Consider the following 60,948-nt stretch of genomic DNA (forward strand, 5'->3'; position numbering starts at 1 on the left):
AATTATACCAAGTAGAGTTATACCAATTATACCATCTATACCAATTATACCAACTGGTATATAGTTATGCTATACCAATAGCCCGGATACCTTTGTAAACCTTAGCATTATACCCTGTTATAGATCTAGTGTACAGTGCGTAATTTTTAGTGTCTAATTTGTACAGTGTGCGACATAAGTATTTACCGGAGTTTATCTAATATAATTCGGACACTATCGTTGCTGAATGATTGATGAACCTAATTTAAAGTGGTGTAAAAGAGTATTCCCAAAAGTGATCTGTTTCAATGAGTGCCTTTCAATTTATATGAATATAAATTGGAATAGTGGAACTTTCATCTGTGTTTAAGTAGTTTAAACAAATGTAAAGACGTGTAGTGATTAAACCAAGGTGCACAGCAAGAATATTGTGAACTAATATATATATTAACATTTATTACTAATGTCATTTATGAATTACTGAGTTGAATATTGCATGTCATGTTATTTATAATAGTTTGCACTGTTAACATGGTTAATAAAAGTTCTGCTTAAGTTAATATCACCTCCGTTATATCTTATAAAGTTAACTGAATCTATCCATAATCTATGTTTGCCACCAGCCGGGCCCAGGCGAACTCGTGTAGCACCTCTTATAGAGCCACCTCGTAACCGCTAGACTAAGGGGTTCGCTACAAATTTGGTGGCAGCGGTGGGATCTCGCGTTTGATAACTGGATTCCATAAATCTATAATTTTAAAATATCTAAAATATCAGACGTCCTGGTACCGGTGGTAAACTTATTTGAACAGAATGGAGGATTCCTGTATTGTAACCTTTAACGATCATGCCAATTATTGCCGTCCGCAAGAAAGCGATTGTGAATCAATACAAGACGATAATGTAAGTGAGCAAGCGGAAGATGTTGACAGGTGTACTCCACGGAATACACCTACCCCGGTAAATGCTGGAGATGGAGATGGTGTCCATAATCATTTAGAAAACTTAGTCCGAGATCTTAGCAGTCAGTTAATACAAAGTATACAATCTGTTAAATCAGAAGTAAGAGGTTCTTTATCCGAATTTGAGGATAAACTTAGTTACGTCCAAAACCAGGTAGATGACTTGAAAACTATTGCAAGTAACGAAGCAAACATGCATATGGTTGCAAATGACACAAATTGTCAAAATGAGAATGTGTCCAATTGTGACAGGTATATACCACGGGGACCGACCAGCAGTACACCAAACTGTGACGACACAAATAACAATGGTCCACAAATACTGATTAGACGTGACCAATTCATACCAGATCGTTCTGTACATATACCAAGTGACAATCAGGTAAACAGACAACCGACTAAGGCATACCATCAAAGTACATATAATAAACTCAAACCACAAACTTACGACGGTTCTGACGATTTAGACGAATATTTAACACAGTTCAGCATTGTTGCTGACTTAAACAGGTGGAGTTATGATATAAAGTTTTTATATTTGGCAAGTAGTATTGTGGGGCCCGCCCGTGCAATTCTATGTAAGTTGGACAGTGACAAAGACGAGATTACGACTCTATAGTGTCAGCTTTGCAAAATCGTTTATGGCTCAGTGCATAAAGCTGAAATTTTCCGTTCTCGGCTACAAAGTAGATCATTAGGTCGTAATGAAAACTATACATGAACTTGCACAGTCTGTGAGAAAATTAACGCGAAAGGCGTATCCTAGTGCTTCGTCAGAAGTCGTTGATTTACTGGCTTTAGATTATTTCATAGATGCATTGCCCGAGGCAGACATAAGATTAAGGCTTAGGGAAGTAGGCCCAAAAACTATAAGTGAGGCTGAAAGAATAGCAGTAAGGTTAGACGCCCATAAAGAAGCAGACAAAAGTAGGGGTGGTAGAAGCCACGTTAGGCATGGAAAACCTGAACAAAGTGAAACAGATAAGAAAATAGATGAGTTGTCTAATAAAATGAAAACACTGATGGATCAGGTCCAGATGTACCAAGAAAGAAGTGACAGGTCAGATTACCGACCTAATAATAGGGCATATTCGAATAGGGGTGTAGGACCAGTTGGGGGAGGTGGTTACAAGAATAGTTACCAGAGAGCAAATCGGTATGGTCAAACAGGTAGAGGGAAATATCAATCTTCCAAATCAAATGCTCACCAGGGAAACGGAAACGAGTCGAATTTGAGGACCGAAATTCGATCTCAGATGAAAGGTCCAACTCGTTACCATTAACAGACAATGATAAGTTGACGAAAGATGACGGATTTTTCATAGCGGCAAAAATCAATAATACCAATGTATCGATGTTAGCAGATGCTGGTTCAAATGTAACCATCCTTCGCAGAGAATTGTATGAAAATATGGCACCATTAGCAAAACCAAATTTAATACCGATTAATATGTCCTTGACAACTGCCACTGGGGATACGGCACCCTTTCATGGAAAGATACGGGCTCTAAATTTTCATAGGTTCTCAGAGTTTTGACCATATGGTATATTTGGGCAGATATTAAGAGTGACGGTATACTAGGTATGGATTTCTTTAAATCCATAAATGTCAGATTGACGTTAGCAGAAAAAGTTTGAAACTAAATGAAGAAAAAATACCATGTTATCATCGTGATGTATCAGAAAGTTTTACTAGTTGTCGGATACAAATAAAAGAAAACACCGTCATACCACCTGAAACTGAGGTTATTGTTCTTGGAAAGCCTACTGGTGTAGTACCTGAGACAATTGGCATAGTCGAACTTAATATCAACTTTAAGAGAAAAGTGGCTTATTGGTTGCTAAGGCTTGGTTGATATTCGTAAGGGAGATGTTCCAATCCGAGTGGCAAACTTAAGCAAGAAACCTTATACAGTGTACAAAAACACTAATGCAGCTTTCTTTGAAGCAGTAAGTCCCCCTAGAAGTAGTTAATGTGGAATCCGTTGATCTATCATCAACCACAGATAAAAAAGATGTTCCAACCCATCTTAGTGAAGTATATGATAAAGCTGTCAAACAACTCTCCAGGAACAAGGAGAAAGAGTGAAGAATCTTCTCATTAAACACCAAAATGTGTTTTCAAAAAGCTCTGATGATATAGGAAGAACACATATTGTTGAACATACAATAGAAACAGGTTCGGCAAGACCTGTTAAACAAGCTCCATACCGAGTACCTCTTGCTAAACGTCTAGCAGCCGAGAAAGAAATTAAAGAAATGGCTGAGAAGGGCATAATCGATTAGTCCCTGGAGTAGCCCAGTGGTAATGGTAACCAAACCAAACGGTTCTATTCGTTTTTGCTGTGATTTCCGTAGGGTCAACGATTGTACTTCAAAAGATAGTCAACCATTACCAAGAATTGACGATACTCTAGACGCATTATCAGGTTCAGCTTGGTTTAGTACCCTTGACTGTAAATCAGGATTTTGGCAAGTTGGTATGGCCGAAAAAGATAAACATAAGACAGCGTTTGCAGTCCAAGGATGTGGCTTGTGGCAATTCACCGTTATGCCATTTGGACTTTGTAACTCGCCTGCGACCTTTGAGAGATTGATGGAGCGCATTTTGGTAGGTCTTACGTGGAAACAATGTTTGGTATACCTTGACGATATAATCTGTTATTCAAAAACGTTTGATGAACATATAGAAAGTCTTGATACCATATTTACAAGAATAAGTGAAGCTAACTTAAAACTCAGTCCTGAAAAATGTGTTCTTTTTCAAACTCAAGTGTCTTTTCTGGGACATTTGGTGAGTGAAGATGGTGTTACCACTGATCCTCGAAAGATAGAGGATGTGAAAAATTGGAGAACGCCCCGTAACGTCCGTGAACTGAGGAGCTTCTTGGGACTTTGTTCATACTACAGAAAATTTGTCAAGAGTTTCTCTACAATTGCAAAACCGTTGCACAAACTTACTGAAAAAGGACAAAGTTACTTATGGACAGATGATTGTGAAAACGCATTCAGTAAGTTGAAAATGGCCTTAACAGAGGCACCTATATTGGCCTATCCTAGGTCGGAAGGTCTTTATATTCTTGACACCGATGCTAGTGCAGTAGGAATTGGTGCTGTGCTGTTCCAACAGCAAGGAGATACAGAAAAGGTAATCTCCTATTACAGTAAGTGTCTATCAAAACCAGAAAGACACTACTGCGTGACTCGGCGAGAGCTACTTGCTGTGATTTGTGCTGTTAAGCATTATCACCATTATTTATTTGGCCGTCATTTCCTCATTAGAAGTGATCATGGAGCTTTGAGATGGCTCACCAATTTCAAAAATCCGGAAGGCCAAATAGCCAGATGGCTAGAAGTATTATCGACGTATAATTTTGAAATTACACACAGAGCCGGTAGAGTTCATTCAAATGGCGATGCTTTGTCTAGGCGACCCTGTATTCTAGAAGGTTGCAGCTACTGCGATAGGGCTGAGATTAGGTATTCCATAAAAGCAGAAGACACATTTGTGTCAGCCCGTAAAAGTGAAGTATGTGATAGAAAAGAAAGTTCTATGAAGACAAACTATGAATTAACTTCTGAAGTTAAAGTTTGTCAGAACTTATGTAAGAGTGATAAAGACGGCTGTAGTCACGTGAAAGATTGTGGAACACCAGATCTGGTAGATGCTTGTCAGGGCCCGATAAACGTTTATCAGAGTTTCACAAAGAGTACAATGTTAAAAACTGTTGATAGTTCGGGGAAAGCCAGTAGTGGGTCTGAGATGCCGGTCATGTACCCCATCACTGAGGATAACAGGTCAATAGTTGAGAAAGAAAACGTTGATGACAAACTAACGAGTAAGGAAGAGAGAGTAACAGTTCTCAGGACGGCATGTGATAATGGATGTATGAATATCCACACATGCGAGAACACAGATAAGGAAAATGATGGAATTCTTAGTCAAGAATCAGTTGCCCTAAAACAGGATAGCGACACCGTAATAAATACAGTAAAACAATGGGTAAATGAAAACTTAAGACCTAACTGGTCTGAAGTTGCACCGAGTTCTGTTGAACTCAAGTATTACTGGAACAGGCTAGACTCACTGAAGATAATCAGTCACATTTTGTACCATCAGTGGGTTGGAGTTGATGGTAAATCATACCAATATCGTGTAATATTGCCTAGAAGTTTGATTCCCGAGGTGTTAAAGGAATTACACGACAGTCCATCTGGTGGACATCTAGGAATACGTAAAACCCTAGCAAAAGTAAGACAGAGGTTCTTTTGGTTTAAAATGAAACATGATATAAGTAACTGGGTCAAGTCGTGTGATGTTTGTGCTTCCAGGAAAGGTCCTGTCAGAAAAGCCAAATCTGCTCTTAAGAAATATAATGTCGGAGCTCTTTAGAAAGAGTTGGTATCGATATAATGGGCCTTTTCCGAGAAGCAACCATGGAAACAAGTATGTACTCACAATAATAGACTATTTTACTAAATGGCTGGTGGCTGTTCCCATCAGAAACCAAGAAGCTACAACCGTAGCAAACAAACTAGTTGAAAAGTTTGTATCAGTGTTTGGTGTGCCAAAACAAATACATTCTGACCAAGGATCAAACTTTGAGTCTCAGACTTTCAAGGAAATGTGTAAAATTTTGGGGTCAGAAAAGACAAGAACAACAGCCTTTAGACCACAATCAAACGGATTAGCCGAATCCGCAAACACAAAGTATAGCCAATATGTTATCGAAATTTGTGTCTGCAAACCATAAGGACTGGGACTCCTACTTGTCTATTCTTACAATGGCATATAATTCTTCTGTACAAGAAAGCACAGGTTTTTCCCCAAGTATGTTGATGTTTGGGCGCGAAATGGATTTACCAATTGATCTAGCAATAGGGAGTCCTGAAAACGTTAGCAAAATTACTGAAACCGATTACGCGATTAATCTCTCAGAGATAATTGATAAGGTACACAACGTAGCACGAAAGAATTTTGCGATCGCGAGCGAGTCTCAGAAACGCCAGTATGACCATAGATTAAGTGAGAATTCATATGCGGTTGGCGACATGGTATGGCTATATGATCCGAAGATTAAAGCGGGTTTAAGTGCAAAGCTAACCAGACGATGGACTGGACCTTATGAAGTTTTAAAGAAACTTAATGACATAGTATATCAAATACAGCAAGGCAGACGTGCTAAACCTAAGGTAGTACATCATGACCGACTTAAACGATACGAAGGGCATCAGGATCCAATATTCAGACCACAAGAACGGTGCTAAAGGTCCCCTGTTCTATGAAAAATTAAAACATTAAAAATATATATATATACTTTTTTTTGCATATGTTTTTTCCAATGTTCATAAAGTATTTCCTTTTGTTTCAGTGGTTGTGCGTGATATGTCAAAATGTAACATTTGAAAAACACCATATTGCGTGTCGTCATGCCCAAGAAAAACACAGCCACTTTATGTATCAGTGCAGGAGATGTAGACGACTATTCATCCGAAGATCATATAAGCACCAACAATGTTTTAAATGTTAGAACAGAAGACTTTGAATTAATGGACCCTGATGGTGGAAGAGAAGGGGCAGTAGATAAATTAATTAAATGGAAGAGAGATGCCCTGCCAAGATAATTAAAAGTGTAGAACCAGAATATCTTAGAAATATAAGATTGTTACAAAAAGAATACGGCCCAACAATGGTTGGTATAAATGAGGAAAGTGAAGAATCAGGAATAGATGATGAAATTACAAGTATGTTGAAGACTCCAATTACACCAATAGTAACCCAGACAGGAAAGTAGTAAGCAAAAGTTTTTAAAATGGAATTAGAAGATGTAAGTGAGGAGGAGTTTGATTTCTCCGAAGGGACTCCATGTCAAGATGAGATAGATCCAAGGTTAAATAGAAGTAAGACTGATAAGAAGAAAGAAACTGGAAGTGAAACATTCTCGAGTGATTCATAGTCTACATGTAGTACATCAAGTGAAAGTAGCAGTGACGATACGTCAGAAACGTCAGAAAGTTCAAAGTCGGGAGTAAGTGACAGTGGAAGTTTAAGGATTAAGAAGAAGAAAAGATCATGGTCAAAATTCAAACTCTATGACTCATCCGAGAGTGAAAGTGAAAGTGAAGGGGATTATCCCAGTAATATTAAGAAGAAGAAACAAAGTGTAAAAGAAAGTAGTGATAGGAGGGTAGTGCAGAAAGGGACTGAAAAAGGAGCAAAAAGAAGCCATGAAATTGAGAGTAACGAGCAGAGAGAGAAAATCATAAAGAGGAAGAAAGAGAATGTTAATGACAAAACTGACAGAGAAAGTACAAAATGCAAAGATGAAGAACGTGTTATTAAAACAAACAAGAATGTGGCAGCACAAGGCAAAGATAAATATGGAAACCGAAAGAGTGTCCACAGTAATCAGAATTCTAAAACAGAAAAGAGTGAAAGGTGTGAAAAGAGGAAAGAGAATAAAAGTGACACTGATAGAAATGACAAGTCCAAAAGTGGAGAAAAAGTTCCCAATAGTGCAAAAGTTAGTAAAGGCAAAGAGGTTGAATACAAGGTCAGGGACTTAGAAAAAGCAGAAAATAGTGAACCAAAGAGTTTAAATACGGACAAAGATAAGATTAGGAAAAAGGAAGATAGAGATAACAAAATCGAACATATAAAAAGCAATGGAAGTTCAAAATCATCAAAGCTGACATCAGAAAAGAACACTGGGAATCATCCGGAAAGTAGTAAGTCCGATAAAGCACAGACAAAGGGTTGTACAGAGAATAGTAAGGAGAATGATGATAATACTGAAAAGAAAAACTACACTAATGAGAATAAGAAAAGGCAGGAGGATCAAGAGAATAGGGAAGGAGAAAATTCACAGAGGAAAGATAAAAGTAATAAGTGTAACGGGACAAACAGTGAAAGAAAAATTACGAAAGTGCTGCCAGACAAACAAAAGGAAAGAAATACCGAGAATAAAAACGGAAGTGAAACGTACAGCAAAAGATTCGAAGGAAGAAAAGAAAAGTCAAAACAAGTGCTGAGATATGTAATACTGTAAGTGCAACATCGATGGTTAAAAAGAAAGATGAACAAAAAGAGAGAAGTAAAAGTGAATTAAATAGAGAAAAAGAAGTTACAGTAAAACTTGTGAGTAATGTCCCTGCAAGTGAAGCTGATAGTAGTGAAATTGGTACAAAGTGCAAAAGCAATGAAGGGATAAGTGACTCAGGTTTGGGAGAAAAGACACAAGATGAGAAACACAATGATAGTGAATGTGGCCAGAATGATAAAGGAAAAGTGAGAAATGAAAAGTCAGAGTCAAATATAAACTAAAGAGTGTAGTGTGCGCATTGAAAGATAAAGCTCAATGCTATCAGTTTTAAAAAGAGAAGTTGTTTGAGAAACAGAATGTAAGTGATCCAGAAGATAATCCTAAGAGCAATTCAGTGAAAGTTGTAAATGAAAAAGGTGACGCTTCAGAAGAAAAAGAAATAGCGAGTGATACTAAGGAGTCCCATGAAAATGACATTGATAATCAAAATGAAAGTGGAGTTACTAATGATACAGACCAGACCGATGAGTGCACGAGCACTGATTCTATCCTGGACGATAAATCAATAATTCCCGAAATGCAAAAGACCCAGAAAGAAAGGACCATCCTTAATATTGGAGGGCAAAGGTTTGAGACCTCTCGTGTGACATTACAACAAGACCCTAACTCCTTGCTGGCCAAACTTGTTGGACCGGATGGAATGACGCCAATATATGGCAACCAATACTTTATTGACAGGGACCCTGCTCATTTCCGATTCATATTAAATTTCCTACGAAATGGAGCCTGTGACCTTAGAACTTTACCACATGATGTTCGTTATCTCTACGAAATGTATTATGAGGCATGTTATTATCGCCTTCCAGGTCTAGTGAACGCAACAATCGCGAAGATAGAGGAGTGTAGTGTGGTTGGTGCAAACGTTATGCCAATGAAGGCTTATAAATTGAGACGCTAGGAATTGACCTATTTGGGAGTATAAATTAAATGTTGGTTGGGATTGAAACTTTTGGTAAAACTGATGAAAGTGTTAGGATATTAATTCATACATAGAGAGACTTGATAGTGTTAAAATATGCAGCATAATTAAAAATGATTATAAACATTGTATTGGTATATGTTGTGCTAGATATCTGTTGTTGAATTGTTCTTGATTTCCCGAATAGTTAATGTTAAAGTTGACAGTTTTCACTTTTATAAAAGCATTTAATATATAAGCTGAACTGAACTTGTTCAAATTTTGAATCTTACAAAGTTTAAGTAAAGGATGACATTTACTTATTATCAACATTACAGGTATATGTTTTGTCCGTTTAGGTATACTGCTGAGATACTGATTTTGTATGAATGTTCTTCTGTATAGTTATATCATGCAAGTTTAGTTATCACTTTATAATATCACTGTCGTTACTATATATTGCAATTAACATGTAGTTTAGAGTTGCTGGTGTCTTTAGTCATTCCGACAGTAATAGTTAGTATAACATATATTGTACTGTTCATTGGGGTTAGGTCTTAGTATATATATTTCTGTCAATCAAAACCTTGAGTCTGCATATTTTTGGAGACCAAAATTTTTATGGAGGGGGGCAATGTAACGGCCCAGTGTCTTGATTGTCTCCACATTTATTTGATATCATGAAATTTTGAAGTTCTCTATTTTAATTCACCAATTATCAGTTAAGAATAGATAAAGACTTAGTTGTATCATTGTTCTGATTCACAGAATCGGGCTCTACATTTATATCATAAGGAATTAGCACATTTTCTTATCTGTGGTACGATGTTAATCTTACCCCACCCACTCGGTTTTCCATGTGTTTTAAATGTTCATTCCGATGTTATTACGAAAAGTAAATGTATATTCATTTTAACATCGTGTGTTTTGATGACCATTTGAACTGTTTTTTCATGTTTACAGATTTATTTGTAGCTGTGCACCTGTATATTGGACTCGTATATTTGAACTTGTTTATCGCTTGAAATCGCCAATAACTGTTCTGAGATACGATACTCGTTAGTTCTTTTAAAAGTTACTAAAATGTCTAAATACTTATGAAATCAATAATATGTGTTCAATACTTTAAATACCTATCAAAGTTTTCATATGACATCGTGTTGTGTGTCCGTAATTCGTGAAGAAGTGTGAAATTTCCATTTACTACTGTGTTTTGTCCGCCATTGCTGTGTTTAAATCTGGTGGCGCGTGCGAGATGTGACGAAATCTCACATATAAAAGGTCAAGTGGCGCGAAATTCAATTGGTGTATTGTAAACACCCAGGCTGGCGGTCCGCTCACCAACTGGTATAAATACCATAGACAAGTAGTCTATACCGTCGTTTACCATCATATACCAACCATGTCACAAGAAGAGGTAGAGTCTTACCGTTATTGGTATTAAACAAATAAACGACTAAGTGGCGTAATGTTATAAATATATAAGTTCCTTATAGGAATCTCTATCTCCAGTGTTTATACCGTGTATAGTGTTTCTGGATCTATCATATTAGATCTACAAGTGCCTAATAATTATTATACCAACCGAAAAAGTGCCAAAGTGTGGTAAATCCATTTGTTTAGTGTTAAACCTAATTATTTACGAGAATTAATCAGATGAAGATGTTGCATACCAATTATACCAATTATACCAAGTAGAGTTATACCAATTATACCATCTATACCAATAATACCAACTGGTATATAGTTATGCTATACCAATAGCCCGGATACCTTTGTAAACCTTAGCATTATACCCTGTTATAGATCTAGTGTACAGCGCGTAATTTTTAGTGTCTAATTTGTACAGTGTGCGACATAAGTATTTACCGGAGTTTATCTAATATAATTCGGACACTATCGTTGCTGAATGATTGATGAACCTAATTTAAAGTGGTGTAAAAGAGTATTCCCAAAAGTGATCTGTTTCAATGAGTGCCTTTCAATTTATATGAATATAAATTGGAATAGTGGAACTTTCATCTGTGTTTAAGTAGTTTAAACAAACTGTAAAGACGTGTAGTGATTAAACCAAGGTGCACAGCAAGAATATTGTGAACTGATATATAAATATATATACTAACATTTATTACTAATGTCATTTATGAATTACTGAGTTGAATATTGCATGTCATGTTATTTATAATAGTTTGCACTGTTAACATGGTTAATAAAAGTTCTGCTTAAGTTAATATCACCTCCGTTATATCTTATAAAGTTAACTGAATCTATCCATAATCTATGTTTGCCACCAGCCGGGCCCAGGCGAACTCGTGTAGCACCTCTTATAGAGCCACCTCGTAACCGCTCGACTAAGGGGTTCGCTACAAATATCACTGAATATGTCTGGTCTTTCTTCCGTTCATCCATTTACACAATATTCTGATGAAAATTCTATTTTGTTTTTGTTTGTTTGTTTACAACCACATTGGGGGATAGCTGACAAAATACACTGCTTTATGTATTCGCTCATGAGTTTCATGGTATGCACGTTAATAACCGTTTACTAAACATGCGGAATAAATAAACGTTTTTAACAAAGCTGCTCGAGATGTTGAATGTAAAAAAATAACTTCCCTTTTAATCGTTACAAATTTTTGTATTTCTCGCGACATATTCATCACTGTTATTAAGCAAAACTTCAAATGTTTCAAAGATAATATAAATTTCATATAGGCTATTAGAATATATTGCTTCTTAACTCTGACTTTACAGAGGTGAGCGGTGGTCTAGACTAATGGTTTAAGTGCCGGCCGCTCAACCCGGGGTAGTCAGTTTGAGTCCCTCGGGGTCACGACCACGCCTTCTCATATGGCGCCAGTACTTGTTTTTCAAGGAAGTGGACTCGAGAGTGGTTCAAATAAGCTAGAAGCTTTCATCACAATCGAGATAAAATAAAATTAGCATAACCTAACTCTACCATCTTTTTTGAACGAGAATCAAGCATTTGTATTTCAAAAGAATGATAGAGAAATAGTTCAGTAAAATATAATATCTAAAACAATCGCCTTCTTATATATTTACAGACTCCCAATTACTACTCAATTAACGCAACGTCGCGCTAATATTAGAAACGTCAACGTTCGAAAAGTAACGGTTATATTTAGATGACGTCGTGAACGTCGTTGGCAATTTTGAATTTATAGTGTGGCAGCGAAAGGGTTAATTACATTTCCAGATAATTGGTCAAACAAGTTGCAATTTATATCAATTCAAGAACTTTAGCCAGATTGAGCCAAAAGATCTAAAAAGAGATTTTTGAATAGTTATTTCAAAATCGGTATGTCTTCCATCCAAGTCAATCGCTACATGTATAATTGTATATAATAGTTGCAATTTATTATTATAATGTAAGCTTTTTGTAGACCCGTTTAGTATGCTCATTCTAGCATAAAACCGCTGTTATTGTCACTTTTCTGGGGTGTTTTAACAGGAGAGAAAGGTTTTCGCGCTCACGTGCTGTTATAACACCTTTTTATATAAGCGCGTTCGGTGGCAAAGCGTAAACGTATTACGGCCCCAAAACGGATATTTCAAAAGGAAATGACGTCAGTGTGAAAAAACAACGTAGACTTTACCGCACATTTCGTGGAAATTTAATGACGTTGAGGGACAATATATTCATTTACTTGGTTTTTACGCGTTTTGTGCTAGAATAGCGTTAGCGCATGTTCTTTTCTTGTTATAACATCTTCAGAATCCCTCGGGAATCTTTGGTACCAGAGCCCGTAGGGCGAGAGTACCAACCAATCCCTCGGGATTCTGCAGATGTTATAACACGAAAAAACATGCGTTATCCCTAGAACATAACTGAGACTGAAAGATCTGTGAAGTACATGCAGTAAAGACAACACATTCGACTGTTTTATAATTTTGCTTAGAAACCGATTGTAAGATGTCAAAAGTTCTAAATCACAAAGTCAGTTCCAACAAATCTCAATTAATATTTCATTAGCAGTTAAATGCTAGTTTGTTCGTTTATAATCTTATTTATAGTTGCTACCGGTAACCCATATGGGGGACAATTAATAATATTAATTGCAGGATGGTGCAAAACGAATACAGAAAATGTCCATTCTAAAAATAAGATTTGGGGGCAAATCGTAGCACATTGGAAAACTCGGAAAACATAAAAGAACTTGTAGTTAGATTATCTTTTTACATGTATATATTCGTTCCTATATTTATATATACATACAAAATAGAAAGAACATAACTTTGTATAATTTAAACGCGTTATATAATTATTAGTTCTTTTATGCTGCGATTTCCGGATTTTCCAAACTTTCAAATAGAAAATATTAAGGTTTTAACGATCAAATTTCCTTACTAAACACTAGTGTGTTCTATTTCTCTTTATATATGTGGTAAAATAATATATTCTTGTCCTGTTATTTATGAAAAATAAATTGATTGCTAAACATAATATTATATTAACGCTTTATAACACTTATAATGAGTTCGGGATATTCCAAAGTGCTACAATTTCGAATAGAAAATACGCTATTTTGACGATCAGATTACCTTACTAAATGTCAATATTTACTAATTCCTTTTACATATCTCGTAGCATAAATGTTCCTCTTTAGAAACATAAAATAAATTAATTGCTTTAAAAATAAGTCTAAACCGTTTTATGAGTTCAAGGTTTTTTCTAAAATATGCTACTAATTCACATAGAAAAATACGCTATCATATTAAATTTCCTTCTATTTTTGAATATATAGGCTTACGACTATTTTATGACCGGAAAATAGCCGTAAAATTTCCAGGCTTTCCTGGCAGTACACTTTTCCTCCGCGCAGTCGCGAAGTAAACTGTGCTGTACTTCCTTTTCCGGTTCACATTTCACAAGAAAAATGGTAATATGTGCAAGTAGCGTTAGAAATCGTAAAGAATCACATTGTTTACAATACTTTCAGCATAATCTCGGTTGCATTTAGTGATTCTGTTTTTATTCTTTATTAGCATTATCTTTTTATTGCATTATTGAACTAATTTCATCGAATTTGGCACATAGTTTGTTAGGGAAAGACGCAGAAAAAAATCGTTCGAAAAAACTGTACACATTTGGGATTCCCTTTTAATTTATGGTAGATACTTCTTTTAAATATTTTCGTCGGTCTGTACACGCATAGGTGTATTGGAATTTGAGTAATTGGTTAGTCGTACATGACTAGTCTGAAATTCCATCATAATTTACATTCCTCTACTTATATGTCGTTTGTTTTCGTTATTCGCACGACGATCATGTCTGGAAAGTCTTGTCGATTATTTTTGTTATTTATTTGCAATTGATGAATTATTCAAAATTTTAAGAGTTAGGTCCATGTTTTGGAGAAGAAAGTTCGAACATCACCAAATCATAGAAAGAAAGAATTGTTTTACATGAAAATTAAACAGCATATAAAACATTTATATTATTCTACAAAACCATTGTTAGTTTACTCATATATGTATTGAATTTCGGAAAGGGACTTGATGAAAGGGCCTCTCTTCTGGACAGTTCAATGCCTTAAAAAACTCACCATTTTTAAAGTGGAATTATACGCATTTCTCAAGCAAAAATCCAGCTGAAATAGATGTCTGTGTAAAAAGGGTGGGGGAAATTGTAGCTTTCAAACCACTATACGAAACTCTTCCTGTTGCCAGTACGAAATAATAACTTTCCAAATATGACTTTTCTTATTTTGACTGGGGCAGTCTTTTTAAGAAAAGTCAAACTGCGCGCAGGAGTTGCTTCCCTTCAACTTCAGAAATCTCTACCTAAATGTAAGGGAGATCACTACTCAGAAGACTGAAGAAAAGAACTATTATTTTATTAGTCCGATTTCTTTATTTCTAAAGAATCAACTTTAAATACTTATGCGGCATTGTCGTTAATTTAACACATTTAAATGCACAGCAACCGAAAATTGCTTTTATAAAACATTCACCAAAAACTCACTGTGTGCGATTAGATGCGCATAATGTCACTTTAAAAAGATGTTACATGTCTTCATTTTGATACATTTGCAACAAAGTACAAGTGCTTAAACTTTACATAAGTAGGTTAAACATCGCTTTGTAATTATTATTATATCTAACAAAAGTGGTATGTTTTCCCTCACAGACTTGGCTCCAACTTTGGAGCCACTGGCGCAAACTTTTTCTGATTGGTGAAATTGTTGGCGCAAAGTGAAACTGACTCAGACGAAACCCTGAATCTGTCTACTCTAGGTACATAATCTTATCTTCTATAGAAAACTCTTCAGGTCTTTAGATTGAAAAAGTTGAAAATGTTTTGTTTAAATAATCCTGTGTTCCATGTTACATATTAAGTCTTAAAGATGACGTAGGCATTTATACTCTCCATTTAATTATGTTATAGGCCGATGTAGAAGCCATAAAGAAGAAGAGAACTTTCAGAAAGTATGCCTACAGAGGTGTTGACCTCGACCAGCTGCTTGATATGACCAGGTAAATTAACATTTTGTTAATGTAATAGAAATAATTAGCTATATAACGCATGTTGTTTGGCTTGCCTAGCAAAATTGCTTTTCAGTGTTCAGGAAAGTTTCAGTATCACTGGTTGAATCTAGTAAGAATTCAGATGGATATTAGAATTCTGCTAAAAAAGAAGTCTTTGAAAAATTTTATTATTTGAAATGTCAAACACATTATTGTAATAGATGCTTGGAAGTACTGGAAATTTATATAAGTACAGTGAAACACCGCTCGCTCGAGCATCGATGACTCGAGCACCCGGGCTCGCTCGAGCAATTCATGTGGTCCCGGACGATTTCCTTCTATTTTCTATGTGAAATTACCATGGCTGTGTCGAGCATCGATAACTCGATTGCTCGAGCATGACACCTGGTCCCTGTGTATTAATTTACTCTTTGTTGCTTATGGCAAACTCGAGCAGAGGTGTCAAAATTTTTCACACCTTGGCGGCCAGAATGTATCGGTTAATTTAAAATTTTCGCATGCTGTGAGAGTTGCATGGTCTATTCCCCGACTATCTTAAATGTATGTTTGTCGGTATATTTGACCTGATAATGAGATCAATTATTGACGAAAGGTGGAAGAAAATTTTTACTGATCAAAATTGTTATTAATTATTACTTTTTTCTGCGGGATCGAGGGGATAATTATGAGGTCTTGATATTTTAATCAACAGTTGTTTGCACGCAAATAAAGGAAATAAGGCAGCCTTTTCATAAAATTGAGACAATAATTATGAGATCTTAATTTGGAGAAGAAAATTGCGAATTCGATTTCAGTATTTAAAATTAAAAAAAAAAAAAACATGAAAATAAAATGTCTTAGCTGTTTCTTCACATGTGCCATTTACAATCTATCATAAATAACGTTTGCAATATGTTTTTGTGAAAACGTCACGAGTGCTTTATGATTACGCATCACCGTTTCCTCTGCAAATGGTCTCGATGACAATTGGTAAAACAAACCTCAATTTTCTTCGTATGTTGGTCAATGTTTGGGTCGCTCGAAACCATGGATAACTCGAGCATTTTGCTCATCCCCTTGCGACCTCGAGCGAGCGGTGTTTCACTGTAAGTCAAAACTAATACTGTGTCATGATACTGGTATATAACCAGGGATGCACCAATGCCTTTTATATTTTCTCAAAGGAAAGTGTTTAATTGTCCGATTTTTTGACAAATTCCCCCATCTTGATTTACAGTGAGCAATTGACAGAATTATTCACATGCCGCATTAGACGTCGCTTCCAGCGTGGATTGAAGAGAAAACCTCTGGCCCTCATCAAGAGACTGAGGAAAGCAAAAAAGGAGGCACCACCATTGGAGAAACCAGAGGTTTGTAACAATATCTTAATTGTTTGCAAGTCAGACAATTAGTTTTGCAACCCCAGCCTCTTTGAGATAAAAGAAATGTGCTTAGTGTAGGTGGTTCTACCCAGGTGCCCGCTCGTGATGAAATTATGCACGTAGGGGCACCTGGGGTCTTCCTCCACCATTAAAGCTGGAAAGTCGCCATATGACCTAAAAATTGTGTCGGTGCGACGTTAAACCCAACAAATAAAAAATGTGCTTAGTACAAATGTCGAAGCTGTATTAAGTGGGACTTGCTCTGAATTTATGCTAAGGAGGGACTATTGTTTTTTTGTCCACAGATTTCAGAAGTACAGTTCGTGTACACAGATCTTGACAAGTTCTTTAATTTGATTCTAGTCCTTGAAAACTCACTGAAAGTACTGAAAACCATAACAAGCTGGGGGGAAAATCTGTGAAATTTATACCTTTTGAGTCCTACCAAGATTTGCCGTTTGACATACTGGTGCCAGTTGCTGCTTGTACAATGAGGAAACTCACTCAGCTCACTCTTAGCACTCTCAAGGAGTATCTGCTGATGGTCAGTTCTGAGTAGTTCTCTCATGCATGTCACATGTGTATTACATCTCGCTTGTTATGAATAGATGTCAATCACGCCGCGCGCCGACTGACACGTGGTTATCATCAGTATGTAATATAGATGATTGATTAACAATGCAGAGTCAGATTATCGTGTTTGTACCTCTTGTTAATTAGCGGTAACAGCTTATGCTGTTTTGTGTAATATGTGTTGTTGATTTAAAGTAATTATTTTATGTGCTTGATTCGATTAAATTAGACGCTCGGCCGTTATGCATATTTATTATCTTTGCCGAGGTATTTTGCTAGAGCAAAATAAAATATAAATGTTTTAAGTAATCAGATATTATAAGTATGGAATAGTTCTGGTGAAAAGATGAAATTTAAAACGAGTATTTTATCAAGAATTTTTAATGTTTGCTTTCCTTTTTTCATATTTGTCACACGTTTTCGCGATCATGATTTTCGGACTTTTTTATCCTTTCTTACAAGATTTTCTAGTACAACTGAAATAAAAAGCCAACAAAAGTATGCATTTAATAATAATATGATGACTCTTGCAAAAGCAACTCTTATTTTAAAGCATTTTTTGTGAATAAAAGCATGTGACCTTTAAGGTACTTCCACAAATTGAAATTAGAAATTCATGTGAAAAATCAGAATCCTCGAAACAGCTTTCGAAATGCAAGGACACAAAAAATATATGATAAAAGTTGAAACGATATATCTGTAGGTAAACTTGCGAGCATGAAAGCTACGCTGAACCCTATCTCCACAGTGCTTTGGATGAAAATGAGTGAACATTTTTGGTGCAAAATTTCGGTATCGTATGCAACCTAAATTGCTATAAAATATTTATTTTCAAATCAAAGAAATGCCAAAATAGTGCACACGAGCGTTACTTTTCAAGAAAATGTCGTTAAACATTCTAATGCGCAAAACACGTGCACAGTTTTTCTAAAATATTTCGCCGCCATGTTTATTTCAAGGAATTAAATATATATGATTGTTCTTTTACCTGAGATTTCCATACTGAAATATATATGCCTCCTTATTCATGGTTAGAGATATCCTTTTAGTACAGTTACGCACTGCCCGATCTCCTTAATCTGTTACCGATCCTTTACATTTAAAGAATAAACGCAATGTGTAATGATAGTTTTTCGCTTTACACACCACCTTTGGACAAGAAAGGCGTTTCACTTAAAATGTGTAAGCATCCGCTGGCAAAATATTATTGAAAGATCGGAACTTTTTCTAAAATAAAGTTCAATTTCAATCATTTTCAAAAACTGGAAATATTGCACATTGTGTTGAATACATAAATAAAACAAAAATCCCCAAAATAAACCGTTTTAGAACTTTTCAGGGAACTATACGTTTCAGCTGAACAACGCATTTCAGGATGACACAAAACTGGTTTCTCTTTGTAAACAGTGTCAAAGTTCACCTGAGGGACATTGCTGAAAAGTAAAAGTGCTTACTTGTTTCAGTTTTACATCCTGTAGAAAACGATCAACTTTCAACTTTAAATGTATATATGTTCTAAAATTATTCCAATATCAAAAACCATCCGATCTTTTCCGTGAGAAATAAAACGAAGCAAAGTTAACTATTTGTTTACACTTTAACCATGTGAAATTAAAGGCATGTACTATCACGAGACTCCCGTGCATTTTGAACCTCGTGGTAAATAAACTGAATTTATGGTGCCTCAGCTGTGCCAGTTTTTTTGTTAATTTCAGAGAACATACAATAAAGAAGTGTTTATGAGATTATGCATATGTACGAATATCTACTAGTCTAATTTATATTAACGATGATAGAAAACAAGTGTGCACTCGGCAATAGCAAGTCTATTATTTTCAGGTGTATACTGAACACTGATCCCAATGTTCGTAATTTTCAGATAAAGAAGTCGTTGTCCTTGGTTTTGTAGACAGTCTTAGTACTGGACCGCTGCTTCCGCTGTTAACACCGCAGTGACTACTAATGTAAAGTCAGTGTCCATTTCTATGCCGGAATTTCAATACATATTTATTGTAGGGATAATACACGCTTTTTGTGTGTGTATTAACGTCTGCAGAAGCCCGCGGGATTGTTTGTGACCGTGACCGAAGGTCGCTATTCTTGCATAAAAATATATTTCACGACGATTTATGTATTGTTTTCATATATGTATTGACTTCATGATTCCGGTACATTTTTACTTACCATTCCAGTTGTTCTTGGAAACGGTAAACATGTTTTAAATATCCGACTCCAGGGCCCGGAAATAAACATCACTATCAAAAGCACATCCTGAAGGTTTTTAAGCGATTTTTTCTCTCTCATTATTACAATATAAAATTACCTATAATTTTTCATATCAGTTCATAATTTGGTGGACTCGATCACAACTTCAAGAATAATATTTTTACATTCGAGTTATATTGGAGTACGGATGAGTACGAACGTAGTGTCATGTTTCCAAGCTGTTTATATAATTTCTTCGAGAAATTAGATAAAACATGCTGACTGATACTTAACAAAATCATAAATATAATACCTAAAAACAAAGAATCGTACAGGTAAACACGCAATTCTTTAAATTTTGGATCGTTGCAAAATCTTGTTCACATTGTCTGAGACTTCTCTTACAATTTTAGCAGTATGGTACACCATACATAGAAAAATCATTGTCCGCACATTGCACTACTTTTATGTATGCTGAAAATAGCAATATGTACAGATTTATTTTCGTTTTAATACATAAGGTGGTCAGATTTGAAAACAGATTTTGTACTAAGTTTAGTTCTATTCGGTAAGACAATTCTCCTATGCACTAATTGATACTTTGAACTAACTTTTGCCATTCGTGAATTTTTAATAAAGTATTTTGAAAGGATTTATAAATCTAACCAAAAATTTGGAAAAATACAGGTAAAATATCTTCTTTGTTTATTTCCAAATTTTAGTTTTACTTTTTATACAGCTACTTTTACTTCAGATCTTGCAAACTGAGCTGTTTTTGTACTCTGTAAAAGCTGCATTTGAAAGCTTTTTTTCACTATATTTTCACACCTCAAATGAAGGTCACTCTAAATTCAAGATGGCGGAAGTACCTTAAATATTCAATGATTTGAGCATTTCAACTCTCCCCACCCACCTTGTTACAATGATAAGTGAACATTAGTGCAAGTCCATCTATTGCTAAGTGACAGTGTGTATAGTTGCTAAAAGTTGCAAGAATTTGTAATAAAAACATAGTTTAAAGTGTTTATTATGCATAATTGTAAATTCCCCCCTGAGTGAAAAAATCCCCCAAAACTGCTCGTCGAGCGCTATTTTCTTCCCCCAATGACAGGCTGGGGCCTCTTCCCCCAGTCGTAAAAAAACCCCTGCCAGCATGAGACAGTGTCATGTGCAAGAATTACTTCCCTTTGTTGTTACTATAAATAGCTTATATTGTAGCTTTTTTGTTACTAGTCATATGGAAAAATCAAGACCACTTTTCTGTAGTACAACATGCATGTTACATCCAATTTTGAGGTGTATTATGACCTATCTCTACTGGTAATGATTTTTGTGTGGACTTAGATTTTTGTCCTTTTGACAGCTTGCGGGCTCGACATGTTGCCTGTGGGCATCTTGTTAATTAGAAAATGTCGGATGGTTATGATAATTAGAATTGGTTCAATACTTAATATATTTTGTGTGTAGTCTCCCAGTTGTGCTGGTCAAACCTATTTTCTGAGCCATTTAAAAAGTTTTTTATATGTACAGTAAGATTTGTTGATAATTTCTTTCTTTTGCACAAAGCAGAACTTCGCTTACTAGTCTAAAAGAGTATTATAACAGTATCGTGTACCAACAGCCTGTCTTTACTCAACTTTCTGTCAGTACTTTACACTGATTTGATGAAAATTATAAATTTTGTTTTATTGCACAATGATGACAACCCATGTACCACGCTGAGTCGTCCTTGGATGATAAGCAACTCACCGAATCACATTTTCTGAGTGCAGTATACCTTACCTGTAAAACAGATTTTTAAATTAAAATCAGGACAGTAATTTCTTTGTTGACTGCCATGATGAGACTATAACCCAGCTCTCTGAAAGTCTTGAAGGAGGCCCTGAAGGAGTGTTATATCTGAGCGGCAGTTTTTGTAGTTCTAACAATTCTTTTTCTGTTAACATAGACTTGTAAAAATTAAGACAGTTATTTCTTTGTTCACTAGCATGATGAGACTATAACCCAGCTCTCTGAAAGTCTCGAATGAGGCCCTGAAGGAGTGTTATATCTGATCAGTGATTTCTTCAGCTCTGAACATTTTTAGCTCTCCAGAGTGTGCTCAATGTGATACGATCACTCAACATCCATCTGTCAACATTTTCTAAAGTCAGAATCTCCTCTGATGCCTTTAGTTGAATATTGATGAAACTTGGCCTCGAAGTTCCTTGGGTGGTGGTCCTTGAAAACTCTCTGTATTATGATTTACCTGTTGACATTTTGGTTGTACAATGATGAAACTCACTCAGCTCACTCATAGCACTCTAAGGGAGTGTCTGCTGATAGTTTGTTCTGAGTACTGTTGTGTAGCATTTTACATGCATATTACATCTCACTTGTTATTAATTAGAAAATGTGGATTATTATGGTAATTGAAATTGGTTCAGTGCTTAATATACTTTGTGTGTGGTTGGTCGCCCAGTTGCTCTGGCACATATTATCTGAGCCATTTCAAAAGTTTTTTAGCTCGACTATTCGAAGAATAAGTAGAGCTATCCTACTCACCACGGCATCGGCGTCGGCGTCACACCTTGGTTAAGTTTTTCGTACCAGTCCACATTTTGACAAAGTCTTTTGAGATAAAGCTTTGAAACTTTCAACTCTTGTTTACCATCATCATGGCCAGTTAGAGGCAAGAGCACATAACTCCATCAAGGATTTTGGCTGAATTATGGCCCCTTTTGACTTAGAAATCATGGTTAAGTTTTTCGTACCAGTTCATATTTTGACAAAGTCTTTTAAGATAAAGCTTTGAAACTTTCAACACTTGTTTACCATCATCATGGCCAGTTATTGGCAAGAGCACATAACTCCATCAAGGATTTTGGCTGAATTATGGCCCCTTTTGACTTAGAAATCATGGTTAAGTTTTTCGTACCAGTTCATATTTTGACAAAGTCTTTTAAGATAAAGCTTTGAAACTTTCAACACTTGTTTACCATCACCATAGCTAGTTATAGGCAAGAGTACATAACTCCATCAAGGATTTTGGCTGAATTATGACCCCTTTCGACTTAGAAGTCTGGGTTAATATTTCGTACCAGTTCATATTTTGACAAAGTCTTTTGAGATGAAGCTTTGAAACTTTCAACACCTGTTTACCATCACCATGTCCAGGTATAGGCAAGAGTACATAACTCCATCAAGGATTTTGGCTGAATTATGGCCCCTTTTGACTTAGAAATCTTGGTTAAGTTTTTCGTACCAGTTTATATTTTTTGTAAAGTGTTTGACATATGGCTTTGAAACTTTTATCACTTGTTTAGTATAATAGTCTCTATCTGTAGGAAAGAGAAAATAACTCTGTCGTCTATTTTGGCTGAATTATGGCCCTTTTTGGACTTTGAAATTGGTTCTGTTTTCATACAAGTCCATGTTTTGTCAAAACTATTTGACATATGGCTTTTAAACTTTGAACACTTGTTTATCATTATGATTTCCATCTGTAGGCAAGAGTACATAACTATTTTGACTGAATTATGGCCCTTTTTGGACTTTGAAATTGCCTCATATATTGCCATTTAGTGCAAGACTTATCGAAATCATAGTAATACAGGAACATTGTTGGTCTAATCTATTTATTTCTTTTGTCTGAATATCAGTAGAAATATTTTGACCCCATTCTTCAATCAATTCTTCGAATAGTCGAGCGCACTGTCATCAGACAGCTCTCTTGTTTATATGTACAGTAAGATTTGTTGATCATTTCCTTCTTCTACATAAGACAGATCTTCCCTTTAGTCTAAAACTAGTAAAAGAGAAGTGATGACAGTATCTTGTACCAATAGCCTGTCTTCACTCAACTTTCTGTCAGTGCTTTACACTGATTTGAGGAAATTTATATATTTTGTTTTATTGCACAATGATGACAACCCATGTACCACGCTGAATCATTCTTGGATGATAACCAACTCACCGAATCACTTTTTCTGAGTGCATTATACATTTGAAACGGATTGTTAATAGATATGCATATATAAGTGAGCTGTTGCTATAGAAATGGTATATAATTATATAAGATCCTGTTAAGACGGAGATAAAAGGAACATGCTTAGTAGAACTGTCGAAGTTGTATTTAACGGACTTATAAAGTGAATTCTGAAATAACGCTAAGAAAGGGCCCCTATTAAATGCTGGTTGATTGTTACTTTAAGGAATAAAAGAATGTTCACTGCACAATGATGACAACCCATGTACCACGCTGAACCAACATGGATGAAAACTATCTCACCGAATCACCTCTGAGTGCAGTAAAGTTAATGGGATTTGTATTAAGTAGAATTTCAGCAAGGGTGAATAACTGGGTGTCGTCATTTTACTGTAGTATTTATAACGTGTAGTGATAAGACAGGAAGAATGTTATTAGTTCACTGATGATGAGACTATAACCCAGCTCTCTGAAAGTCCCGAAGGAGGCCCGGAAAGAGTGTTATATCTGAGCGCCAGTTCTAACTGTAGTTTCTAGTGATTTCATTGCCTTTCAAGCAGGCTTGTAAAAATCAGGACGGTACCGGTAACTTCTTTGTTCACTGCCATGATGAGACTATAACCCAGCTCTCTGAATGGCTCGAAGGAGGCCCTGAAGGATTGTTATATCTGAGCAGCAGTTTTTGTGGTAGTTCCTGTAAAACAGACTTGTAAAAATCAGGACAGTAATTTCTCTGTTCATTGCCATGATGAGATTTATAACCCAGCTCTCTGAAAGTCTCGAAGGAGGCCCTGAAGGAGTGTTATGTCTGAGCGGCAGTTCTTGTAGTTCTAGTGATTTCTTTGTAAAACAGACTTGTAAAAATTAGGTCAGTAATTTATCTCTGTTCACTGCCATGATGAGACTATAACCCAGCTCTCTGAAAGTCTCGAGGGAGGCCCTGATGGAGTGTTATATCTGAGCAGCAGTTCTTGTGGTAGTTCTAGCAATTTCTTTGTAAAACAGACTTGTAAAAATCAGGCCAGTAATTTCTCTGTTCACTGCCATGATGAGACTATAACCCAGCTCTCTGAAAGTCTTGAAGAAGGCCCTGAAGGAGTGTTATATCAGAGCAGATTTCTTCTGCTCTGAAAATTTTCAGCTCATCAGAACAAAGTGTGCCCAATGTGATCACCCAATATCAGTTTGTCAGCACTTCTTCATTCAACATCTCATATGATGCCTTAGTTGGAAATTGATGAAACTTGGCCTGGATGTTCCTTGGTTGTTTGAAGGCTTGGGTTATTATAATTTACCTGTTTACATTTTGGCTGTACAATGATGAAACTCACTCAGCTCACTCATAGAACTCTAAGGGAGTATTTGCTGATTGTTTACTCTGAGTACTGTGTAATGTAATAAAATACCTGTTGTAACAACAAAGCTTTTTAGATAGTTAACACCTCTCCCTAAGTGCTGGTTGATTGTTATTGTTACTTTAAAGAAAAGGGCCCTCCGTTGTCGAGTGGTTACGGTCGCTGACTTGTAATCACTTGCCCCTCATTGATGTAGGTTCGAGCCTCACTCGGGGCGTTGAATTCTTCATGTGAGGAAGCCATCCAGCTGGCTTACAGAAAGTCTGTGGTTCTACCCAGGTGCCCACTCATGATGAAATAATGTACGGAGGGGCACCTGGGGTCTTCCTCCACCATCAAAGCTGGAAAGTGGCCATATGACCTAGCATCGTGTCGGTGCGACATTAAACCCAACACACACACACACACTTTAAGGAATAAAAGAATGTTCACTGCACAGTGATGACAACCCATGTACCACGCTGAACCAACATGGATGAAAACCAACTCACCGAATCACCTTTCTCTGAGTGCAGTGTAGCCTTAAGTTAATGGGATACATGTATATTAAGTAGAATTTCAACAAGGGTGAATAGCTGGGTGTCATTATTTTACTGTAGTATTTATAAATTGTAGTGATAGGACTGGAAGAATGTTACTGGGTTCAAAGTTCACTGCCATGTTGAGACTATATCCCAGCTCTGCGAAAGTTTTGAAGGAGGTCCTGAAGGAGTGTTATAACTGAGCGGCAGTACTTGCGGTGGATTTTAGTGGTTTCTTTGTCTATAAAGCATGCTTGTAAAAATTGGGACAATAATTTCTATGTTCACTGCAATGATGAGACTATAACCCAGCTCTCTGAAAGTCTCAAAGGAGGCCCTGAAGGAGTGTTATATCTGAGCAGTGATTTCCTCTGCTCTGAAAATTTTCAGCTCACCAGAAAAAAGAGTGCTCAATGTGAGCAGATGTGATTACCCAACATCAGTTTGTCAGCATTTTCTTCATTCAACATCTCATATGATGCCTTTAGTTGGAAATTGATGAAACTTGGCCTGGATGTTACTTGGGTGTTTGAAGGCTTGGGTTATTATGATTAACCTGTTGACATTTTGGCTGTACAATGATGAAACTCACTCAGCTCACTCATAGGACTCTAAGGGAGTATTTGCTGATTGTTTACTCTGAGTACTGTGTAATGTAATAAAATACCTGTTGTAACAACAAAGCTTTTTAGATGGTTAACACCTCTCCCTAAGTGCTGGTTGATTGTTATTGTTACTTTAAAGAAAAGGGCCCTCCGTTGTCGAGTGGTTACGGTCGCTGACTTGAAATCACTTGCCCCTCGTCGATGTGGGTTCAAGCCTCACTCGTGGCATTGAATTCTTCATGTGAGGAAGCTATCCAGCTGGCATACGGAAGGTCGGTGGTTCTACCCAGGTGCCTGCTCGTGATGAAATAATGCATGGAGGGGCACCTGGGATCTTCCTCAACGATCAAAGCTGGAAAGTCGCCATATGACCTAGCATTGTGTTGGTGCGACATTAAACCCAACACACACACACACTTTAAAGAATAAAAGAATGTTCACTGCACAATGATGACAACCCATGTACCACGCTGAACCAACATGGATGAAAACCAACTCACCGAATCACCTTTCTCTGAGTGCAGTGTAGCCACAAGTTAATGGGATGTGTATTAAGTAGAATTTCAGCAAGGGTGAATAAATGGGTGTCATTATTTTACTGTCGTATTTATAAATTGTAGTGATAAGACAAGAAGAATGTTATTCGGTTCAAAGTTCACTGCTATGTTGAGACTGTATCCCAGCTCTGCGAAAGTTTTGAAGGAGGCCCTGAAGGAGTGATATAACTGAGCTGCAGTACTTACAATGGTTTTTAGTGATTTCTTTGTCTATAAAGCATGCTTGTAAAAATTGGGACAATAATTTCTATGTTCACTGCAATGATGAGACTATAACCCAGCTCTCTGAAAGTCTCAAAGGAGGCCCTGAAGGAGTGTTATATCTGAGCAGTGATTTCTGCTCTGAACATTTTTAGCTCACCAGAACAAAGTGTGCTCAATGTGAGCAGTTGAAAATTGATGAAACTTGGCCTGAATGTTCCTTAGGTGTTTGATTGTTTGGGTAATTATAATTTACCTGTTGACATTTTGGCTGTACAATGATGAAACTCACTCAGCTCACTCATAGAACTCTAAGGGAGTATTTGCTGATTGTTTACTCTGAGTACATTTCTTTTGCTTGTCACAATGCATATTACATCTGATGCTAAAAAGTCTTGACTAGAACATGTAAATGGCTATGGTAGTCTATCAAGAGTCATTTTGATTATAAAGCTCTCCAGCAATATCTAAATTTTTGGCAAGAAACAGTAATTAAAAGACATATTAGTCCAAATTAATATTTGAAGGAATGTCGATGGTTCATCTAAATTTTTGGCAAGAAACAGTAATTGAAAGACATATTAGTCCAAATTAATATTTGAAGGAATGTTGATGGTTCAACCCAGATGTCCATCAGTGCCTGAAATAATGCCTGGAGTGGAACTTACGGTCTTAGCTTGAAAGATTACCATATGACATATTTTAAATTGTCGATGTGATTACAACCTGGCAAAAACATATTTGAATATGTGAACAGTTACTTGTCTGTGTAAACATAAAGTGTACATGTGTATAAACTCGGCTCATTTAAACCATTTTCTGAAGGAGAGGTAATGCCAGGGTTCGCACAGGTTTGAAAAGTACTTAAAAATGAAGGGCAGTCTTGGAAAGTCCTTGAAAACAAAATTTGTCTTGAAAATTGCCCAAAGACCTTGAAAAGTACTTGAATTTCTTATTTTCTCCTATGCTAGACAATTAAAATCTCCCTGAAAGTCAAAAGTAAATCTTTTAGAATAAAATCGGCAAGTTTCGAGCAATGGGCAGAGCTACGAAAATGCCGTAATAAAAAAGGTCGAATGTGTTCGGGACGAAAGCGAAGTTTGGGTATGAATGTTTCGTATTTTCTGTTAGCGTTATCTCCCCTGACTTAAATGGCGTCAATTCGTCACGGTAATCTGTCTAAGTATTATTTATAAATAAGTCCTTGAAAACTATAAGACTAGTGCTTGAAAAGTCCTTGAATTTGACTTGGCCTTGTCTGTATGAACCCTGAATGCTGATGGACATTTTTCAGAATATTCTTGTTGCTAGGACAACCTTATCTTTGTTAAGTTTTCCTTTGAGGATTTGAACCATTTTGGATGCAGTGTATTCTGGTTCTTTACACATTGTTTTTCTAAACTATTATATTTATTTATTTATTCCTAGTTTCGGATTATGTATTTCCAGGTTGTCAAGACACATTTGAGAAACATGGTGATCGTTCCAGAGATGATTGGCAGCATTGTAGGTGTCTACAATGGAAAAACTTTCAACCAGGTGGAAATCAAGGTATAAACATAATTTCTTTCAGAATTTTGATAAATGCTGCTTAGGTAAGGCCTTAAAAGATAAACTGTTTGTTCAGGGTGAGGTCTCCAAAATTTATTGGTAGTTTTTGTATGCCTACACAGGTAAGCAGGACATATTATAATCTGATAGCTAAAATTGTTCACTTGAGCAGTTCTTATCCAGTGTTCATTATAATGAACGTATGTCATAATGCTTATGAGCATAATATCTCGCCCAGGGTTGAAAACCAGCTGAATTTCCTGGTGACTCGAGTTGTGACCTTTGAATAACTAAAAAAAAATTAAAATTTACAGTCTACTCTCTAATTCAGTAGTCCTTATCCAGTTTTCACCAAACTTGGTGACAGTTTTTATGGACATAATATCCCGATTTTGATCGTCTTAAGTAGCTGTGAAGTTATGGCCCTTAGATTACCAAGAACTGCAAAAATTGACATTGTTTGGGCTAACTGAAATATAGTTCTTATCCATTGTTCACCGAACTTGGTCACAATGTTTATAGGCATAATATCTCAGCTAGATTCAGTAATTTGGGGAGCATCAAAAAGTTTTTCTGATGTTAGGCCCTTTAATTACTCAAAATTGTAAAAGTTGGCAGGGTCCTTTCTCTCAGTTGATCAGTTTTTATCTAGTCTTCCCCAAAGTTGATCACAGTGGTTATGGGCATAATATATGAGTCAAGTTTTCAGATTGTGTCTTCAGTGAATTAAATGTAAGCAGTAAACACCTTGTAGTAATAGATACTGTGAATGTATAGAAATTGATATATAGTTCTGAAGTATTTGAGTAAGGTGGAAACCTGCTGCTGCCTGCGATGATGACAGATGATCCCAGCTCTCTGAATGTCTCCAAGGAGATGGTGAAGGAGTGTTCTTGTCTGAGTGGCAGTATCAGTCAGGTTTTATCTAGAGTCAGTATCAATTCATGAATTATTTCATTTAACTGCACGATGATGACAACCCATGTACCACGCTGAACCATTCATGGATGATAACCAACACCGAATCACTTTTTCTGAGTGCAGTTAAATTTAATGTGTGGAGTTTAGCAATAGGTGCATTCTTTGTGAGTTACATCATTCTCATCATAGTTCACAATCCAGGCAAGCAAATACACATAGCAGCATTCCCGCTGATAAGTCTCACCCGCCGAGTTTTTATAACATTTTTTTGCTGCTATATCTTGCTGCAACATTAGCAACAACAAAAAATGTTATAAAATAAAAACTCGGCGGGTAATACTTATTTAGAATGAACAGTATCGGACTCGAATAAAAATGAAAAATTGCCCGATGAAAGTCAGTCCGCAACTGGTCATTTTGTAAATATTAATAAACAAGCAGCTTACGAGTCTTTCGTTTACAATGGAGACCAAATAATTGTGTAGTGGATGCCAGCTGACCTCTTAATTATTCAACAACTTGTTGAAAAAACGTCCAAAATCGTTGTTTTTACACTCGCACATGTTGACAATTATCGGAAAGTGTCAAAGATGTAACTGCGTCGTCAGTTGGCTGAATACTATCACGTCTAGTTTTACAAATTATTTGATTCGCTGTCACAGTTCTCGCGAAAATCTCACAAGTACCTGGAGTAGGCGGAGCTTAAATTATGCTATCGGCATGTAAATTCAACTACTTCTTGACATGTAGCAAATTGTCAACAGTGTGTATTGGGGTAATTTGCATGTACGGATCAAAAATAATGCCTGGTTACTTGAATTTTGGCTCTTTATCAACGAACAACCTATTTTCTGTCAGATTTTTTACGCGTGCATTGTACCCGTGGAATTTCAAAACTTGCGTGCAAGTGACTTTTTATGCATGAGTTACGCGGATTTTTGCGTGAATGGGAATGCTGCATAGTGACAACTTCAGAAGTCATTTCAGTGTGTTATGATGTAAGCTGGATTGGCAAAATAAATATACATTTTGGTTCTGTCATTTTTGCTTATTTATTGGACAGTCTTTTTTACTGTTGGATATTCATGTTGTTGTCCATCTTAAGTTAATTTGCAAAATAATTTGATATATATTTCTTACTCTGGTTTTATTCTTGCTCTAGATCAGAAACATTATATATATATATATATATATATATATATATATATATATATATATATATATATATATATTTTATTTGAACTTGCTATAAAATCAGTCCACCTTTATTGGAGTGACTACTTGGTATGTTGTTTTCAAAAGTGAGTTATTACTGGGCCAAAGCTGTAAATTGTACTAAGTAAATAATTCAAATACCTGGAGCAACAATAAAGATTCATAATAAATGAGTACTAGTTGATTGTTGATTCTTGGAATACATGTTTTACTGCACAATGATGACAACCCATGTACCACGCTGAACCAACATGGATGAAAACCAACTCACCGAATCACCTTTCTCTGAGTGCAGTATAGCCTAAGGTTTATGAAACGCAAACGTATTTTAAGACGAAATACAGCAACTGTAGATTTAGTTTGAAGTATTTGTGATGAAAGGATGGAGATGATTATGTTTGCATTTACTGCTTTGATGAGACTGTAACCCAGCTCTGCTAATTCCTCAGAGGAAACCTTGAATGAGTATTATAACTGAGTTGCAGTTTGTGCAATTTGTTGTCTGTTGAACATAGACTTGTCAAAAAAAATATCAAAACAGTAACTTTTATGTACTCTGCCATGATGAGACTATAACCCAGCTCTCTGAAAGTCTCGAAGGACGCCCTGAAGGAGTGTTATATCTGAGCGGCAGTTCTTGCCGTAGTTCTAGCGATTTCTATGGCTGTAAAACTTGACTTGTTAAAATAAGGACATTAATTTCTGTGTTCACTGCCATGATGAGACTATAACCCAGCTCTCTGAAAGCCTCGCAGGAGGCCCTGAAGGAGTGTTATATCTGAGCGGCAGTTCTTGCCGTAGTTCTAGCAATTTCTATGGCTGTAAAACTTGACTTGTTAAAATAAGGACATTAATTTCTGTGTTCACTGCCAAGATGAGACTATAACCCAGCTATTTGAAAGCCTCGCAGGAGGCCATGAAGGAGTGTTATATCTGAGCGGCAGTTCTTGCCGTAGTTCTAGCAATTTCTTTACCTGTAAAACTGGCTTGTAAAAATAAGGACAATAATTTCTGTGTTCACTGCCATGATGAGACTATAACCCAGCTCTCTGAAAGCCTCGCAGGGGGCCATGAAGGAGTGTTATATCTGAGCGGCAGTTCTTGCCGTAGTTCTAGCAATTTCTTTGCCTGTAAAACTGACTTGTAAAAATAAGGACAATAATTTCTGTGTTCACTGCCATGATGAGACTATAACCCAGCTCTCTGAAAGCCTCACAGTAGGCCATGAAGGAGTGTTATATCTGAGCGGCAGTTCTTGCCGTAGTTCTAGCAATTTCTTTGCCTGTAAAACAGACTTGTAAAAGTAAGTACAGTAATTTCTGTTTGCACTGCCATGATGAGACTATAACCCAGCTCTCTGAAAGCCTCGCAGTAGGCCATGAAGGAGTGTTATATCTGAGCGGCAGTTCTTATGGTAGTAGTTGTTATTAATTTGCCTGTTAAACAGATTTGCAAAGATTAGGACAGTAATTTCATCACAACAGCAACATTAGGTACCAGTTTTATAGTAACTTACTTCTCTACATATTACCAGTATTCACAGAACTGACTTAGTATGGGGTTAGACAGCTTTTGTTTTGGGACTCCTAATATCCTGGTCACTTTGAAGAGATCACCACCTAAAGCTCTGCTTATGGTACTCCATATTGTTTTATATTATCTGCCATACATGCCCCATGTATCAATCTTCTCTTCAGACCTCTGGATGCAATAGGTTTTATTATGCCCAACGGCATCTACTGATGTGGGAGGCATATAGCGATTGTCCTGTCCGTTCATTCGTCCATACGAGGTTAACCAAATGGGACCGTTTCGTCTAGCATCAATACCTCTTACAAGGATGAATTGATACTAATGCAGATGTAACCTGTGACCATTCCTCATCTTCAGACATCACCTGACCTCAGTTTGACCTTGAACTTGACCTTGTTTTGGACTTGGGTTGCTTTGTATCGACAAGGATGCCACTGGGGGCATCAAGCGTTTATTGAATGCAGCTTCTTGTTTGTAGTGAGCAACTAGTATAATGCTAGATTTTGCAGGAGATGCTTACAGATTACTGCAGAGGGGCGTTCTACATGTTTAAAATCTAAATTCTTAAAAACTAAATTCATCTGATTCACATTGATGATAATTTATTAAAACTTTCACATGGATTTTTATTTACAGCCTGAGATGATTGGCCACTATTTGGGAGAGTTCAGTATCACATACAAACCTGTCAAGCACGGTCGACCCGGTATTGGTGCCACCCACTCGTCAAGATTTATTCCACTGAAATAAACTGTCATTGCCCGAGTGTGTAAATAAAGAGAAAAAACAACAGCAGTTTTACTTTTCTTAGAATAGATTATTTGCTGGTAGAGGGCTGTGAATTCCTCACCTATCACCTCTGAACATTGGTTGTAGCCTTGAGCATATGTGTGTCGTACAGTATTGGAAGTAAAGGATATATATAGTAAACTCCAACCTTGTATTTTGAAGCATTTTACACACTTTAACCTTTCAAACTGTTGACTCTTCTCCAGTAAACTGCCAACATCAATGCACAGAGCTCCAGATAATTTTTTTTGGCTATGAGTATTTACTCATAATTATTGTGAATGTGTAAAATGGTAAAATCTGGAATTTACTAGGAGTAATGTGTAACACCCATGACTGTTTGCAGTTCAGTTTCAGTGTGGCATTCAAGTTTTTAGCCCACCATCATCAGATGGTGGGCTATTAAAATCACTCTGCGTCCGTGGTCCGTCCGTCCGTCATTTCGTCCGTCCGTCCGTTAACAATTTCTCGTTATCGCATCTCCTCAGAAACTAGTGGGGGGATTTTGACCAAACTTTGTCAAAATGTTGTATTGGTACCCTAGTTGTGTCCCCCTGAAAATCAGACTGGTTTAACAATTTATGAGTGAGTTATGGCCCTTTGTTTATTTCTATAATTTATATAGATTTATATAGGGAAAAACTTTGAAAACCTTCTTGTCCAAAACCACAGAGCCTAGGGCTTTGATATTTGGTACGAAGCATCATCTAGTGGTCCTCTACCAAGATGATTCAAATTATTTCTCTGGGGTCAAATATGGACGCGCCCTGGGGGTCACATGGTTTATATAGACTTATATAGGGAAAAACTTTGAATAACCTCTTGTCCAAAACCACAGGGCCTAGGGCTTTGATATTTTGTATGTGACATCATCTAGTGGTCTTCAACTAAGATTGTTCAAATTATACCCCTATGGTCAAATATGGCCCCGCCCTGGGGGTCATATGGTTTACATAGACTTATATAGGGAAAAACTTTGAAAATCTTTTTGTCCAAACCACAAAGCCTAGGGCTTTGATACTTGTAATGTAGCATCATCTAGTGGTTCTCTACCAAGATTGTTCAAATTATCCTCCTAGGGTTAAATATGGCCCCGCCCCGGGGGTCACATGGTTCATATAGACTTATATAGGGAAAAGCTTTTAAAATGTTCTTGTCAGTAACTACAACATTCAAACTTGGACCACATGTATATTTTTGAGTGGCAAGATGAACCTTGACAGTAGTTGACCTTGATTTTGACCTAGTGACCTACTTTCACATTTCTGTAGCTACAGCCTTCAAATTTGGACCACATGCATAATTTTGTGCACTGGAAAAAAACTTTGACCTTTATTTTGACCTAGTGACCTACTTTCACATTTTTGAAGGTACAGGCATCAAATTTGGACCATATGCATAGTTTGTTTCAAAATGAAATTTGACATTGATTTTGACCTAGTGACCTACTTTCACATTTCTCAAGCTACAGCCTTCAAATTTGGACTACATGCATAGTTTTTGTGTACCGAAAAAAACTTTGACCTTGACATTGACCTAGTGACCTACTTTCACATTTTTGAAGGTACAGGCTTCAAATTTGGACCACATGCATAGTTTTGTATTCTGAAATAAAATTTGACCTTGATTTTGATCTAGTGACCTACTTTTACATTTCTCAAGCTACAGCCTTCAAATTTGGACCACTTGCATAGTTTTGTGTACTGAAATGACCTTTGACCTTTACATTGACCTAGTGACCTACTTTCACATTTTTAAGGTACAGGCTTCAAATTTGGACCACATGCATAGTTTTGTATTCCGAAGTAAAATTTGACCTTGATTTTGACCTAGTGACCTACTTTTACATTTCTCAAGCTACAGCCTTCAAATTTGGACCACATGCATAGTTTTGTGTACCAAAACAAACTTTGACCTTTACATTGACCTAGTGACCTACTTCACATTTTTGAAGGTACAGCTTCAAATTTGGACCACATGCATAGTTTTTGTATTCCGAAGTAAAATTTGACCTGGATTTGACCTAGTGACCTACTTTACATTTCTCAAGCTACAGCCTTCAAATTTGGACCACTTGCATAGTTTTGTGTACCGAATGAACTTTGACCTTAAGATTGACCTAGTGACCTACTTTCACATTTCTGTAGCTACAGGCTTCAAATTTAGGACCACATGCATAGTTTTGTGTACCGAAACAAACTTTGACCTTGACATTGACCTAGTGACCTACTTTCACATTTTTGAAGGTACAGGCTTCAAATTTGGACCACATGCATAGATTTGTGTTGTGTACAGAAATGAAATTTGACCTTGAGCTAGTCAATAAGTCTTGAAATTTGGAACACTCAAAAATGGCACATTGGTGGGCGCCAAGATCACTCTGTGATCTCTTGTTGCTTTTTTTTCTCCCTTGACTTGTTTTTGCTTAAAACACTAGCTACTAAATCCAGAAGAATATTCAATATACCTGTAAATATGTTTTGGGGATCGTTTTTGTTGGTTTAAAAATGCTTAGAATGTTTGTTCACTTTACATTCATAGAAAGAGACATTTTGTTGTTTACTCCACACTGGAAGTTGAAATTTTATATCGACACCGCTTTAAAATACACTACCGTACCATCAATATTGTTTCCAAAGTATTTGATTTACGCACTCATTGAGTGTATAATATAGTTTATCTTAGGTTTATAGAGTACCATTCAATGCATGTGTACGTTCTCTGTGGGAGAATTAATGCCGACCGTACTGTTACATAAAGCATTTAGATGATTCAGATTTTATTTACTCTGGAAAAAAGTTATTGTGGGCGTTTCTGTATTTTCTTGTACGTTTTTGTATGCATACGTAATAATTATATGCATTATTTCAAAGCATAATTTATGCTAATCTGCATCTTATCTGGAGCCCTGAATGCATTTCATGGATGTTGCCTTTATGCAGTAATGCTGCCATGTAAATGATGTCCTGTGACTCCACCAGGCCGATCACAAAAGTGATCATGACAAAGCAGAATTGTGTATATCTTGGGCATTTTCTTATTAGCTCACCAGAGCACAAAGTGCTCAAGGTGAGCTATTGTGAATGGTCACTGTTGTGCGTCAACATTTGCCTTGTTAACACCTTTAGAGGCCACAGTTGATCCAATCTATATAAAACTTTGTCAGAATGTTTGTTTTGATGATCTCTAGGTCAAGTTCGATACTGGGTTATGTGGGGTCAGACAGTAGGCCAGATCAAAGGAAAATCTTGTTTACACTCTAAGAGACCACATTTTAAGTTTGAAACTCATGAGAATTTGTCAAGAGTGTCTTCATGACCTCTGGGTCATGTGGGGTCAAAAACTATGTCACCCGGTTAAATCAAAGGAAATGCTTGTTAACACTTTTAGAGGCCACATTTTAATTTATTACCCTATCTTCATGAAACTTGGTCAGAATGTTTTTCTTGATGATCTCTAGGCCAGTTCGAATCTTGGTCGTTTGGTCAAAAAATAGGTCACTAGGCCAGATCAAAGGAAGATCTTGTTTGCACTCTTGACCACATTTTAAGTTTGAAACTCGTGAGAATTAGTCAGAATGTTTGTCTTGATGAAATCTAAGTCAAATTTGAATATGGGTAAAAGGTGGTCTGGGGTCAAAAACGAGGTCATCCGGTCTAAACTGTGTGTGCAGTAGGGGTTGCATTTTTCATCTGATGTGCAAGGAACTTGGTCAGAATGTTTGTCTTCATGAAATATGGGACGAGTTTCAATCTGGGTCATGTGGGGTCAAAAACTAGGTCCAATCAAAGAAGAAGCTTGTTTACTCTCTGGGGGCCACATTGTCGATTCAGTCCTCATAAAACTTGGTCAGAATGTTTGGTATCATAAAGTCTTGTAGGATTTTGAATCTGGGTCATGCAGGGTCAAAACGTCAACTCGAAGGAAAAGCTTTTTACACTCTAGAAGACACTTGCTCAAATTCCCGACCATTTCCGATCAATAACTTGAGAACCTCTTGTCCCAGAATGTTGAAACTTCATAGGATGATTGAACATGCAGAGTAGATGACCGCTATCGATTTTGGGGTCACTCTTAAAGGTCAAGGTCACAGGAGCCTGAACATGGAAAACAATTTCCGATCAATAACTTGAGAACCACTTGACCCAGAATGTTGAAACTTCATAGGATGATTGAACATGCAGAGTAGATGACCTGTATTGATTTTTGGGGCAGTCTATTAAAGGTCAAGGTCACAGGGGCCAGGTCATGTAAAATCATTTCTGGAAAATAACGAGAACCACGACCTAGAATATTGAAACTTAATAGGATGATTGGACATGCAGAGTAGATGACCCCTATTTATTTTGGGGTCACTTGATCAAAGGTCAAGGTTACAGGAGCCTGAACAGTGACATGCCAAGTAGATGATCCCTATCGCAGCCAACCATCAGTGTCTCTTTGACTTTCGCTCCTGACCCCTATTGACTTCTTGCCTATAGGACTTTGGGGGAGACATGCGCTTTTTAGCTCACCTGTCACAAAGTGACAAGGTGAGCTTTTGTGATCGTGCGGTGTCCGTCGTCCGTCCGTCCGTGCGTGCGTCTGTCCGTCCGTAAACTTTTTGCTTGTGACCACTCTAGAGGTCACATTTTTCATGGGATCTTTATGAAAGTTGGTCAGAATGTTCATCTTGATGATATCTAGGTCAAGTTCGAAACTGGGTCACATGCCATCAAAAACTAGGTCAGTAGGTCTAAAAATAGAAAAACCTTGTGACCTCTCTAGAGGCCATATATTTCACAAGATCTTCATGAAAATTGGTCGGAATGTTCACCTTGATGATATTTAGGTCAAGTTCGAAACTGGGTCACGTGCCATCAAAAACTAGGTCAGTAGGTCTAAAAATAGAAAAACCTTGTGACCTCTCTAGAGGCCATATATTTCATAAGATCTTCATGAAAGTTGGTCAGAACGTTCACCTTGATGATATCTAGGTTAAGTTCGAAAGTGGGTCACGTGCCGTCAAAAACTAGGTCAGTAGGTCAAATAATAGAAAAACCTTGTGACCTCTCTAAAGGCCATATTTTCCATGGGATCTGTATGAAAGTTGGTCTGAATGTTCATCTTGATGATATCTAGGTAAAATTCGAAACTGGGTCACGTATGGTCAAAAACTAGGTCAGTAGGTCTAAAAATAGAAAAACCTTGTGACCTCTCTAGAGGCCATATATTTCATGAGATCTTCATGAAAATTGATCTGAATGTTCACCTTGATGATATGTAGGTCAAGTTTGAAAGTGGGTCACGTGCCATCAAAAACTAGGTCAGTAGGTCAAATAATAGAAAAACCTTGTGACCTCTCTAGAGGCCATATTTTGCATGGGATCTGTATGAAAGTTGGTCTGAATGTTCATCTTGATGATATCTAGGTCAAGTTTGAAAGTGGGTCATGTGCCTTCAAAAAGTAGGTCAGTAGGTCAAATAATGCAAAAACGTGACCTCTCTAGAGGCCATATTTTTCATGGGATTTGTATGAAAATTGATCTGAATGTTCACCTTGATGATTTCTAGGTCAGTTTCGAAACTGGGTCACGTGCGGTCAAAAACTAGGCCAGTAGGTCAAATAATAAAAAAACCTTGTGACCTCTCTAGAGGCCATATTTTTCATGGGATCTGTATGAAAGTTGGTCTGAATGTTCATCTTGATGATATCTAGGTCAAGTTTGAAACTGGGTCAACTGCGGTCAAAAACTAGGTCAGTAGGTCTAAAATAATTAAAATGTTTTGACCTCTCTAGAGGCCATATTTTTCAATGGATCTTCATGAAAATTGATCTGAATGTTCACCTTGATGATATCTAGGTCAGTTTCGAAACTGGGTCACGTGCGATCAAAAACTAGGTCAGTAGGTATAAAAATAGAAAAACCTTGTGACCTCTCTAGAGGCCATATTTTTCATGAGATCTTCATGAAAATTAGTGAGAATGTTCACCTTGATGATATCTAGATCAAGTTCAAAACAGGGTCACTTACCTTCGAAAACTAGGTCCATAGGTCAAATAATAGAAAAACCTTGTGACCTCTGTAGAGACCATATTTTTCAATGGATCTTCATGAAAATTGGTCAGAATTTTTATCTTGATAATATCTAGGTCAAGTTCAAAACTGGGTCACATGAGCTGAAAAACTAGGTCACTATGTCAAATAATAGAAAAAACGACGTCATACTCAAAACTGGGTCATGTGGGAAGAGGTGAGCGATTCAGGACCATCATGGTCCTCTTGTTTACAAATGCAATTTCTATATAAAGTTTTGTGTGCAAGTACATATAGCTAGTATTTAAAGGCATATAGCTTTGAAATTTATTTTTTCATTTTCTAGGTCAATAACTAATTTTGGCCAAATAACTTAAAAGATCCTGGTTAAAGTTTTGCATGCAAGTTACTATCTCCAAAACTAATGCAAATATTGAATTGAAGCATCAAGCCCCTTAACTGTGACATGTATTTTACAAAATTATGTCCCCTTTTGAACTTTAAAACTTGTGGTTAAAAGTTTTGCATGCAAATTACTATCTCCAAAACTAATGTAGATACTGGATTGAAACTCTATAGATATTTTAACATTTAGGGTAATATTCTTGTATCTTGGCCAACAGTTCGAATAGTTGAGCAATGGCTGTCTTATGGACAGCTCTTTAGCAGAGTAATTGCCCTTGATTAGTCGATAAGTTTTGGCCACCTCTCTTAGATTTCCACCAAACTTTTCAGTAGCAGTTGATGTTAAGACCAATTTAAATATTGTTGGCGTGTTCCAGTTCAGTGATTTTCAGCAGAGTTATTGCCCTTAATTAGCCCACCATCATCAGATGGTGGGCTATTCAAATCACTCTGCGTCTGTGGTCCGTTGTCCTTCCGTCCATTAACAATTTCTCGTTATCGCATCTCCTCAGAAACTACTGGGGGGATTTTGACCAAACTTTGTCAGAATGATGTATTTGTACCCTAGTTGTGTCCCCCTGAAAATCAGACTGGTTCAACAATTTTTGAGTGAGTTATGGCCCTTTATTTTTATAATTTATATAGGGAAAAACTTTGAAAATCTTCTTGTTCAAAAGCACAGGGCCTAGGGCTTTGATATTTGGTATGAAGCATCATGTAGTGGTCCTCTACCTAGATTGTTCAAATAATTTCCCTGGGGTCAAATATGGCACCACCCTGAGGGTCACGGTTTACATAGACTTATATAGGGAAAAACTTTGAAAATCTTCTTGTCCAAACTACAAAGCCTAGGGCTTTGATATTTGTAATGTAGCATCACCTAGTGGTTTTCTACCGAGTTTGTTCAAATTATCCCCCTAGGGTCAAATGTGGCCCTGCCCCGGGGGTCACATGGTTTATATAGGGAAAGACTTTGAAAAACCTCTTGTCCAAAACCACAGGGCCTAGGGCTTTGATATTTTGTATGTGACATCATCTAGTGGTCCTCCACTAAGATGAAATTATCCCCCTAGGGTCAAATATGGCCCCACCCTGGGGGTCACCTGGTTTACATAGACTTATGTAAGGAAAAACTTTGAAAATCTTCTTGTTCAAACCACAAAGCCTAGGGCTTTGATATTTGTAATGTAGCAGCATCAAGTGGTTCGCTACCAAATTTGTTAAAATTATTCCCCTAGGGTCAAATATGGCCCCGCCCCGGGGGTCACATGGTTCATATAGACTTATATAGGGAAAAACTTCTTTTTGTCGATAACCTACAACATTCAAATTTGGACCACATGTATAGTTTTGAGAAGCAAGATGAACCTTGATCTTGACCTAGTGACCTAGGCTACTTTTCTGTAGCTACAGCCTTCAGATTTGGACTGCAGGCATATGTTTGTGTCTCGAAACAAACTTTGACATTGACCTAGTGACCTGCTTTCACATTTTTGAAGGTACAGGCTTCAAATTTGGACCACATGCGTAGTTTTGTGTTCCGAAATGAAATTTGACCTTGATTTTGACCTAGTGACCTACTTTCACATTTTTCAAGCTGCAGCCTTCAAATTTGGACCGCATGCATAGTTTTGTGTACTAAAATGAACTTTAATCTTGAGATTGACCTAGTGATATACTTTCACATTTCTAAAGCTACAGGCTTCAACTTCGGACCACATGCATGGACCACATTCACAGTGTTCTGTACCGAAATGAAATTTGACCCCGATTTTGATCTTGAAATTTGGAACATTCAAAAATGGCACAATGGTGGGCGCCAAGATCACTCTGTGATCTCTTGTTTGTATTTTACAGTGATGACACCACTTGACATTTAAAATCTGGCTGAAGTCTCAACCCTGTGAGTGATCAGTGTGAAGCATAGTTGTATATTTCATCAGCATATTCCTGTTTAATGATTTTCAGTTGAGTCATGGCCCTTCATTTGTCAAATTCTCTGATGTCTGTCCTAATCCTGTACCACTGGTTTGAATTCCACCAAATTTAGAGTGATCATTACATTTTGTTGGAATGTTATGGTTCAGAGTATGTCCCTTAATTTGAGACATTTCACACTGTCTGCATGGTAAATAGTGGGAGACGTTGGTTTTTCGTGAAATGTTAGCTATTGGAAATGTAGAGTAGATGACCCCAAATGATTTCACAGGGACCTAAACATGGAAAGCTCTTCGATCAATAACTTGAGAACTGGTTGGCCCAGAATGTTGAAACTTCATAGGATAACTGGACATGCAGAGTAGATTACCCTATCTATTTTAGGGCCACTTCATCAAAGATCAAGGTCACTGGGGCCAAAACATGGAAAAACGTTTCCTATTCATAACTTGAGAACCACTATGCCCAGAATGTTGAAACTTCTTGGGATGATTGACCTATTGGTTTTGGGGTCAAAGGTCACAGGGGCCAGAACATAGAAATCTATTTCTAATCAAACTTGAGAACCATTTGACCAAGAACCTTCAAACTTCATAGGATGATAGGACTTATATACCATATTACTACAGTGATTGGGGTCACTCCATCAAAGATCAAGGTCAAAGGGGCCATCTGTCCATCACACTTCATTTTTGATCAATAACTAGAGAACCATTTGACAGGTGATAGGGCTTATGGAGTAGATGACCCCCATTATTTTTGTGGTAACTAGATTGAAGGTCGAGGTCACAAGGGCCTGAACATGGAAAACTGTTTCTGATCAATAACTTGAGAACTACTTGACCCAGAATGTTGAAACGTCATTTTTTTGTTTGTTTGTTTTGGGTTTAACGCCATTTTTCAACAGTATTTCAGTCCTGTAACGGCGGGCAGTTAACCAGTTTTCCTGGATTCTGTACCAGTACAAACCTGTTCGTAGCAAGTACCTGCCAACTTTCCCACATGAATCAGAGGTGGAGGACGAATGATTTCAGACACAATGGTTGAAACGTCATAAGATGACAGGTGATAGGGTTTATGGAGTAGATGACCCCTATTGATTTTTGGGTCACTTGATCAAGTTCAAGGTCACAGGGACAAGAACATGGAAAACGGTTTCCGATCAATAACTCGAGAACCATTTGACCCAGAACCTTCAAACTTAATAGGGTGATAGGACTTACGAGTAGATGAACCTTATCGTTTTTTGGGTCATTTGAGCAAAGGTCAAGGTCACAGGTGCCTAAGCACGGACAACTCTTTCCCATCAATAACTTGAGAACCACTTGACCCAGAATGTAGAGTAAATGACCCCTATTGATTTTAGGGTCACTCAATCAAAGGTCAAGGTCACGGGCCAGAACGTAGAAAACCATCTCCAAACCAAAATTTTAGAGCCACTAGCCCCAGAATGTTGAAACTTCGTGGGATGATTGGAAATGCCAAGTAGATGATCCCTATTGCAGCCAACCAGTGTCTCTTTGACTTTCGCTCGTGTCCCCTATTGACTTACTGCGTATTACTACTATGCATTGAGGAAGACATGTGCTTTTCTACAAAAATCTATTCTGTAAGTCAATTGGTTCTCAAGTTACTGATTGGAAATGGATTTCCATGTTCTGGTCCCTGTGATCTTGACCTTTGGTGGAGTGACCCCAAAATCAATAGCGGTCATCTACTCTGCATGTCCAATCATCCTATGAAGTTTCAACATTCTGGTTCTCAAGTTACTGATCGGCAATGGTTTTCCCTATATAAGTCTGTATAAACCGTGTGACCTCCAGAGCAAGCCATATTTGTCCCTGGGGGAGATAATTTGAACAATCTTGGTAGAGGACTGCTAGATGATGCTATATACCAAATAACAAAGCCCAAGGCCATGTGGTTTTATACAAGATTTTCTAATTTTTTCCCTATAGAAGTCTATATGGACCATGTGACTCCTAAGGCGGAGCCATATTTGATCCTAGGGTAATAATTTGAACAATCTTGGTAGTGGACCACTAGATGATGCTACATATCAAAGCCCTAGGCCCTGTGGTTTTGGACAAGTAGATTTTTTAAGTTATTCCTTTCCGTTTCCATGGAAACTAGAGTTCTTTATGGAATTCAATTTTTTGAACAATTTTTTTAAAGAAGACCATCTAAGGAACAACTACAAAGTTTGAATCAAATCTGTTTGGTAATACCAGATGAAGAGTGAAAGGGCATCAAAACTTTAACCCGAAATTTTATGTAAAAAACGGGGCATAATTCATGAAAGATTGGTGCCAGAGTTCCTTGTGTCTTATGATGTGGGTGATGATGTCTATCAATTGTTTTAAGTTTGAATCCAATCCATTTAGTTAAATAACTGTGATAGAGTGAAAGTGCACCAAAACTTTAACCTGAAATTCTAAGTAAAATGGGGCATAATTCATGAAAAATTGGCACCAGAGTTATGTTCCTTGTGTCATATGATGTGGGTGATGATGTGGAACAACTATTTTAAGTTTGAACCCAATCCATTTAGTAATATCTGTGATAGGGTGAAAGTGCACCAAAACTTTAACCTGAACTTCTGAGTAAAAAGAGGGCATAATTCATGAAACATTGGTGCCAGAGTTATGGACCTTGTGTCATATGATGTGGGTGATGATGTAGAACAACTATTTTAAATTTGAATCAAATCCATAACTGAGAGAGTGAAAGTGCTCCAAAACTTTAACCTGAAATTCTAAGTAAAAAGGAGGGATAATTCATAAAATTTTAGTGTGAGAGTTATGTCAGATGATGTGGGTGATGATGAGGAATAAGTATTTTAAGTCTGAAGCAAATCCATCAAGTAATAACAGAGATAAGGAGAAAAAAGAGAAAGTGCATCAAAAATTTAACCAGGCACCGACGCTGGGGCGAGTAGGATAGCTCTCCATATACTAAAAAATCGTCCGTATGGAACCCGCTTCGCCCATGCATAACTAGTAGGCCTGGTACTGATAATCATTACAAAGTTTGATGGAAATCTGGCAAACGATTGCTGAGAAACAGCGTGGAAATTTTTTTTCCATATATACATATAAAGAAAAAATTAATAAAGGCCCATAACTTCATGAAAAATCATCCAAATGGAACTCGCTTGGCACATACAAAACTAGGCTTGGTACCGACAATAATCACGAAGGTTTGATGGAATCTGGCAAGTAATTGCTGAGAAATAGCCCAGACAAATTTCGTCTACAGACAGACGTACGGACTGGAATCCAGTATAACAAATTAAACAAGAGGACCATGATGGTCCTGAATCGCTCACCTGTCCCAACATGACCCAGTTTTGAACTGAGTATGACGTCGTTTTTTTTCTTCTATTATTTGACATAGTGACCTAGTTTTTGAACTCATGTGACCCAGTTTTGAATCTGACCTAGATATCATCAAGATGAACATTCAGACCAACTTTCATACAGATCCCATGAAAAATATGGCCTCTAGAAAGGTCACAAGGTTTTTTCATTATTTGACCTACTGACCTAGTTATTGATGGCACGTGACCCAGTTTCAAATCTGACCTAGATATCACCAAGGTGAACATTCTGACCAATTTTCATGAAGATCCGTTCAAAAGTATGGCCTCTAGAGAGGTCACAAGGTTTTTCTATTTTTAGACCTAATGACCTAGTTTTTGACCGCAGCTGACCCAGTTTCGAAACTGATCTAGATATCATCAAGATGAACATTCAGACCAACTTTCATACAGATCCCATGAAAAATATGGCCTCTAGAGAGGTCACAAGGTTTTTCTATTATTTGACCTACTGACCTAGTTTTTGACCGCACATGACCCAGTTTCGAACTTGACCTAGATATCATCAAGGTGAACATTCTGACCAATTTTCATGAAGATCTTGTGAAAAATATGGCTTCTAGAGAGGTCACAAGGTTTTTCTATTTTTAGACCTACTGACCTAGTTTTTAACCACAGTTGACCCAGTTTCGAACTTGGCCTAGATATCATCAAGATAAACATTCAGACCAACCTTCATACAGATCCCATGAAAAGTATGGCCTCTAGAGAGGTCACAAGGTTTTTTCATTATTTGACCTACTGACCTAGTTATTGATGGCACGTGACCCAGTTTCGAATTTGACCTAGATATTACCAAGGTGAACATTCTGACCAATTTTAATGAAGATCCAGTCAAAAGTATGACCTCTAGAGAGGTCACAAGGTTTTTCTATTTTTAGACCTAATGACCTATTTTTTGATCGCAGCTGACCCAGTTTCGAACTTGACCTAGATATCATCAAGATGAACATTCAGACCAACTTTCATACAGATCCCATGGAAAATATGGCCTCTAGAGAGGTCACAAGGTTTTTCTATTATTTGACCTACTGACCTAGTTTTTGACGGCACGTGACCCAGTTTCGAACTTGACCTAGATATCATCAAGATGAACATTCTAACCAATTTTCATGAAGATCTTGTGAAAAATATGGCCTCTAGAGAGGTCACAAGGTTTTTCTATTTTTAGACCTACTGACCTAGTTTTTGACCGCACGTGACCCAGTTTCGAACTTGACCTAGATATCATTAATATGAACATTCTGACCAATTTTCATAAAGATCCCATGAAAAATGTGACCTCTAGAGAGGTCACAAGCAGAAGTTTACGCACGCACGCACGGACGACGGACGCTGCGTGATCACAAAAGCTCACACTGTCACTTTGTGACATGTGAGCTAAAAACAAGAGCTTGTAGTACACGAAATGCCCCCCTTGATGCATTCAGTAATTGCACAAGGAACAGAAATTATTTTGTCACTGTACACAAAAGTTCTATTGTTCTGGGTCAGTGTGATCTTGACCTTTGACCTACTGACCTCAAAATAATAGGGGTCATCTGCTGGTCATGATCAACCTCCCTATTAATTTTCGTGGTCCTAGGCCTAAGCGTTTTCAAGTTATCATCCAGAAACGGTTTAACTGTTCCAGGTAATTGTGAACTTGACCTTTGGCCTACTGACCTCAACATCATTAGGGGTCATCTGCTGGTCATGACCAACCTCTCTATCAAATTTCATGACCCTAGGCCCAAGTGTTCTTGAGTAATCATCCGGAAACTATTCAACTGTTCCGGGTCACTGTGACCTTGACCTTTAACCTACTGACCTCAACATAAATATGAGTCATCTGCTGATCATGATCAACCTCCCTATCAGGTTTCGTGATTCTAGGCCCAAGCATTCTCAAGTTATTGTCTGGAAACCATTTAACTGTTCCGGGTCACGGTGACCTTGACCTTTGACCTACTGACTTCAAAATCAATAGGGGTCATCTGCTGGTCAGACCAACCTCCCTAAACTTTTATGATCCTAGGCCCAAGCATTCTTGAGTTATCATCCAGAAACTGCTCAACTGTTCCAGGACCTACTAATCTCAATATCAATAGGGGTCATCTGCTGGTCATGACAAACCTCCCTTTCAACTTTCATGATCCTAGGCCCAAGCATTCTTGAGTTATCATCCGGAAACTGTCTTAACACTTCTGGGTCACTGTGACCTTGGCCTCTGACCTACTGATCTCAAAATCAATAGGGGCCATTTGCTGGTCATAACCAACTATTTAACTATAGGTAGACCGCATGTCATTATTTTATTGATACACATAAAGGAAAATCTTGTGCCCCTAAGTTATGTTAACAGAAAAATCCTTACTACAGGTAAAAGACCTTTGTGTGGAAGGTCAGTTTTGAAGTAAACATCAGACTGAATAATTTGTCATTAGTATATCCACATATAAAACTTATGCGCAATGATTATTAAAACTATCAAAATAATATGTATTTGACATCATTTGGCATGTATTGGGGAGAATATAAATCTTACTCCAGACTTTTATAGTGGCTCTAACTTGACCAGAAAAAATGATGCCATTTTGTAAAGTTTTTATTGTAAAACATCATGACTTCTACAATTCCAAAAAATTAAATAGTATACAATCTTAACACTCGATAAAAACATGGCTTACTAATAGCTGAAAAATATTGAGTTTGTTTCCTTTAGTTTTAATAGCATACAGAAATTTTCTATACTTTGGGTTTCTCATATAATACCAAATGAATCAAGTATTTTACAAAAAACACATGAAAAAACTTAAGATTTCAAACTGCTACATACTGAAATATGTACATTATTTAAATACTAACGGTTTTATCATCTTAATGAATAAATGATGTGCAATGTCAAGAAGTTACTTTTTTATTTTGAACAGCATGCTGGTTATATGTCTTGTAACAAAGACGAGTAATAATTCTCACTAGTTTATAGGTTTCTCATCACTATATCCTATCAGAGTATCAAAGGTGGAATAAAGTTTAGTTTGAAGAAGTTGCAAAATTATTTTCGGAAATATGATTGTGTCTTATTCATATATTTCATCTTCTTCTGTAACTGTAAGATTCCGTATGTGAGAGCCTCTGCTGATGGTGGACAGCCTGAAAAACAAGATCACATTGTAACCAGTATTATTTCTAATTCTATTTTTTGGGGTGCAATTTGTTTCCTAAAATTGTAACTGTTCTGTTGGATATTGAGTCGTCAGATGATATGGTAATTTTCCAGCTTTTACAAGTAGGAGAATCTAGGTGTCCATTGGCACTGGTCGACCCAAGGGAAGAACCATCACCATTCACCAGCCAATAGAATAACTTTTTTCATACAACAAAAATTTTGATGTTTTCTTTTTATACATCCATTTTCTTGTTCTTGAATACATTGAAACTGTATTTGAGTCATGTATAAGCTTTGGCTTTTCTGATACTATTCTGAAGTTAAAGAAGTATTCAGTTCAGGAAAATATCAAATTTATTGGCCCTAACTATATTTGTAAAACCAAAAGGAAATCTTCCACCATACAAAAGTAACTTGGAAACTGAAAACTGCAGTGGACTGAAGGTCACTTGGGCATTCATTATTGTGGATATTGTTGCGTATTCTAAATGCTCATTTTTATTTTTTTAGACATCATCATCCACATCAGAGTTACATGTATTAATCGCTCTAGTGATAGTTCCAGTTTCCCAAGACATACCATATGTTTCACAATCAAGTATCCAAATACTGCACTGTCTCCTCTGACAACTCTTGTATTATTTGCAGCATAAGGTTACAAAATTTGAGAAAAATACTATTAAGAATAAAGTGTGACTACATTATTCCTCCCATTTTAACATGTAAAATTAGAAATTAGAAATCAATACATAATGCAGATTAATTTTCAACCTGTTTTAAACGTAAAATTTGTATTAACCCTTATCGTGCTCTGAATGATTTATTCTGCCTTTGCAACCAGTGAAGATTATGATCAGCCTGCACATCCATGCAGTCTAATCATGATCTGCACTGTTCACTATTCAGTCAGTATCTTTTTGGTAAGCACCCCTTTCAACAGTTAATGGTAATGTCCAAATTATAAGATGGATCAGTCCATTTAAGAAATTTAGCAAGGCGAAGGTTAATGTAATATACAATTTCATAAGAGTAACTGGTATGGATTGTATCACATGGATAATTCCAAGTATTTCAACAAAACCATAAAATAAAAGAATGCAAGAGGATTCCAAATATATGGAAAGATTTTACTAGTCTCTTTAAGCTATCAATGAGGTAAATGCCAACATGTTTGCCTCCACAAGACCATCCAACTAAACAGACAGTATTATTTGATATGTCTGAGTAAGACTGGAAATTAGATGCATGTCCATAGGACACTGGTACCCCCCTCCTGCCAATGTATGCATATTTTTTGACAAAGTCAAAGGACATAACTCTGGTCTGGCTGTGTGAAATCACAGTTAAAACACCATGTGCACAACATTCTAATAACAATTCTGAGGTAAAATAACACTAGGTGAAGTACTTTTTGAGACATACATGACAGACAGACAAAGACAACTATGAGTGCCCATTTTTAGGGTCATACAAAGGCGATTTCAAAAGTATAAACAAACATGTGGGTGAAATTCTGACAAAATCTCAATACAACTGATGTATGATGTCAAACACTCTCAACCTTGCCAATGGCACACCAGAGCTTATATTAATTACATAGTATTTACCTGGTACATATATATCAACAGGTATAACTCTATCACAGCCCCGCAACACTGAGTAAGAATAGTGGTAGTAGCCACCACCATTGGCACAGCTTCCCATAGAAATCACCCATTTCGGTGGCAGCAACTGATCATATATCTGTAATGTAATTTTGTAAAACATTATTACCATCATTTATTCAATCATGATGACAATTCTATACAGTGTGAAAGAATATCTACATTTCATCCTTTTGAGTTTACATCATGAATGTAAAACTAACTCTGTCATCACAGTGACCTAAATATTGTTTGTTTGTTTTGGGTTTAACGCTGTTTTTCAACAGTATTTCAGTCATGTAACGGCGGGCAGCTAACCTAACCAGTGTTCCTGGATTCTGTACCAGTACAAACCTGTTCTCCGCAAGTAACTGCCAACTTCCCCACATGAATCAGAGGTGGAGGACTAATGATTTCAGACACAATGTCGTTTATCAAATAGTCACGGAGAACATACGCCCCGCCCGAGGATCGAACTCACGACCCCGCGATCCGTAGACCGACGCTCTACCTACTGAGCTAAGCGGGCGGGCTTTGACCTAAATAAGTAAGTGGAAGCTATCTTTGGATAGTGCTATTAATAGCTGCAAATACTGCATGATCTTTCTATAACAAATTATGAACTTAAACCAGATGAAAGAATTAAGAAACTTAAATGAAATTTAAACAAAATATCTGCATAAAACAAGTGAACCAAACAGTGTCTTGCCTCAGAATTAATTCTTGGAATCTATAAAAAATTCTGATAAAAAATTTGTCTGGAGGTTGATTAATCAGAGTAACTATGAGGACGTCACAGTTCATGAAGACATTCAGTGGCAACTATGAGGACATTACAGTTCATGAAGACATTCATTGGTTATTATGAGGACGTTACTGTTCATGAAGACATTCCGTGGTTATTATGAGGATGTCACAGTTCATGAAGACATTCAGTGGTAACTATGAGGACGTCACAGTTCATGAAGACATTCAGTGGTTCTTATGAGGACGTCACAGTTCATGAAAACATTCAGTGGTAACTATGAGGACGTCAAAGTTCATGAAGATATTCAGTGGTTATTATGAGGCCATCACAGTTCATGAAGACATTCAGTGGTAACTACGAGGATGTCACAGCTCATGAAGATATTCAGTGGTTATTATGAGGCCATCACAGTTCATTGAAGACATTCAGTGGTAACAAGGAGGACGTCACAGTTCATGAAGACATTCAACAGAGTATTTAATCAATTTCACAATAAAGCAAATTTCCTAGTTTTTGATGTTTTTACACTTTTGTTCAGTTCTCTGTACTAAAACAAGTCACCAATAAACAAATCTTACTCTTCTCAAAGCTGGTGCCATTTTGTTAGTGACCGTTCCAGCCACAATAATACAGTCAGCCTGTCGTGGAGTGGCTCGAAATACGACACCAAGACGATCCATGTCATAACGTGGTGCAGCAAAGTGCATCATTTCTACAGCACAGCATGCCAATCCAAAGGACAGCGGCCATAAAGAATACTGAAAATATAAGGTACTTACTTCTATTACCTAATTCGTGGTTTTCTCAAAAACTGAATATCCTTTTTTACATGTTTATTTGAAGTTGGGACCAGTTTCAAAATGCAACACTGCAATTGGTCAGTTTCAACACAATGCAAAAAAAAAACAACAGTCATATGCCTGATTTCTGGAAGCTAGTTTGATGAAACTGGACTAGCTACTGCTATAAAGACAAAGGACACACATATACTGCTAGGTAGTTCAACAATAAGACAGAGTAATATATTCTTGCTCAGGTATGCCAAAATACTGCCATTTTATTGGTCCTTCCATTAACTTTTAAAATCACATTTTACTGAAAATTAAGATATTTTACAATTTCTAAATATCACTTTACAGCACTCATCATGGCAAATGAATTTTTGATTTCTCTTAATACTTTGTTTTTACTGTTTGATCAATCTTTTCATTGTTTTTCTTCCATTTCTTATTAAAGTGGAATTATGCTCATTTTTCAAGTAAAAATCCAGCTGAAATAGATGTGTGTGTAAAAAGGGTGGAGGAAATTATAGCTTTAAACCCTATATACCAAACTCTGTTACCAGTACGAAATAATAAGTTTCCAAATATGACTTTGCTTCCCTTCAACTTCAGAAATCTCTACCTGTAGGTAAGGGAGATCACTGCATAGAAGATTGAAGAAAAGAACTATTATTTTATTAGTCTGATTTCTTTATTTCTGATGCATCAACTTGAAATACTCATGCGGCATTATAATTAATTTAACAAATTTAAATGCACAGCAACCAGAAATTGCTTTTATAAAACATTCACCAAAAACACACTATGTGCAGTATTGTGAGTAAGATGTGCATAATGCCACTTTAAATATTTAAGTCTTGTAATACCAATCCTAATATACATCATTATAAAGAACTCTGAAGATGATAACTGGAACTTTACATATTTTTCAAAATACCTGGTTAGATTTTGAATTCATTTAAAAAAAAATAAAAAAAATTGACATAGTATTTCAAATGTTTATTTGTTCTATTTTGAAAACCATAAAGATTAATTTTTTTTTTTTTTTTTACTTTATTGGTGGATTGTAAAATATTTAGCTTCAGGGTATTTTAGCATACAAGCAACATTTGATATAATTTCAAGAAATAAGACAAGAGGACCATGATGGCCCTATACTGCTAACCAGTTTCACAGTTATAAAATCGAAGTTTTCCATACATAGATCCGCAGGGAAAATTAAACACCTCTGACTGCAATGTTTTTTCTTCACGGATCAAGATGACTTCAAAAAGTTTTGTAGAATATACAAATGAATTGACAAAATTAATGACATCTATTATCATGATTATTTTCAAAATTAAAAGTTCCTACTATCACACCCTGAGGCCTTTACCAAGAAAGATATATAATATAATACATAATTTTTATCAAGATCTTGCAAAATAAAGCGCCTTTGAACGTATATTCCATATGAAAAGGGCGCTCAACAAATCTGGTATAATAATAATAATAATAAAGCCAAAATACAAAAAAGCCCCGTCACAGATTTGGTGTATTAAGGAGCAGAAGAAAACTTTTCATTAATTACCTTTCTTGACCAGTTAACAAGATCATCAACTTTAGCTAGGGCAAAATCTAATTTATTGTCACTGAATTTCGCAGGAAATGGTGAGAATGGTTTCAATTTAACATCTGGAGGCGACATAGCTCCTCTGTTTGGTATTACCCTGAAATAAAGCAAAACAATCTCTAAATCATGTGTTGCCATGCGACATGAACTTTGTACTTTGATTGTCCCTTTTTAAGATGCATTTTGATAAAGTATTCCCTGGTATAAACATGCTGGCACAAGGCTGAGTTTATACATTAGAAATTCATTGAATACTGTACATTTATTCCTATATATATAACAACATGCTTGTAAACAAAAATAACCAAGAGCTGTCAATATTAGTGACAAATGCCTTGGGCATTTATATCAATTTAAATTTATTAACCAAACATTGTTTCAGACCCCTTTGATTCTCACATCTCCGTATGTTGGGTTTGGATAGAGCAAGTTTATACTTTCGGGGTTTAAATTTCTGGGCAACTTAAAAAAATGCTGGGCTACCAGAAAAAAATTTCTGGTAGCCACTGGACACTGGCCCCCCCGATGCGTGCCCAAGAATGCTGCGCAAAATATGCCAGAACAGTTAAGGTATGAATCATTTTGTGACCAGACAAAAAAAATTCTCCAAAGGTTACCTTGACCTTGGAGCTAAGGGTCTGGGTCTTGCGCATGACACGTCAACTCGTTATAGTGAACATTTGTGCCAAGTAATTTTAAAATCCCTTAAAAAATAGTTGTTATTGACTGGACAAGAAACAGACTATGTTTACCTTTGACTTCTAAGTCTGACATTGACCTAGGAGCTAGGGGTCTGGGTCTTGCGCATGTCACATCATTTCAATAGAGGGAACATTTATGCCAAGTAATCTTAAAATCCCTTCACCGATGGCAGAGTTATAGACCAGGCAAGAAACAGACCAAGTTTAACCTTTAACCTCCAAGTGTGACCTTGACCTTAAGAGCTAGGGGTCTTGGTCTTGCGCATGACATGTCATCTCACTGTAGGGAACATTTATGCAAAGTAATTTCAAAATCCCTTGATGAATTGCAGAGTAATGAACCGGACACGAAACAGACCCTGTTAAACTTTGACTTCTTAGTGTGACCTTGATCTTGGAGCTAGGGGTCGGGGTCTTACGCAAGATACATCATCTCATTATGAGAAAGCATTTTATGCCAAATAATTTCAAAATCCCTTCATGGATGGCAGAGTTATGGACCAGACATGAAACAGACCCTGTTAACCTCCGACCTCTGTGACCTTGCAGCTAGGGGTCTGGGTCTTGCACACAACACATCATCTCATTATGGTGAACATTTATGCCCCGTTATTTCAAAATCCCTTCATAGATGGCAGAGTTACAGCCCGGACAAGAATTTACACGGACACATGCACGGACGGATGGACGGCGCTATTTTAATATGCCCACCTTCAGGGGCATAAAAAGGTGTGAATGTCTGCTAAAATTAGAATCATTTTTATAGTTATGTACTTATTTATGAAGCTGCTGCTTTATTCAAGATTGCCCTACCAAGACTCTGCTGCTGAATATATTGAAAATAGTGGGCAGAAATCATAATCTTAATGGCATATAAAAAGATTATCATGGCAGGGTTCAAATTTTGCACTCGCTAAATGCAAGTAGATTTCATGGAATGTGAGTAGATAAAAACATCACACAAATTTTTTTGAGAGTACAAATAACAGTCGAAATTGCAGCGTTTTTTGTTAATTTTTGCAGATTCCGTTTCAGTTGTGTTTGAGGACGAGGAAGTGACAGGAGTTTCCTTGCGTGCAGATGACAGAAAACATGTCATCTTTTGTTGCTGAGCCATTTTTGTTGAATGGTTTACCGAATAAAGAGACGTAGAGGTCTATCCGATAATTAAATCTAGAATGCAGTCTACCTTACTACAGGGACATAAATTAACAGGGGCCCAGTAGCCCATAGCCCCTAGATTTTGGGCTGGGCCCCTAAATTGTTGGAGAAAATGCCCTTATACCTAATGTTAAACATTTATTTTTGACAGTCTGCACCCCTAAATAAAAATAGCTAGTTTATATCCCTGTGTCTACTTCGTACCTATGCGCGAATCGGTACTTACTTATAATATTGGGTACGAAAATTTGCGTCGCCGTCATTTCGGCTGGTAGTTAAGTTGTGCCATCAATGACGCGTTCAGAATTATTTTGAGGGTGATTTTAAGCTAAAACACACAACATTATACTTCAAGGAAAACCCTGCAAATAATATTAATGTTCTAACATGATTTTAAATGATATTTTAACATTTTTAATTGAAAGTCTAAATTTGCAAGTAGATTTTCAGATTTAGCAAGTAAGAAAAAAAGCTACTTGGTAAATGAAAGTTAAATTTGAGCCCTGCATGGTATATTTACATCAGACTCTTCTCCTCTTTGTCTTTTTCATTCTGTTTATTTATTGTATATAGATCACGTGATGGAGCACTTGCAACAGCTGCTGGTTGCCGTGACAACTGGCATAGCATCGGCTGTATGCGCCCACAATGCTGCCAAACTGAAATAAAAAAAGATCAATGTATGAATAAATAAATCTCAAAATTTCAGCTTCATCAACAGTCATTATTTCATTGATGACTATAAATAACTAATTTAGAATAAAACACTCTGTAGTGCAATTTAAAAATATGCTTTTGCTTTAATATAATTAAAAGTTTTATATAATTAGTTAAGATCAACAGGATGAAAGAATCTTTTAAGTATCTGTGTTACAACTTCCATTGAATAAAAAGTTTAATACCATTGTTAACAACTTGTAAAATATCACTGGTCAGTAATAATTTTTCATGTTTTAGATTTTTTACTAAGCAAAAAAATCAGATGTCAATTTTATCTACTCCCACAATGCAAAAGGACATGTTTTCGGTACTTCTTTCTGGCCTCTTACAGTCTATCTAGATCATGCCTTTTTTCTCAATATAACTTTAATGGAGTTAAAGGAAAGCTGACAAGCTGACGTCTGTTTAGAAATTAGATATGAAGAAGTATAACATATTTACAGCAATGAGTAAAATGTTGTCAAAAACTATGCTTAACTGTCAAGGTTATCTCGCAGACCTAGCTAGAACTACTCAAAAAATCATATTGCCCTTTCAGCAAGTCAAAATTTATGTGTAAACAGTGGCCTACTGATCAAATAAAACCAGCTTCTGAATGTGTATCTCAAAGATAAAAAAAAAACGGGTATGACTGAATAGCGAAATCTAGTAGATTTCGCGAAATCTAATCAAATTAGCGAAATCTAGACATAAAATGTAAACTAATGAATATTTTTAAAAATCCTTTTAAGCTTTTGTTAAAAGTGTAAATCTACGTTTGCATGCCAATTTTCAAGAAAAAATATTTATATTTAGGGTGGTTTTGAAGCGAAAAACGTATACGGGTCTAGATTTCGCCCGATTCTACATGCGCGGAAATCTCAAGTGTCAGGCAAAATCAAGATATAAAATCTAAAGTGATGAATTTTCTTTCTAAATCTTTTTAGGTTTTTATTAAGAATATATTTATAAGTTTGCATGTCAATTTTCAAGAAAAAATATTTATATATAAGGTGGTTTTGAAACGAAAAACGTATACGGGTGATGATTTCGCCAGAGTTTATATGGACAGAAATTTCAAGTGGCAGGCAAAATCTAGACATAAAATTTAAACTTATGAATATTTTTAAAAATCATTTTAAGCTTTTATTAGAAATATAAATTTACGTGTGCATGTCAATTTTCAAGAAAAAATATTTATATTTAGCGGTTTTTTTTGAAGCGAAAACGTATACTGGTCTAGATTTTGCCCGATTCTACATGTGCGGAAATCTCAAGTGTCGGGCAAAATCAAGATATAAAATCTAAAGTGATGAATTTTCTTTCTAAATCTTTTTAGGTTTTTATTAAGAATATATTTATAAGTTTGCATGTCATTTTTCAAGAAAAAATATTTATATATAAGGTGGTTTTGAAACGAAAAACATATACGGGTGATGATTTCGCCAGAGTTTATATGCGCAGAAATTTCAAGTGGCAGGCAAAATCAAGACATAAAATTGAAAGTGATGGATATTTTTTGAAAATCCTTTAAAGGTTTTATTCAGAATAAATTTCTACGTGTGCATGTCTATTTTCAGGAAAAAATATTTATATTTAGTATGATTAATAACATATAATGATGTTGATTTCGCCCGATTTTATATGCGCTGAAATCTCAACTGAGAGGCAAAATCAAATCTTAAAATTTTAAGGAATGAGAGTTTTTAAAAAAAAATCCTTGTGAGCTTTTATTAGGAATATATTTCTACCTGTCCATTTTAAGTTTCAAGAAATAATAATAATTAGTGTGGCTTTGAAAAGAAAGCCTATGAATTTGCCTGATTCTATATGCGCAAAACTCTCAAGTGTCAGACAGAATCGAGACATGTATTCTTAGGTAATGAATATTTTAAACCTCCTTTTGAGCTTTTATTCGGAATGTATTTCTACCTGTCCAAGTCAAATTTAAAGAAAAAATACTAATATTTAGCATGGTTTTGAAAAGAAAATCCTATAAGAGTGTTCCTTTCATCCTATTCTGCGCGGAAGCAAAATCAAATCGTTAATTATAAGTTTGTATTATTTATTATATAATTCCACATTTATATGTCGAAAAATAGTATTGTTTTGTATAACGTATACGGGTGTATCTTGATGCATTATTCCAATATTAAATCTAAATTGGGTTTTAAAGATGCTACTTATTTTCATAATAATCTGGTAATTTAATCAAATAAGGAAGGTGTGATAATAACTGGACCGTGTTGCAGTGGGACAGTGTTACATGCAATGCACACGGTGGCAATATACAACACAATACACAAAGCTTTTATCAGGAATATAAATATACGTTAGCATGTCAATTTTCAAGAAAAAATATTTATATTTCTGGTGGTTTTGAAGCGAAAAACACAATTATACGGGCCTAGATTTCGCCCGATTCTATATGCGCGGAAATCTCAAGTGACAGGTCATAAAATTTAAAGTGATGGATATTTTTTGAAAATCCTTCTAAGCTTTTATCAAGAATATATTTCTATGTGTGCATGTCAATTTTCAGGAAAAAGTATTTATATTTAGTATGATTAATAAACGAAAAACTTATACGGATGTTGATTTCGCCAGAATTTATATGCGCTAAAATCTCAACTGAGAGGCAAAATCAACTCTTTTAAGTTTTAAGGAACGAAATTTCAGTCGTGTAATTTAAATATTATTAAAAATATCGCAGTTATAGTTGTGACCGATTTTAAAAGTCTATGAGTGTATAATCAGTACACTAATATTTAAACATCACTTGGATTTGAAATTACGATTTCAACATGACGAAAATAATCCCAGATGTATCTAAATAATGCGATTGTGTTTTACGCTCGTTCCAACAATTTTCACGGAACTGCAATCCGTTGATATACAGAGACTATAATTTTCTACAAAAATTTGATTTCTGTAAGTTAAATATTTCTAATCTTATCTCACAGAAGATACAACGGTCGTCACACTGGTCGGCACATACAGTTGATTAGTTAATCAAATTAAATTTAATCCAATTAGTTAAGCGGGGGTAAACAATAATTTAATTAAAGGTGGTTTTCTCACACGTTTAAAGAGGTGCGAAATGCAGCAGGTAATCATTCGGTCAAAATTGAGCCGATTTATATCATCCGACAATTATTAGTTTATTATGTGAAAAACAGTAATTATTTAGATTTGCAATTTATTTTTCATTAACACATTTTCCATATGAAAACGTCTTTCTAAGAATTAAATTGAAGTTAAATGTTTAGGATATGGCCCATTTTCTTAATGTCATTCATATATGCATTCTTTCTCCAATCATTGTTGAATACAATCTCTTTCAGGTATTAAAAAATTTAGATGATGATCGATAAATATGACACGTGCAAACATAATTATATTCTCAATAACGGCTCAACACGATTTTAATAAATAATACAAACTTTTAATTTTTCGAGTTGATTTTTTTTTCGCGCAGAATAGGACGAAATCAACATTCGCATAGGATATTCTTTCAGAACTTGTAAATATAAATATTTTTTGCAGAACCTTGAAAATTATAAATATTTTTTCTTGAAAACTGACATGCACAGTGAATGTATTTTTAATAAAGCTTAAAAGATTTAGTATACATTAGATTTTGTCTGAATTTTGCCTGTACTTGAGATTTCTTCGCATATAAATCTGCGAAACAAACCCGTATACGTTTTCGCTTCAACACCCTAAATATAAATTTTTCTTGAAAATTGACATGCAAATGTATATTTTTATTCCTGATAAAAGCTTAATAGGATTTTAAAAATTATTCACTACTTTAATTTTGACTTGTTTTGCATGTCACTGACCATCTGGCAAATCACATCCGTATATATTTTTCGTTTCTAATTAATACTTAGTATAAAAAAAATTTCTTGAAAATTGACATGCACACGTAGAAATATATTCTTAATAAAAGCTTAAAAGGATTTTGAAAAGTATTCATCACTTTAGATTTTATGTCTTGATTTTGCCTGTCACTTGAGATTTCTTCGCATATAAAATCTGGCGAAATCAACATCCGTATACGTTTTCGTTTTAAAACCAAACTTTAAATAAATATTTTTTCTTGAAAATTGCACACGTAGAAATATATTCTGAATAAAACCTTTAAAGGATTTTTTTTTTAGAAAATCATCACTTTAAATTTTATGTCTTGATTTTACTTGTCACTTGAAATTTCTGCCCATATAAACTCTGGCGAAATCATCACCCGTATACGTTTTTCGTTTCAAAACCACCTTATATATAAATATTTTTTCTTGAAAATTGACATGCAAACTTATAAATATATTCTTAATAAAAACCTAAAAAGATTTAGAAAGAAATTTCATCACTTTAGATTTTATATCTTGATTTTGCCTGACACTTGAGATTTCCGCGCATGTAGAATCGGACGAAATCTAGACCCGTATACGTTTTTCGCTTCAAAAACACCTTAAATATAAATATATTTTCTTGAAAATTGGCATACACACGTAAATTTATATCTTTAATAAAAGCTTTAAACGATTTTTAAAAATATTCATTAGTTTAAATTTTATGTCTAGATTTCGCTAATTTGAGTAGATTTTGCGAAATCTACTAGATTTCGCTATTCAGTCATACCGAAAAAAAACATGCAGACATGACAATAACCTTTATATTCCCGCAAATTTAAAAGTCAATTTTATGTACAAACACCATAAGTTATGGAGGGCTTTAGTAACTAAAAGATGAAGAAGAATTATGGGCTGGACATATTTATTCCTGTCATCCGAAATATTGTCTATCCAAACACTAGTACATTTGCGCTGAGCTTAAACACAATTATCTAGATCTAAGACTAAGCAGCATCAATATATTACTATATAAACATATATTAACACGTCTGGGATGTAAACCTGTCTAAAATAATCTATTTAAACCGAGAGATACACCATGCATCATTATTATGAAACGAATTTCGTAATTTTTTTTTCAAAGGCAAGGTCAGAGATAAATGTCAAAGACCTTGACTATTGCGATAATTTTTGATCTTGTAAACAAGCAGATTTAAAGGAAGAACATATCTGTAAAATATTTTTAAAAACATTTTGCATTTGTAGAAGAAATTCATGCATTTTCCTGCATTGTCACGAAAACTTTGGAATACCTGTCCTAGCAGCCATTTTTGTTGTTGTTGTTGCTTTCAAAGTTGTTGTTGTTGTACATAGGGGAAAAAGGTTTTCGATACATTAAGGAGGTAGGTTACCTTGTTACCAGGGTAAATTCAAATTAGTTTAACCGCAGCAATTTTTTGTGTTTCGTGTAATTTAATGTTTTGACTGCTACAATCTCAATTTCTTTTATCTCTGGCCCTTCAAGTTCAGTTTTTATACAGGTTTGAAAAACATGACCCTTTAAAGGTATTTTATATAGAAAGAAGAAGGAAAATGCGTATATTTAATAGTTTTCAGTGCATTTTGGTTTCATTGATATCCGTAGAGGTCTGCATAATTAATAATTTTACTAGTATGCGCGTTAGCTTTCTAATATAAGCTTAAAATATATATGTCGCGGGGCTCGTGTTTCCATGGTAACGCATTTTTTCTCATTTTTAAACAACTAGGTATGAAAACAGTTTTTTTCGACGGCTTCAGTGCCATTCTGTTAATGACCAACATGGAATATTTGGGTAATATTATTAGCAAAACACCAAGCACTTTACATGTTACCCTATTTTTCTTAAAGTTTGAAGTAACCATGGCAACAGGGATGTTTAAAATAGCTTATATCTTGCTTTTCATCATAATTTCTTACAAAAAAATATTAAATAAGATAATCTTTCTTGTTAATGTAGCTTTAAAACATTTTAATTCTAACGTAAGTAATATTTTCGTGTTATTTGC

General features: G+C 36.1%; 3 protein-coding genes across 3 annotated transcripts; 2 read left to right on the plus strand and 1 right to left on the minus strand.

Moving 5' to 3' along the window:
* Positions 1–6,538: 6,538 nt before the first annotated feature.
* Positions 6,539–7,990, plus strand: LOC128558893 (axoneme-associated protein mst101(2)-like). Its single transcript, XM_053549164.1, has 2 exons — positions 6,539–6,735; positions 6,910–7,990. Exons 1-2 carry the CDS (start codon positions 6,539–6,541, stop codon positions 7,988–7,990), a joined length of 1,278 nt encoding a protein of 425 aa, XP_053405139.1.
* A 5,783-nt stretch (positions 7,991–13,773) lies between these two features.
* Positions 13,774–32,809, plus strand: LOC123566295 (40S ribosomal protein S15-like). The gene is made up of 5 exons (XM_045360250.2): positions 13,774–13,843; positions 15,352–15,440; positions 16,669–16,801; positions 28,247–28,348; positions 32,654–32,809. Exons 1-5 carry the CDS (start codon positions 13,841–13,843, stop codon positions 32,765–32,767), a joined length of 441 nt encoding a protein of 146 aa, XP_045216185.1. The 5' UTR covers positions 13,774–13,840; the 3' UTR covers positions 32,768–32,809.
* Positions 32,810–47,455: 14,646 nt separating this feature from the next.
* Positions 47,456–60,276, minus strand: LOC123566294 (NADH-quinone oxidoreductase subunit B-like). The gene is made up of 6 exons (XM_045360249.2): positions 60,213–60,276; positions 54,864–55,002; positions 52,440–52,578; positions 50,666–50,845; positions 49,304–49,439; positions 47,456–47,680 (listed from the first exon to the last, which is right to left on the minus strand). Exons 1-6 carry the CDS (start codon positions 60,226–60,228, stop codon positions 47,583–47,585), a joined length of 708 nt encoding a protein of 235 aa, XP_045216184.2. The 5' UTR covers positions 60,229–60,276; the 3' UTR covers positions 47,456–47,582.
* Between the last annotated feature and the right edge of the window lie 672 nt (positions 60,277–60,948).

Source organism: Mercenaria mercenaria, chromosome 8 (assembly GCF_021730395.1).
Source record: "Mercenaria mercenaria strain notata chromosome 8, MADL_Memer_1, whole genome shotgun sequence".
NCBI lineage: Eukaryota > Metazoa > Mollusca > Bivalvia > Venerida > Veneridae > Mercenaria > Mercenaria mercenaria.

Excerpts from the sequence above, each read along its gene's own strand:
- LOC128558893 (XM_053549164.1), top strand. The coding sequence starts at position 6,539 with ATGGAAGAGAGATGCCCTGCCAAGATAATTAAAAGTGTAGAACCAGAA. Across the intron at positions 6,736-6,909 it reads GTAACCCAGACAGGAAAGTA|TACATCAAGTGAAAGTAGCA; the intron begins GTAAGCAAAAGT and ends GTCTACATGTAG.
- LOC123566294 (XM_045360249.2), bottom strand. Across the intron at positions 50,846-52,439 it reads TTGTTAACTGGTCAAGAAAG|TATTCTTTATGGCCGCTGTC; the intron begins GTAATTAATGAA and ends TTATATTTTCAG. Across the intron at positions 47,681-49,303 it reads TGTTGATATATATGTACCAG|GCTGTCCACCATCAGCAGAG; the intron begins GTAAATACTATG and ends CTTGTTTTTCAG.
- LOC123566295 (XM_045360250.2), top strand. Across the intron at positions 15,441-16,668 it reads CAGCTGCTTGATATGACCAG|TGAGCAATTGACAGAATTAT; the intron begins GTAAATTAACAT and ends CTTGATTTACAG. Across the intron at positions 28,349-32,653 it reads TCAACCAGGTGGAAATCAAG|CCTGAGATGATTGGCCACTA; the intron begins GTATAAACATAA and ends TTTTATTTACAG.